Source organism: Lactuca sativa, chromosome 4, assembly GCF_002870075.4.
Source record: "Lactuca sativa cultivar Salinas chromosome 4, Lsat_Salinas_v11, whole genome shotgun sequence".
Classification (NCBI taxonomy): Eukaryota; Viridiplantae; Streptophyta; class Magnoliopsida; order Asterales; family Asteraceae; genus Lactuca; species Lactuca sativa.
In genome coordinates this window covers 334,388,577-334,460,665 of record NC_056626.2, presented here as the reverse complement: position 1 = coordinate 334,460,665, position 72,089 = coordinate 334,388,577, and the positions used below count along the sequence as shown (strand labels likewise).

At 36.9% G+C, this 72,089-nt stretch overlaps 1 protein-coding gene across 1 annotated transcript; it reads right to left on the bottom strand.

The window, feature by feature from the left end:
- Positions 1-19,127: 19,127 nt before the first annotated feature.
- Positions 19,128-43,238, bottom strand: LOC128133696 (leucine-rich repeat extensin-like protein 2). The gene is made up of 2 exons (XM_052771216.1): positions 42,596-43,238; positions 19,128-19,294 (listed from the first exon to the last, which is right to left on the bottom strand). Exons 1-2 carry the CDS (start codon positions 43,236-43,238, stop codon positions 19,128-19,130), a joined length of 810 nt encoding a protein of 269 aa, XP_052627176.1.
- Positions 43,239-72,089: the final 28,851 nt, after the last annotated feature.

Here is a 72,089-nt window from a genome sequence, read left to right as displayed (position 1 = left end):
AGTTTCTTGCTTACATGTCTAAGACAACAATGCCATAATGATGTTTTATCCAAGTTAGTGGAAGAACCGATACACAACACATTATTTCCTAGGTTATCAACAACCGACACAGTTTCATATACACCATCACAAGGTAATGCTTTAAAATAAAGAACATTATTAAAGAAAGCATTAATACCACTACATTCATTATCAAACGAAAAGGTAAACCCTTGTTTGTACAAACCATGAAAGGAAATAATATTTCTCGTCATTTCAGATGAGTAACAACACTTATTCAAATCTAACACTAGCCCACTACTTAGCAACAAAGAATAAACTCCAATCTTGGTGGCAAGTGAAGCTTTCTTATTCCCCATGATCAAGTTTATCTTCCCATGCTCCGCATTCTCACTTCTTCTTAGTCCCCGCAAATCAGAACATATGTGAATACCACAACCTGTATCAAGGACCCAAGAATTAGAATATGGTGAGTTATTAGAGAATATAGTGTAAATACTTGCATGGTTGGGTTTTACTTTCCCATCCTTAACATCTTGTAGGTACTTTGGGCCATTTCGCTTCCAGTGCGCCTTTTCATGGCAATAGAAGCATTCAACCTCTTTAGGGTTGGAAGAAAGAGTGACAGAACCACCTTTGGTTCTACTTGAAGATGAGCCATAAATGGACTTCCCTTGGTACCCTTCGAAGGGCTCTTCCTCTTCTTTCCTTTGATTTGCCCGATAGCCAGAACATGGGCGAAGTTAGGAGTAGGAGCAGTAACAATCGATTTACCTTTGAGACTACTTTCGGCGGTCTTCAAAAGTCCTTGAAGTTTTCTGAGTGTCACTTCCTCCTTGTTCATGTGATATGTCATTCGGAATTGATCATAAAAAGAAGGTAAGGAGTGCAAAATGATGCCAATTGCCAACTCCTCCGGGAAGTTCACATTTAATTTCAGCAAACGGTCCATGGATCTTTGTATTTTCTGCAAGTGGCCCGTGATAGGTTCACCATCCTTCATCCAGGTTGTTATCATGGAGGAGATTATTTCATATCGCTCTTGACGGGAACTCTGATGGTATTTGTCCATCAAATCCTAGTGCATCTCAAAAGGATAAAAGTCCTCATAGGACTTTTGGAGCTCGGCTATCATTGTGGCCAACATGATACATGCCACCTTAATGGCATCTCTCTCATGTGCCTAAATTCAGCGATCTCTTCTGCAGTAGCAGACGACTCATCAAGTTCCTTAAGCTCCTTTTCGAGGACATATTCCTTGTCCTCATAGCGCGTGACCCTCCTGATGCTCCTGATCCAATAATTGAAGTTGGACCCATCGAAGATGACTCTCCCACAAAGGTTCATGAGAGAGAAGGAGCCGGCAGGGTTTGAGCCAAAAGCAGCTTTGTTAGAAGACATATGAAAAAGAAGAAGGACGAGTTTAGATTAGATATAAAGATAGTCCTTAATAAGACACCCAAATGTAATATTAAGGCTAGGACCCAACACAATATTTTATAACTTAGAAGAAGGATGTCGTAATCCAAGCTATAAAATATTTGAAAGTAGGTGAATGACGATTCACCAATTTCCACCATGAAAAACAAAATGTATTATTAGGTTTTAATTGGTTTTGAAACTCCTAAAATCGTTTGAGATTCATTGAACTTTTCAATGGCATGTTTCAATCTCGAATGTGTCCTTCATGTTTCGTGACTGGGATACCGAGGATCATAAAACAAGGTGTGAATAACCATGCAAATTAGTTGGTACTCTTAATATTTATCACCTAATCGGATGTGCCGGTTAACCACACACGCTCCACCGATCTATGATAAACCTTAAGCCACCCTTTTCCAACCTTGTTAAATCCAGGTTAGTGTGTCGGTTAACCACACACGCTCCACTAATGACTTAAGCAAGGTGCAAAGTGTAATTTCATGGATTAACACCAAATTTGCATTTTCCTAAAGTACCTAAGATTGGGAATTTATAAAAATGTTTAGTTACTTTATAATCATTATACTTTTAATGAGTATTAAAGTCATTGTCCTACCCGTTTGCCTAACGACCCTCCACCAGTCAAGGAAGCGGTAGGTGAGACTGGACACCCATTAAGTTATTTTATAGGAAACAACCTTATACCCCCCTTATAGACCGGCTTCATGAATAAAGTCTACTAACGGTAAAACGACTTGTTCTTATACATATATATACTATTAACTTATAATATTATAAAATATACGGGTTGAATTTTAACTTTTAAAATTCTAGGGGTTGGAACTAAAGTTTTTTTAAACTGACTTTACATGTTCCAAAACTTGAGAGAAAGTCTTGTAACTTTCAAAACTTTTCAACTTCATAACTTATGAGTTAATGGTTTATTAAAATGAAGACTCTTCATTTTATGTAACTTATGTGTTCTTAAATGGACTTAAAAAGAAAGACTTTTGGTAATCCATAACTTGAGGACAAATAATGGATTCCATTAAAACACATCAAAATCAAGAATTAAACTAACAAACTATTTGCAAATAATTCCTATGATCTACTAAACTTATAAGAGTATGAACATTCATATCAACAATTTCAAGAATCATAAAAACACATATAAAACTTGAAATTTTGATAATAACCGTTGTAAATGGATTAGCATAATCATTACCACATCAAAAATAGGTTTTATAAGTCCAAAACAGTTTAGGGTAATAATTCTAGTCCATTTCTAGCAGCAAAACTCGAAAAACTGCACTTTGGGCCTCCTACTCGTCGAGTGCAAGAAGCTACTCAACGAGTAGGATGATTATACACAAGGACTCGTCGAGTCCCCCCATGGACTCGGCGAGTTCACTCAGGCAGAATGCAGAATTTTGAGTTTTTTCAACAATTTGCATCAAGTATCAAGAAAACAAGCCTAGGCTCTAATACCACTGAAGGGTTTTGAGCATTCTAACACTCCTAAGGTGTACATGCAACCCTAGAAACCTTGGATCTATCTTTTACTAAGATACATGCAAATTTGATTTTCCAAGGTCCTTAACGTAACTACCATGGCATGGGGAACTTGAAACATAAAAGCTAGTAGGAGAAGATAGCTTTTCTTGTTGCTTGGATTCCATAAGAAATTTGTGAGCCTAGCACCCCAAATATGATGCCTCAAGTGTTTCACACAACACCAAAACTCTTGGAATAACTTTGAGAGAAGTACACACACTCAAAATCGGCTATCCCTCTTGTTCTTTCACTTAGTGCCGATTTTGGTAGCTCATGGGGTCCTTTTATAGTGGTGTCACAAGTAGGGTTACACATGTAAACCCTAATTGACATGGCTTTTCATTTCCTCCATGATCCATGGGTTTTAACCTCCATGGACCATCTATGGAACACCCTATGGGTTTCATCCCAATTCAATAAACCATGGATCATTAGCCAACTATATAAGGAAGGATGATTTACACAATCAACCCCACATATTTAATTAGTCTCCTTTTGATCACCAAATTAATTCTTGATCAATATTAATTAAATAATATTATTAATATATAAGAACTTATAATATATTAATAAACAATAATTGTCCTTTCTCCCATTTAGTATATCCAAGTGTCATGATGCCATGCAACCCAAATGGACCATGCCAACCGGGTCAAGTACATTCCAGAAGACTTGTAATACATGTCTTCCGTGACCAGGTACCACTTCAGAAGATATAAAATGATATAAGGTGAGTAGGTGAAATAAAGCTTAGAGTTACATTAAATTGAATATTAGCACTTTACAAAAATGGAGTTGTGAAAGTGATATATATATATATATATATATATATATATATATATATATATATATATATATATATATATATATATATAGTAAATAAGAATGCATGGATATAAAGATCATCGAAAACGGAGTTCGTATGAGAAAGTTATGGTCGTTTGAAGTTGGGATGAAAGTACATTGCTATTTGGAGAAATTCAACCGAAGTCATAGTCAAAGGTAAACTTTTGACAGCCACGATGAGGTAGTAAGTATGCCACAATGTGGAAATGAGTGAGTCACTGAGACACATGTCACCCGAACATCGACACGTTGCAATTTGATTCCCATGATGTGGAAGAAGATTCACCATGACATGGCACACGTCGACTCACCGAGACACGTGACGGGAGAGTGGACATGGAGCAAACAATGAAGTCTATTGATCACCACAATCTGACGAATATATGGCCATGAGGTGACGATGCCTAGACTATGAGGATGTCATTTAACAAAGTTTTCACTTTGTAATATGAGGAACTGAATTGACTATAAAATCATTAAATATCTAATCTAAGTGTTTAACCAGAGTTATTTGAGTGATTTATAGATATTCAAGTTGATTGACTACATTGCAAGTATCCTAGAGGCTAACAAGATAAATTTGAGAAATATGTAAGCTAGTTAAGTTAATGAGAAATGAGTGATAGAATCTTAGATGTGATTTACCATAGATTGACCTTCAAGGTGCTTAATCGATACCCATTATATGAGGAACTTTAATAGCATTTAGGTCATTTAACTGATAATTAGTGATATACTTGTAGCTTAGAAAATGAGTTGTAAGTCGAGTACCAGACGACTTTGAATGAGATGCTTAATATTTCGAATAAAAGAAGGAATATTAATTGATTAGGATAATTTTTAAGAATGTTATTGATTAAGAGAAAATTTGATTTGTAATGGTCGGACTATTTTCCTTAGAAATGAAAATCAATCATTACTAAAGAGTAAGATAAAAGGATAGTAAACTAAATATGCAAGAAGTGTGTAAACATACGAGTTGTTTAAGGTAAGAGGAGGCATAAGAAAATAACACCGAAGAGAAAGATTGATTTAAAACACTTGCAAGTATTTCATGATATAATAAAAATGATTTAGTCGATATACCCTTACTTAGGGAGATTTTGATGACAAAATCTTATTAAGGGGGTGAAAGCTTGTAATACATGTCTTTCGTGACCAGGTATCACTTCAGAAGATATAAAATGATATAAGGCGAGTAGGTGAAATAAACCTTACAGTTACTTTAAATTGAATATTATCTCTTTACCAAAATGGAGTTTCGAAAGTGATATATATTGTAAATAGGAACGCTTGGATATAAAGATTATCGAAAACGGAGTTCGTATGAGAAACTTATGGCCGTTTGAAGTTGGGATGATAGTACATTGCTATTTGGAGAAAGTCAACTGAAGTCATAGTCACAGGTAAACTTTTTACAACAATGACGAGGTAGTAAGTATGCCACAACATGGCAATAAGTGAGTCACTGAGACACATGTCACCCGAACATTGACATTGCAATTTGATTCCGATGATGTGTAAGAAGATTCACCACGATGTGGCACACGACAAGTCACCAAGACACGTGAAGGGAGAATGGACATGTGGCAAACAATGGAGTCTATTGATCACCACAATGTGACAAATATATGGCCATGACGTGACGATGCCCAGAGTATGACAAGCATCACACGTCATTTGAGAGAGTTTTGGCACGCGGGATCGGAGAGGCTGCTCAGGAGTCGTTCGTGGGATTACTGCGATGAAGTTATAACACTATACATATGACGCAGAGTCGATTTACGGGATACAATGAGGTTACTTCTACCCGTTAAATTGTATTTATGATATTATTATTAAGATTTGAAAGAACCGAGTGTATTACATGTATTCGTGATATAGTCTTGTTATGAACCCGTTGGTAAGATCAGCAAGTAAATCCTACGATTAAAGATTTAGTAGCGACTTTAAGCGTTATAAAACCTAATATTTGAGAAATATTAGGTTTTATAACGATTAAAGTCGCTACTAAATCTTTAATCATAAGATTTACTCGTTGATGTTACCAACGGGTTCATAACATGACTATATCACAAATACATGTAATACACTCGGTACTAAAATTTGATTAGTTTGGTGGCAAGAGGTCCCAGAGGCTAGCTAGTAATAAATTATGACAAGTTTTGAGAAACTTGTAATTTAATGCTTAGGTGCTACCACATGACGAGCTTATAAGCAGCGAAGGATCGAAATCGAAACTAGAATAAGTCTTTTGACTAACCAGATGAGTAACACTACTCCAACATCCATTGATGTGTTGTCTGTGATATACATTGCATGATTTATATGATTAATTATCAAGAAGATCTACACCATTATCAACTCTTACTTGCCATAAGATATCCCGAACGAACATCCACTTTCCATAAAGCCCGACTTGACAAATTACTGAAATGCCCTTTGACTCCAAAACACAAACTGAGTACCCGAAACAACCAAATTACAATATCCAACCCCAACTGAGTCCAAATCTCAATTCCTCAAGGGTCTGAAGCCTGCTAATACCCAATCACTGATCACATCCCCAAAACAGGAAACGATTCGAAAGAAAGCGTTACAAATTGAGTAAACTATCCAAATCAAACCTCGATATCTTGAGGGTGTTCGAGAAGTATGAGAGAGAAATTGATAAGAAAAAACTGTGGAATTAAAGCACGAAGCATCCAAATGGCAGTCATATAAAATCTGACTTCTTTAAATTATTTCTAAACCTACCAAAAAAATCAAATCAAATTATAAATTTATACACAATATATCAAATTCAAATTAAAGAAAAGAAAATCGAGTGAAAGAAAATATTTAAAATTGGAGATCGAGGGTCTAACAAGGATTTGATGTCACAAGTTCGTCATATTACTTGAGACGTGAAACAATAAATCAAATTAAATTAGTAGGAACATGAACAACAGACGAAGGGAAAAATGAATATGAGGCGGATACCTTTATACTCTTTGAAAAAAAAACTTTCAAACACGGTCAATAGTATGAGAGTAAGAACGTGGGGAAGGAGTTGAACTTAAGAGAGGTTGAAGGAGAAGTGAGGTCGAAGGTTGTGGAACTATCCGTTGAAGAAGGAATTTGAGAAAGGAGTTGAACTGAGAATACAAAAAATACTCTAATTCTCCCAACTGCCACTAATATGGATCCATTTGATTTTGTTTGGGTTTTATGCAAAAAAAAATGTTTGTACAATACGTTGAGGACGAAAAAACCGTAAAAAGTTCAATATGTATGTGTGTATATGTATATAATTTTTTTTAAATTTATAAAGTTTTAAATTGACAATATTAAATGTAAAGATAAACATGAACTTCTAGTTAATTTTAGGGAAAATTTTATACGTACCCCAAACTAGGGATGAAAGTGGGTCCAAACCCGAACCGGATAGACCCGGACCCGGAAAACACGGAACCTGTTAACGAGATTTTGTAGAACCGGAAACCGGACCGGTATATAGGAACCGATTCCAGTTTGGTTCCGGGTACGATACCGGGTAAAGTGAGTCTAGAACTGGAAAATCTGGAAACATCAAAGTGGGTAGGTTGGAATCGAATAAAGTGGATTTAGAACCGGAAAAACCAGAAATTTTTGGTAATTACTTACTACTTAATGTGTTGAATTTTGAAAATTTTCATATTGATATCCCGACTTTGGGGGACTGTAACTCATTGAATAAGAAACCAAAATTAACATAAGTATAGTCTAAAATCATGTACAAACTCTAAAATACACTCTGGAAAAAACCGCATGTCAATCCAACTTTAAACAAATGAGATATACATATGTTAACATTTTTACAGAATACAAATTACAAAAACAAATAGCTGAAAAGTTGAAAATTTTCAGTTTTGATATCCCGACTTCGGAGAACTGTAAATCATTGAATATTAAACAAAAAATGACAACATTACAGTCTAAACTCATGTACAAACTGTAAATGACAAATTGGAAAACCACATGTCAATCCGTCTTCAAACGAATTAGATATGCATTTTTTAAACTTTCATTGAATACAAAAAAACTAAAAAACTAAAAACTTCCAGCTTTGATATCTCAACTTTGGGAGAGTGTAAGTCAATGAATATAAAACTAAAAATGGCAAATTTATAGTCTAAACTCATCTACAAACTCTAACCTACATGTTGGAAAAAATCACATGTTAATCCGACTTCAAACGAATTAGATATGCATGTATTAAAACTTTCACCAAATACAAAAAAAAAAAAAAAAAAAAAAAAAAAAAAAAAAAAAAAAAAAAAAACTAAAAACTTCTAGCTTTGATATCTCGACTTTGGGGGAGTGTAAGTAATGAATATAAAACTAAAAATGACAAATTTATAGTCTAAAATTATGTACAACCTCTAAACTACATATTAAAAAAAATCGCATGTCAATCAAAAGTTGAAACGAATGAGATGTGCATCTTTTAAACGTTTCACAAAAACCGGTCCCGCCTTAAAAGTGGTTCTGGTTCCAAACACCGGTTCCGGTTTTCAGACCCGGTTTACCCGGACCCGATGGACCCAAACCCGGATTATCCGGAACCTGGATAAAGTCAATTTTTAAACCCGGAACCGGAATCGGTTCTATATATTCTGATTCTAACGGTTCCGGTTCCGGTTCCTATCCGGTTTTCCGGTTCTAAATTTCATCCCTACCCAAAATATTTTGTGTACGCTGATGAATAGAATAGTATGTATACCTTATAATTTGTCAATTTATATGAATAAAATGTATATACAATAGCAGACTACATTTATTGATTTTATCGTCAAACCCATTAAGTGATTATTCAATATTCCATATTCTATACCAAAAATTACCATATATTTTTAGTGGGCCCACCACAAAAGGTGATAGTACCCTATGAAATGATATACGATTGATGTTTTTTTTACAATTTAGACTAAACAAAAGAAATTTCCTACAAAATATCATGCCACACACATTTGCGAAATGGGCTTGTTAAATTGTGGGCCCACGAGATAATGCCACCATAAAAAAGTCTTATGTAAAATGTTTAAATTGGCATATACGAGGCTTTTGCTGCTGTAGTTGGCTTTCTAGGAAATTATAGGTCATTTCTTTGTTTATTTTTAGATGATGCACCATTGGTAATAGATGGTGCTATCGACAAAGCCGCTAGGACGTTTCATAATCAATTGTTATTTGATCTATATTCTATCGAACTCCCGTTTTGTAGTTGCTATGCAACTTTTTATTTACATATGATTTTTAGGGCTCTTGTAGGAAGAGGATATATACATTTTGCCTTGGTATTTTATTTTTGGATAGTTGGCTAGATTTTTCTGTTGATGATTATGTAATATGATTTGGATGTAATTTTTTTCCAAAGCTAATATCCCACAACAAACTAAGTAGAATTGTTTTCCTATATATATCCAATAAATACCAATTAACTAGTAAAAAGATTTTATTTGTCAAATAGTAAATAAGTATATAGTAGAAATGTTTCCTGAAAATTCTAGATGTAACCTTACAATCTGTAAAATGGTAGCTATATCTTGGACGATAACAACTCGTATAGAAGACTAATCTCAGACACATTTTTACCTTAATTGTTATCCTTTAATGTATCTTTGGGATGGCAATTCATAGGAGAACAAGCTACATTTAATTTAAAGAATTATATATAAATATATGGTCTCAAACACTAGCATATAGAGTTATAGTTTTTTTTATTGTATCCAAGAAAACCACCTTTATTCGTATAGTCATCATCTCGCAATTTTATATTTCTCTAGCCCATCACACACACAAGCGTATTACGTAGGCATGTTTTCTTGGCATTTCAGAAGGCGAATTAAATGTCATCGTATTGTAATTTCTAGGGCACTCTTAAACTTTTTCAGTGGACCCAACACAACATGTGCTGTGATTTGAGGACATGGCTAATTCAAGCTATCATTTGGGAGATGATTGAGATATATGATTATTTTGTCATTTTCACTTGAAGATATTAAATCATTCAGTTTTATGACACATGTGATAACATATTAAATGATACATTTAATAAAGATATTAGATGAAACGTTTTTTTAGCATCTTAAGAAAAAAGATGACGCAACAAGAAATAAGATGCTAAAAATATATAACTATTAAAGATATGGCGGTTAGATGAAACAAGTTAATCCCTCCTATAGATTAAAAAAAAAAGTATAGATCAAAGGGTTTAAATATTTTTTCTTTCAAATAAATAAATAAAGTTTTGGCAGAAGTATACAACCTAACCTAACAAGGTAATAGATACTAACAAACTTTTCATTTTTATATTTTTATTCATATTTAGTTAATCATATTTTTTTTTTATTTCACATTTAACCATTAAACTTGTTCGATATGTTTAAAATAGGGTAATATGACTGGCAATTAAGGTAATATTACCCTATTATAAATAGGTCAAATAAGTTTATTGGTCAAATATATGCGAAAAACACATATTTACCAAAAAAATGGACAAAAGTCAAAATGTTTTACCCGTTTTGATAATATTTGACAAAAACCGTCTCAGGGACTGTGTCATGGAATCAGGCTCCGACAGTCAATAAACAATTAGGTTAGGCTTTATCTAACTCACTTTAGTCCAGGCTAGTCATAGGCTAGGCTGTGTTGCGAGGTCTTTAAAACACATACAACCTAACATGTTAAGCGTATACAGCCTAACCCCTAACTAGCTAGGCCTAAACTAGGTTGGCCTAAGAGATGACCATCTCCTCATATACAAAGACCAGACAACTCCATTTCATGTCATATCAATAGATCTTATAACTACTTGCACTTCACATAAAAACTAAATATTAACAAAATAGGTAATAAACTTTGGTTTTGTCTATATTTAAGTAGACATGTTTTTTATGCACGTTTAATCAGTGAACTTGTTTTACCTGTTCATAATAGGGTAATGTTACCGTTAATTACGAATTATGTTATTTTATTTTGAGCAGATCAAACAAATTCAATAATGAGATGTATACGAAAAAAAAACATAATTATCGTACAAAATACCAAAGTTGGTGGGTATCTATCCGTGTTGTCCATTGTTATCCCTTCCTTCACCAAAGTCACATTTGTTTTTTCTCTTTCTTCTTATTTCCCTAAACATGTGAAAATGGTAATCTCACGCATTGCTACCATCCGTCGCATTTTCGTACTACTAAGGATGCACAATGTACAAATAAAAAAAAAGAAGAAAAAGATAGTAGAGTTGCGGAAGATCTTCCCGAAAATGGTTGTTTTCATGTAGTAATTGGGGGGGGGGGGGGGGGGGGGGGGGGGGGGGGGGAATGTCAACAGAATCCCAAAGCTTTTTCCCCGTATCTTTCCCATTTGACGCCCTCCACACTTAACACATTAGTGATGAAAATTTTTTGGTGGGAAATCTTTTAGAAAAATTCTCATAATCTTGCTTGACCATAAAATGATAACTTTATTTATTTGAACAAAAAATCTTAAAAATTGGACGTGCGGCTTAAGTGATATATATCAAAAGATACATATTGAGAAGGTGAGTTGAGGAAAGGTATTTGGAAGACTGTTAGAAGGCTGGAAATAATAAACATAATACTTGATTTTTTTATATATAGATGAGTTCTTAAGAATTTTTGGATGTTGTATTATTAACATTTGGCGAACTTTATGATTATTCCGCTTTATTTTGAAAGGAAAATTCTTTTTTCAAACATATGTAAACACGATCGGTGTCATTATATTAGAAAACTTTGTAATCATCATCCCCTTCATTTTTTAAAGAAAATGTTGCCGGTATAAAATAAAGTATCATGAAGTTTTGGGGCTTTGTGTTTACTAAGAATGTGTTCACTACATGTTTATTAGAAAAATGATGTCACATATGCACCACGTCACCTCCACTCACAAAAAAAAAAAAACATTACCTTTAGCGACGAAAACAAATGTCCCAATTGATGTCTCGTGTGGTCGCTAATAGCGACAACATGTCTTCGTCGCTATTACCTCGTAGCTAATACTAATTCGTCGTCGTAATTGATGTCGTTTCTAATATTTATCGTCGCTAAACGTCTCGGTCGTCGCTATTAGTGTTGTCTTTGTTGATATTCAAGCCACCGGTCAGAGTTTTTCCGGCAAGGCTTCCTGGAGTCGGGAGTCATCGCAATTGGTCCTTAAACATCAAATAAAAATACAGATTTGATAAAAATACAGAAATCAATACATACCACATTAATTACATAAAGCATGAAATATACCACATTACATAAACTATCTAATAAATTCAAAATTAAACATCAAATATATCATTCATAAACTATATAATAAATCCAAAATAATATCATCCATAACATAAAACAAGAAATACTATGTGTCTTCGTCTTACCCATCGTTGTTTTCCTCGTTGTTGACTTGGTTCTTAAACGAGTGGATAATATCTCCAATTGTTGTCACAATTCTCGAGTTTGGAAGAAAAGAAATTCACATCAACATCCTACAATTAAGTCAAAAGCACATTAAGTCATTAACAATTTCACAAACTATCAAACTATAAAACCACCAAATGAATTAAGTCGTTAACAATTTAACAAACTATTAAACCTCCAAATCAATTAAGTTTTTAACAATTTAACAAACTACCAAACTACAAAAAATTACTATAAATGCACCAAGTTCTTAACAATTAGCAAAGATACCAAATTCTTTAAGAATTTAATAAGTACATGTGTTAGTTGCAGTGCTTGTGATTGCTCTTGGGATGGAACACTTGTACCCACTGCAGAATGAGGTTAAGGCTCAAAGCCTCTCACATGCCCCCTTCGAGCACCTAACACTTTCTCAAATATTGTGATCCAATCGATGGAGTCTGGAACACCACCAGAGTCGGCTATATGTTGAATTTGTAAAGCAACCTCAACAACTAAAGCATTTTGTATTTCACAAAGATTGTCAATTTACGTTAAAACTAACACAAAAAAAAAACTACAATCTACTTCATTTTTAAGTAATAATAACTTACATATTGGTCTTCAACTAAAGGATCAACAAATTCCTCATTTTTATTAACATGCCCACGATGAAATGTTTCAAGTCTATTAAAAATTATGTTTAACGTTACAAAATATGATATACTTGAATAAACATTAAAAAATATGTTATAACTGAATAAACATTATTGTAACTTACGTTCTTAAAAGGGAAAATGACTTAGGAGGGTAACTACCTCTTATCCGTATTCACATATTAGCAACTTCTTCATTTTTGTACATAATAAAGCAACTAACTTGTTTTAACTGTTTAAATTACATGAATATTGCCGGCTAATACTTGTTTTAAACAGTAACTCAAAGGGAAAATGACTTAGGAGGGTAACTACCTCTTATCCGTGTTCACATATTGACAACTTCTTCTTTTTTGTACATAATAAAACAACTAACTTGTTTTAACTGTGTAACATCCCAAAAATCATGAACCAAAATATCGTTTTTAATTTAATACTAAAACCATAATAGTCAAACCATTAATTTAATACTCCGGCATCGGGCCCCGCCCGACATCAGGCCCCTCCTGGCATTGAGCCCCGCTCGATATACAAATCTGTCTCTCTTAGGCCCCGCCTATCTCCGGGCCCCGCCCGCTAAACACATACAATCATATAACATGCTAACACATAAAGAAACATACTCTACTGTATCTTTGTCCTAAGAAACATACTCTGCTAATAATGAGATACAGAACCCCGTCCGTACTGAGTTAGTTTCAGCCAGGGATTCAGCAGTGCAATCTGAGTCTCCTCACTATGTGAGTGGGTCTAAGGCCACAATGCAAGCCAATCTAGTCTATGAGTAGGAAGACCCGAGGGTTAGCCCTAGGCATTGTATGTTAGTATGTTATTCCGGACCAAGGTCCGATGTCGGGCGGGTGCCCGATGAATGTTTGCATGTTAGATTATACTTGTTATCTGTGTGATACTTGTATGTGCCTGGCAGGGAGGTGAGTGTGGGCGAGGTCCCGTATCTCATCACTAGCTGAGTACGGACGAGGTTCCGTATCTCATTATTAGCAGAGTATGTTTCTTAGGACAGGGATACAATAGAGTATGCTTCTTTATGTGTTAGCATGTTATATGATTGTATGTGTTTAGCGGGCGGGGCCCGGAGACAGGCGGGGCCTAAGAGAGACAAATATGTATATTGAGCGGGGCCCGATGTCGAAATATTAAATTAATGGTTTGACAATTATAGTTTTAGCATTAAATTAAAAACGGAATTTTTGGTCATGATTTTTGGGATGTCACATAGTTAAAACAAGTTAGTTGCTTTCTTATATACAAAAAAGAAGAAGTTGCCAATATGTGAACACGGATAAGAGGTAGTTACCCTCCTAAGTCATTTTCCCCTTTGAGTTACCGGTTAAAACATGTATTATTCGGTAGTATTGGTGTAATTTAAACAGTTAAAACAAGTTAGTTGCTTTCTTATGTACAAAATAAAAGTTTCCAATATGTGAACACGGATAAGAGGTAATTACCCTCCTAAGTCATTTTCCCTTCCTAAAACAAGCACTACCGTACCTGCATGTCCCTCCATGATTCTTAACTACTTGCTTCTTCTGACATTCTTTGTTTACAGCGAATCGTTTTTTATGCTCTTCTATAAAGAACTGGTCAATAGCATCACTCTAACGCTGCGGATCCATACCCTCAGGGGCTTGAGCTCTTGTTGCCTCCACATCCCTTCAAAATCAGTAAAAACGAGTTTTTGCAGTATGTTTGCGGCCTTTATACCGCGCACATATCCGATTGTTTAGTGACACCCAATAAACTGAAGCCATGTGATCATTTGAAATCTCTCCAAAATAAACCATGTCTACAAAAAAAAATAGAGAAGTTAAACATATTAAATATAACTTTATAAATAATTTACCGAAAGATACTGGAACATGCCAACTCTTTCGGTTTCAGAAACTTATTTCCATGTGTCTTTATCGAAAGCGATGTCGCGCCACATATAGCTCCCAACCCGCCGAATGAAATATTCGTATACTTGCCCAAATACCAAATATACATTTTACATATATATACACATACCAAATACGAAATATACATTTTACATACTACTAATTTCATACTTGACAATAAAAACCTAAATCAAGGAAAAATCATATAAAAACATATGACCAATTTTTGATCAACTCACTACCAAATACACATATATACTTTGATCACTAAAAAACTAAATCAAACAAAAATCATACAAAAAAACTACAAAATCATACAAAAAAAAACCATAAAATCATGGGCATTACTTATGCATTTAATATAAACACAAACACATATATTGACATTATACCCTACCAAATACAAACCATGCATATACAGTTAACTGTGGCCAGAGAAATGCACATGTCGACGAAGAAATGAAAAATGCGATGTGCTGTGACGGTGGTGGTTACCGGAAAACAGGGCACTGTGGCGGTGGTGGTGTGTTGCTGGAAACATCAAAAATGATGAAATTAGATTTGAAATTAGGGACACAAGAGAAAGAGAAAGGGAAAGGAAAATTTTCGAGTACCTTAACGTCACCGAAGATGGCCGAAAAAGCTTGGTTGTCTAGTGTCGAGCGACGTTTTTCCAGCGAGGTGAGTGGGAGTGGAGGGAAGTGGCGCTGCCAGTGAACTGCTCTGGTCACCAACCAGTGAAAATCACTGCTATTTGTGGTTGAAGTTGTGTAGTCGCCGAAGATGGTGTAGAGAAATTAAGTGGCTGTAGTAATGGTGATTTGGGACGAAGACAAGAACAAAAGGGACGACACCTTTTTCCTTGACCCCTTTTGGGGCGACTTTAGGGAAATAGCGGCAACGTGTTGGAGGGAAAAACACGTGCTTTTTCTACGTGGTTGTATGTCGTCGGATCTGGGAAAAATGTAGGGTCACAATCTCTTATGGGTTGGTCATACAGATCGACGCTCTTAGCAACGGCATGTCGTCGCAATTGCGTCGTCTCTATTGCTTAAAAGCGACGTGAAACCCTAACTGATGGATCATTTAAGAACAAACGATGACGATGCAGTTTTGTGTGGGACTCTAGGATCGCCGGTTGCTGATTTTAGCGACGCCACTATTAGCGACGACAAAAAGTATTTTTGTCTAGTGTCGTCGCTAATAGTGACGTTGCTAAAAGTCTTATTTCCTGTTGTGACTAGATGTTCGGTACATGTTCACTAGCTCTTAGAAATGGTTACCACTCCATATTGTTTATCTTTATATTTTTTATATTTTTATATTTAGATTAAATAAAAAAAAATTTATAAACATAAATAAATATTTCACATTACATAAAAACATTACATAACCTAAATTACTAAAAAAACATAAAAACAAAAAATTTCAAACCTAAATTACTAAAAATAAAAACATAAAATCATATAAATTTAAACCTAAATGACTTAAAAACAATAGAAAATTAAACATAAAAATTAAAAACGTTAAAACCTATTTTTCCGCAAGTATGTCTTCATTACTCGCTTTTCCGCTTGAAGACGCCATATATTTCCCTTTGTCCCTTTCTGGTGGTCGGCGAAGTTGGACTTCCGGTGGACCCTCCCCCTCGGTGTTGTCGCAGTCTTCATTGTGGTTGACACCAAAACCCACATCCGACTCGAAAGTTCTTGTCCTTTTGTTGGAGCCGGTGGTCGTTTCCGAATGCGAAGTTTCCGGTTTAAGGACCCATTTTGGTAACCATGTATTGTTGACAAGCGGTGGATAAAATATAAAAATCGTTACTACCATTTTTATGCATATTTTTTAGATTTTCAAATATGTCGTTAAACTTGGTGCAAGTCGCTCGTAGTTTACGTCATTTTCCTTTGACCACGTCGAACGTTTGATCCATTTGCCTTCCCAAAAACGAGTGAAAGTGGTCTAAAAATACAAAGCCAAAAACTGTTTTTCGTTTGCGCGTTTCCCCTCCTCGAATCACACGATATAAAAATCCAAGTTTTAGATAAAGATTCCTCCTTATCTTCGTTCCAAGTCTTTCCTCGTTTTTTTGTAGCTTCTCCTTTTGATTGCCTTCTTCTAGATGACTGTGTTTCTTGGATTCATTCGTCGTCGTCATTGTCAATGTTTATAGGTTGGGATGAGATAATGAGATTGAGATGATTGTGTTTGGAATTGTTGAGATGGTTGTGTTTCGAATTGTTGAAAACCTTGGAATTAGGATTGATTGAATTGTTGTGGTCTTTGTTGTTAGAAGTAGTTTGATTGATATGAAATGTTGATAAATAGAGGTTGTTGTTGAACTGAAGATGTTAATTTTTGCATATAGTTAAAATATTGATATTGATCATTTGAAGTGTTTGAGGTTGTTGGGGTGTTTAGAGTGGTTGAGATATTTTGATTTTAATCCATACTTTGAGAAATGGTATAAAAGTGTTGCTATTTATTTGGTTTAATTTAAAGTTAGAAAGTAATTTTTTTTTTATAAAATTGGTTAACGGGTCAATTTTTAACCATTTGTGGGATTGATTTTTTATTAGTCGTAAGAATGGGTAGCTGGTACTAATTCACATCATATTTACAGGCTAGAGGGCGGTGTTCACACGTGAACAATCCTTCCATCTTAGCCTTTACACGTAAAAAAGTTAGCCATACCGGATGGCCTAAACTCTTTTTCTACTAAGTCTTTCAACGGCTCAAATTTTAATAACTAAAGTAATCATCTGAATAGTTTGCATGGGACGAGGAATAAGAGGAGAGTTATTGATGCAGTGTGTTGCACGACGTTATGGTTCTTATGGTGGTTTGGTAATGATAAAGTGTATGATGGTCGCAAGATTAGAAAAAATATTATTTTTTATTCTATTTGAAAGCTCTCTTTTTCTTTTGGTTAGTAATATATTTAGTGCATTCCCTTTAAAGAATTTGTAATTTTTTTTCTTTTTGTTCTCTAGTTTCTTACTAGAGTTTTTGCTCTCTTTTTTATACATGGTCATGTGGACACATTATTTATTTGACTACTTTCTTGATATACGATGCTTCCAATTTCGATTCTTTTGTTTTTTTTGCCATATATTATGAGCTTGAAAGGTCCATTGCCGATTAAACCTGCAAACATTGACGACTAGTTTGGGGGCTCGATATTTTTTGTATGTGAAGATAGACACAAAGGATCAAATGTTTGTCGTGTGTTTATTTTTTTCATCAAACATATCAATTAAAAATATTGATACGTTATCGTTTTACTTTATCATTTTCAACGATGATTTTAGGGTAAATTACACTGGTCGTCACTTGTGTATACGTCAAAACTCACAATTAGTCTTATTTTCAAAAATTAACCTGGACCGTTCCTCACTTTGTTTTTTCTTGCACGTTTAATCCCTCTACACATAAAAAGACCATTTTGCTCTTATTTATTTCTTATTTATTTGTTTATTAATTATTAACTAGTGTAGGTAGCCCGATGCCCATGCTTTGCATGGGTTGTAATGGTGTATGTTTCATTATTAAGTATGTGCAGGTAAGGTAGTAATTAGCCACAGTAGATAGTATTCCATGGTTGACATTACATAGGTTGCTATATAGCAAAAATGTGGAATACGCTTAGTGACATGAATTACATAGCAAAAGTATACAAATGATGATTACAGAGCAAAAGCATACTAAGGATGTTTCGTGTCATACTCCAATGATTCGGTTGATAAAAAATTTGAAATTAGTTACATGAATGGGTTTTTAGATTTTCCATCCTTTTCCATGTTACCTACAGTTAAACCATTCCAAAATTCAATATACTTGCCCTCTGTTAAAACTTAAACTAAAAAGATATTTATTGATTTTAAAGTTAACCATCAAAATAGTTACCTTAGAGGAGTAAATGTGTTAATTAATGCATAAATTAACAAAACAAGTATTAGTGCATTAAAAATAAAAATATGTTTTCATTAATGACATAACATGTTGGGTATGTACCCAATGGAATGGTTCGGTTCTGTTAAAATAGTATTGTAAATACTATTGTAAATTCATTTTCTAGAATTTAATTACCATATATTTGGCATTGTAGTTTTAACCCTTTAAAATCTATATATCACATCAAGGAATTTTTTTATGTTCCTTTTATTGAACAATTTATTAGTGAAGCCAAGATGATAAGAATACCAATATGTACATTAGGTATTTTAGACATTTGCAAACTACAAATAAACTAAGAAGCAGTTAAAATAAAATTATTGAAAAGAAAGCTAATTGAATGCAAGTAAAAGATAACTGTTGGATTACCAATTCTGCCCCCAGTTTCTTGACATTTGATGCCATCTAGCTTTTAACCCTTTAATTGCTACTGAATGAACATCACCAACGCCAGCCACATATGAAATCAGTAGCAAACTGAAAATACGAATAGGCATGGAAGCTAATTCCACACCTTCTAATGCAGGATACCCTACAAAAACAATGAAAAATGCATTAATTGAAGCATCTGAATAAAAATCACTTAAAAAGCCAAAATTGGGATAACAATTTAAAAGTAACACTACATTACTTTCCTTGATATGTTGAAATTAGACATCATCTTGTACATCCGGTGGAAATGAACAATTAAGTTGTACTAAATTATAAACTTTAAAAAGTCAAAAAGCAAAATAACTTGGTCAAACAGTGAACAAAAAAGAATTTATGTTTAAAAATAGGAAATTTATAAGATGAATACCAAGTGTGATTTGAATTTTAGATCTTCAAGGTCAACGTTTACAAGGTATGGTTCATTGCTTGAATAAGAGCCAAATACCTAGCAGCATAAAAATAATGAGGTAATGGATGCATAATTAGCTTCTTAATCAGTTAATTTGAACACATATGTAACATTGAACACTTATGTTTCTCTAATGGTGATCTTCATATTTTGAATTTTAGCATAAGATGACGAATTAAAGAATGTTGGCTAGCTTTAATGATTTATTCTTAAAGTTCTAACATCAATACCTTTAGCAAAATAGACATGAACAGATTTAATGCAAAACCGAATTTGAAATTCAATTCAAACTAAGAACCTTTACCATGCTTAAAAACAAAACTCGATCTTAATTTATCTCATTGCCTCCACTCCAAGGGTAGAATCATCCAATTCACAACATTAATTTGTTAATGTTATTTATGTCACTGGTTCTCCAATACTTCGAACACCAATTACAGCAAAATTTGTCCGAACTTCAAATTTTCTATGATGATAACAACAAAATTGGGTTGAGAAGTGACGTAAGCGGGGAGTACCATGCCATGTACGCTCATCGTAATCATGAGATAAAGACGCAGATGCCAAGCGCGTACGCCCAGCGTACCAAGAGGTACGCGCAACGTACGCATGCAGCCCCTAAAACCCTAAAATTTAGGGTTTGATCCCTATATAAAGAACCTTATGCCCTTAATCCAGACTCCCTCTCACCTTTAAGCAACTCTCACGAAAACCCCAATCCTTAGTTGTGTGTTCTTGTGATTTGGTAGCCATTTGAAAGCATTTGGTGTTGTTTTGGTGTTTTGGAAGAGAAGGAAGTTGAAGAATGAGCAAGGACTTGAAGAAAGCTTGTAGATCTAGGGGATTATCACCATTTCTGACTCATTTGAGGTATCAAGCTTCAAACTTGACTATTGTATGCTTAGATGTAGTGTTGGGGTGTTTTATGGGTTATTTTGACTCCATTGTTATGTTTTCTTGTGTCTTGATAGTTCCTGACCATAAGAGTTGTCCTTTTGAGCTCTTGGAAGCACTTAGAGTCATAAATTTTGGACCTTGATAGTTAATCCACAACCATGCAAGTGTGTGTTGGTCACAAAGTTTGTTCAAGGACATGAATCTTGTTTTAACCCCCATCCATGCATGCAAATACATAAAGTTTGTAACTTTATGGTTTAGGATGTCTTAAATGACCTGGATTTATGTTCTGGACGTTAGGACTTAGTGGATTAAGTCACAAAAGGATTCTTATGGAAGCTGGTCAGTACATTGGGTGTGTACCTTGGTACGCTGCGCGTACTGGGTCAACTTCCCGCTTTTGGTCAAGGCAAGCGTATACTGGGCGTACATGCCAGGTATGCCGTGCGTACGCATGCAGAGTGGCAAAAATGGGTTTTTGGGCCTTAGGAGTTTAGGCATGTATTGTTGGGCCTCATGGACCACTATAGAGTAAGGCCTCTATGCCTGGAATTAAGATTTATAGTTTTCACCCTTTTAGGTCATATTGGCCGAAATGATGTATTTTGGGCTAAGAGTGTGTTGGGCTTTGATAAGGCCAATTTGAGGAGTTGGGCCCAGTTTAGAAAATTGGGCCATTGGTGGGCCACTTGTGAGTTTAGGAAGACTACTTAGATTTGGGCCTTTCATGTTATGGTGTTGGGCCTTAGGTATTGGCCAAATTAGATCAGGGGTAAAATGATCATGTTACCCTAAGAAGGATTATTAGTGTCTGATTAAGTGTTATTGTGGTAATGATAGCTTAGGGAGTCGTCGAAGCTACCGCTAAAGATTCGTACCGTGAGATTCTGCATTTAATTTATGAGGTGAGTCACCTCCCTATATGAGTGTCAAAGGCACCAATGCCGGACCATTAGTAGTTGTTGTACTTGAGATGATTGTCTTTGTGATAAGTTGTAACGCCCGGGTTTTCAGGGCTAAGCATTTTTGTCAATGTAATAGTCTATGTCAACTCTTGTAACTCTTTTGAAGTAATAATATTTGAGTATTATGTGAATTATGTGTGTTTATGTGTTTATTATTTAATTATAAATGTATAATTAATAAAGAATAAAAATGAGCGTCAAAATTAAAGTGTGAGATAATCCCGATATCTCTACATAAAGTTGTAGAATATGTCTCAAGGTTTCCGTGCATATAAGGAACGCTGAAATCTGAGTTATAACGAAGAAGTTATGACCCGTCGAAGTTTCACGACAGAACTGGCACGATACCAGGAAGCGTGAATAGTGAATTTACGATAGAGCGAGATTTAGCCTCAGCAATCTAAACGAAATTCGTAGAATATGTTAAACTAAGAACGTCGATAAAAAGAACGCCCAAATCTGACTTCGTATGAAAAAGTTATGATTTTTCGAAGTTTCGGAATAGTAGTGTACAGCCCGAAATTCGAATATTAGATCGAGCGGTTTTTAGCCGACACGACCTAAATGAGAATCGAAGATCTCGTTGAGAGTAGTGTAACGAGAAAAAGATGGGCGAAAACGGATGTCGGATGAAGAAGTTATGAGGATTTAACGGACCAATCGTGTCCCGGCCCGTTAATAATATAAAATTTAAAATCGAGCCAAAATTAGCCAACAAAGTCTTAACGAAAGTTGTAGAGTATGTTCTCACCTTCGCGTGGATATAAAGAACGTCAAAAACGGAGGTCGTACGCGAAAGTTACGAATTTTTGAAGTTGAAGTATGAAAATGCGAAGTCTGTTGCGAGATTGATGACGTGGCTGCATCTGGGCCACCCATCGCTGATGAAGGAACGTGCTTCGGATCTTGACACGTCGCCCTTCGCTTACGCCCCGCGTCCGAAGTCTGTACGCCCCGCGTACCCTCGCCCTGATCTACTCCGAGTGTTAGACAGCTGGACCCTCGCTGGCGCTCTTATTCGATGACTACGCCCCGCGTAGGTCCGAGGTACGCCCAGCGTACCGAGGCCTCGCAGGGCTATAAAAGGAGGCCAAGATTTCTTCATTTTTCACACCAAAATCACTTCTCTCTCTACAAGCTTTCTCTCTATAAGTGCTATAAATTCCCGTAAGCCCTAGTTAAGCCCCTTAGCACCCTAGGGAAGCCCCGAGGCTCCCGGAGTCCCGAGAAAAAGGAGTTTTTCGGTTTCGAAACGCTGCTCCAATTAAGTCCCGGTTTTCGATAAAATTCGTTGTAAGTATGCTACGCTTACGCAATTTTTAATATAGCTTTCAAATAATTATAGGAATGTTATTAGGTCCTTAAAATAATTATTTGGGCTATTATTATGAGTTATATCGAGTATTATTAACGCTTAATAATACTCGGACTAATTAATTTGTCACGGTTATCGTTAAACTAAACCCTAGTGGTATCGATACTAGGTTTTATCAAAGGAATATCGTTTTGAGAGTATCGAAACGCTGTCCGAGTGCTGAGTCACCACCTAATCTGGTGAGTGCATAGTTACTTTCAACTTACAGATAGATATGAAGTATTTTATATAAATTACGTGCTATGTGTGCATATTATCTGAATACTTGCTATCTATGTCGGATGAACATTGTTATACATGTTTTCAATGATTTAAACTGTATATGTATTTTATATCTACGAAAATGTTGGGGTAAAACATGGGTAGATGTAATAGGTGATGTGTGATAAAATGATGAGAGGCCTCGACGTTGATGTTGTTGATTCTGTCATCTAGCGGAGTATGTATGACGACCACAGACTCTTCTAGACAGTCCAGTGGAACACTAGCAGGCTTGCAACCTGTAGGTGTTTGTGAACGATGTGTTCACCGGTGTACTCCATCCCCCACATGGTTGCCTTTAGGACATTTATTGATGAGGAATCCCCTTAGCAGTAGTGTCCGGCCCGATGATGATCCTTAGGCTAGGTCCCTTATGATAGGTGATTAGGGACGTAAAGTGAGGATAACGGGAACGGGTAATTGGGTTATTGTTGATCGATGAAATTAATAAACTTATTTATTGTGGGTTGAAAACCCTATGTGCTCACCAGGCTCCCAAGCCTGACCCATTCAGTTTTATGTATTACAGGTAGTGGCGCATGAGCATATGTGTGATGTTTTGGACGAGGGATTACGGATATAGGCCTGTAGATATGAAATAATGTAGTAAGGATTATATTGTACTGTTTATGCTTTTGATTTGTACGAACATGACATCCTGAGTCTTTTAATGAAATACATTTCTATGGAAATGCTTTTGATAAATCTTTATCATATTTTTGTTTTGGGCCAAATTCCGCAACACTTTCATTTAAAATGTAACTCTGATTTTTAAACAAAGCATAAACAAAACCGGTCTTTTCTGGCCATGATTTTGGGGATGTCAAATAATTGTCTGGCTTGCCACTATCTGTTGTGTTCTATGTGCTTACTTGTTACTATATTATATGGTAGCGGTTAAGAGTGAAATAGACCCAATATCCGGTTGAAATAGACCGAAGGGGAGGCCAGCACCCAAATATGCTTGGTAGTATCCGGTTAAAATAGACCGAAGTGGAGGCCATCACCCAGATATGCTCGACATTATCCGGTTGAAATAGATCGAAAAGGGGGGGGGCAGCACCCATATATGCTTGGCAATGTATTTGTTATTGTTGGATTTAGTGTCTAAGCCCATAACTATAATTGGTATGTACTTGACCGGAGAGTAGCATGGTCCATTTGGGTTGCATGGCACCAGAACAATTTGTATGGATGGACTTTTGAGAAGAGCATATTTATGATTTATTAATATATTATAAGTTCTAATATATTAATATGAAATCATATGATTTAATTAGTATTGATCAATAACTAATTTGGAATTAATTGTGTGATCAAAAGAGACTAATTAAATAAATGTGGATTGATTGTGTAAATCATTCATTCTTATAAAGTGGGCTTATGATCCATAATCCTTTATGTTGGGCTAAACCCATGTGGTGACCCATGGATACTCCATGGAGGTTAAAACCCATGGAGCATGAGGAATGTGGAAAGTCATGAACATTAGGGTTTGCATGGTGTAACCCTAGTTGTGTCACACTATATAAAGGACCCCATAGCTACTAAAATCGGCACTTAAGTAAAAGGAAAGAGGGCTAGCCGATTTTGAGTGCAAGTAAACTTCTCTCAAGTTCTTCCAATTTTTGGTGGTGTTGTGTGAAGAATTTGAGGCATCACACTTTGGGTGCTAGGCTCTTAAAGGCTTAAGTAATCAAGCTACAAGAAAGGGTATGTCATTCTACTAGATTTTGTATTACATATACTTCATAGTATGCTAGTTAGGATGAAACCTTGGAAAAAGGAAAGTTTGCATGTATAATAGAGAAAACATAGATCCAAGGTTTCTAGGGTTGCATGCACACCTTAGGAGTGTTAGAATGCTCAAAACCCATCAGTTATATGGTATGTGGTATGATGGGGGAACTCACTAAGATTTGTGCTTACCGTTTTGAGTTTTGGTTTCAGGTACCTCTTCTTCGAAAGGCACGGAGCCGACATCATTGCAGCGCATCACACCATGATTTCTGCACATGAGATTCGTGGGAGATATACCCTGATGATATTTTATTGTGAGATGTTTTGATATTTGACATCTTGGTTTTGTTATGGGATGACACGATGAATGTTTTTAATACTAATAGTTTCTTTATTACTTATTTAAAAATAAAATTTTTGGTCTTAAATTTTGGGATGTTACAAGTTGGTATCAGAGCCTTGGTTTGAGAGATTCGGGCACACCTTTTGGGTGTCTGGACTCAAATCAAGGGTTGAAAGATTTTTACAAGAAAAATATTTTTTTTTTCAAAATATTAAGGGTTTTAAATAAAGTACAAGGTGTGTGATGCGTGCGATCGGCCGAGCTCAAGTAAGTTTCCCTAAGATACCACATATGTTATGTTATAATATGAAGTATGAAATTGTGAACTGCATGCTAGATTAGGGCTAGAGATCTATGAAGGATGCCTTGTATGCCTACTGTATGTGCTATTTGAACTGCATGCTAGTACTGATTAGTCAGTGATATGATGGCCTGATTAGAATATGCTTAGTTGTGGTTAGTCAACGCTCGAACGCTATTTGCTTTGTTCTTTTAGGATTCTAGTTATCTTTTATTAACTAGTAAATGAATGCGTTAAGTTACATATTACGAGTGGCATAGTGTGAAACCTTTCGATGTTATGTATGACCCTGACGATTGTGTGTTTTTTTTAGAATGGTGTTAACACGTCACGGAGCAGGAGGTTCAGGGTCCAGGTCAGGTTTGGTTATGAGTTCCAAGCCGATTGATGATGAATTGTGCAAGTTCATTGCATTCGAGATTACGAGAGGCATCCTTGAGGCGATACCAATGATTTTCGGGTTAATCAAGGAGGGTATCATTGAGATGATGGAGAACCGCCTTAGGGCATTTAGGAGTGACATGGCGCCTGGCCAGTCAGGGACTCGCATGCTCTACATTAAGGATTTTGGGGGATATGGTGCACCAGACTTCTATAGGGTGAAATATCGTATTGTAGCTAGGGGATGGATTACGGACATGGAGTCTGCATAGATGAAGAGCTTCTGCCCTGAGGGGTCAAAGGTCAGGTTTGCTGCTAGGTGTTTAAGGGAGCGGGCTAGAGACTGGTGGGAGGCAGTTAGTGATACGTAAGGAGCCCTAGCCATTGAGGCTATGACCTGTTGGACTTTGTGACTAGATTCTAGGCTGAGTTTGCACTAGTTATGGAGATTCAACAGTTAGCTAGAAAGTTCTTAGATATGAGATAGACTACAGAGACAGTAGCAGAGATTACCGCCAAGTTTAGGGAAAGGGCCTTATTGGTGCCTTAGTACGCGGGTGATGATGAGATGAAGAAAACCTGGTATCATGATATGTTGAGAGCTGACATTCAGAAGTATGTCAGTTATTTGGCATGCCCGAACTTGGATGATATGATAGCCAGGGCACGAGAGAGGGAGATTGATATAGAGCACCTTTGAAAGAGGAAGGAGGAGGCTGGGTAGACGATTGGGGTTTCGGCTAATAAACCCAAGGGATTTGACTCAAGGTCGATGGGCGAGCAGGGTCGAGGCCGCTGTGGGAAATGTGGCAAGATGCATGAGGGAGGTTGCAAGGCAGGGGGATCAGGCTGCTACAGGTGCGGCAAGACTGGGCACTTTAGCATGGATTATACTGCCCCTATCCCCGCTATTCAGACATCAGACATGCTTTATTTTCATTGCAACCAACGAGGCCATAAAAAGGCCAACTGCCCAAGATTGGTATCAGGAGCGCCAATAGAGGTGCTAGATCCAGTGACCCTGCGGATTATAGACGACCGACAGGGAAAGACAGATGCTCCTGTGGTGAGGAGCCAAGCCTTCCAACTGACCGCCAAGGAGGCGCGTGTCACACCAGATGTGATGACATGTATGTTTCTTCTCCCTATCTTTTATTATGTTTCAGTTTTGATATTTATGTTTCATGTTTTCTATTTTAGGATCGTTCCATGTGAACGGTAGTGCAATGTTGGTGTTATTTGACTCGGGAGTTAACCGATCTTTCGTTTCGCTTGCACACAGTAAGAGATTTGCCGAGTCTACGGGCATGATGGATTGTCCTTTAGAGGTCGAGATTGCGGACGACCGGTCCATCCGGGCATCAAACATTTATAGAGATTGTGTCCTGAGGATGTATGCCGAGCATTACCTCACGCATTTGGTTACCATTCCGTTGCGTAGGAACAAGATTATCATAGGCATGGACTGGTTGAGCCTAATGGGGCGGTGATTGACTGTGAGCAGTAGTTGGATCGGGTCAGAACTCCAAGTGGGGGAGAGCTAGTAATTCAGGGTGAGAGACCGCAACGTGGACTGGCCATGTGTTCCGCAACGAGAGCCCAACGCTACCTTCATTAGGGATGTGCAGGCTTTGTCGCCTACGTGATGGATACCCAGGAACAGGGTAAGGCGACTGTGAGCGATGTGCCAGTTGTACGGGAGTATCCAGACGTGTTCCCGGAGGACTTTCCTGGAGTACCTATGGAGAGGCAGGTGGAGTTCAGGATTGACCTAGTTCTAGGTGCGGCTTCGATAACCAAGGCTCCGTATCGGTTGGCTCCTCTCGAGATGCAGGAGTTGTGTACACAACTGTAGGAGCTATTAAACAAAGGATTTATCAGATGGAGCAGTTCCCCTTAGGGAGCCCCGATTCTGTTTGTGAAGAAGAAGGATGGGTCTTACCGGATGTGGATAGACTACCGGGAGTTGAATAAGGTAACAATGAAGAACCGGTACCTCCTCCCGAGGATTAATGCTTATTTTACCTGCTTCAGGGTGCATCTTGGTTTTCCAAGATCGATCTCCATTCAGGCTATCATCAAATGAGGGTCAGAGATAAGGATGTACAAAAGATTTGTTTTCGGACTCGCTATAGCCACTATGAGTTCGTGGTGATGGCATTTGGGCTCTCCAATGCTCCTACATCGTTCATGGACCTCATAAACCGCGTATGCAGACCGATGTTGGATCGGTCTGTGATAGTCTTCATTGATGATATCTTGGTTTATTCCAAGACGCAGGAGCAACACAAGGAGCACCTGATGGAGGTGATGAAGTCTTTGAGGAGAGAGAGACTCTTCACAAAGTTCTCTAAGTGCGATGTTTGGTTGCGCGCGATGTAGTTTCTAGGGCATCTCGTCAACCAGAACAGTATTCTGGTCGATCCGGCCAAGGTGGAGGCCGAGATGAGATGGGAGGTTCCAAGGTCTGCATCAGAGATTCAGAGCTTCCTCGGTTTAGCAGGCGGCCTTCGAGACTTTGAGGCAGAGATTGTGCGAGGCACCAATATTCAATTTGTTAGAGGGCGTTGAGGATTTTTTAGTATACTGTGACGCATCCATCTTGGGTTTGGGTGCAATATTGATGCAGAGAGAGCATGTCATCACTTAGGCCTCAAGGCTGTTGAAGCCTCACGAGGCGAACTATCCGATGCACAACTTGGAGTTAGGGGCAGTTGTCTTTGCCCTCAGTATTTGGCGACACTACCTCTATGGGGTCCGTTGTTCCATTTACACGGATCACAAGAGATTGAGGTACTTGATAGACCAGCCAAATCTGAACATGAGACAACGACGATGGTTGGACGTGGTGAAGGATTAAGATTGTGAGATCCTCTACCACCCGGGGAAGACCAATGTTGTAGCCGATGCATTTAGCCGCAAGGCATCTGCGGCCCCGATCAGAGACATCTGCCTGAGGATGATGGTAGTGACTCCGCTTTTGGAGCGAATTCGGGAGGCTTAGCAGGAGGCTATGAAGGAGGAGCATCGGAAGAGTGAGCGTATCTTGGGTCAAATTTCTTCCTTCGACTATGATAGCCACGGTTTATTGGAACTCCATCGCAGAGTGTGGGTTCCGTACTCGGGCGGTGTGTGCCAAGTCCTGATGGAGGAGGCACACAAATCCCGATTTTGCATCCGTCCCGGGGAAACGAAGATGTATAGAGATCTTCATCCTGATTATTTGTGGCCCTGCATGAAGAGGGATTTAACTTGGTACTGTTGGATATAGTGTCTAAGTCCATAACTATATTTGGTATATACTTGACCCGACCCGGCATGGTCCATTTGGGTTGTACTTCACCCGAACAATTTATGGATAATCTTTTGAGAATAGTATATGTTATTATTTATTAATATATTATAATTTCTAATATATTAATATAAAATGATATTATTTAATTATCTATAATTAATCTAGAATTAATTTAGAGATCAAAAGTATGACTAATTAAATATGGGCTCTTGTATTTATATAGTGTGGGCTAATGCTTATTTGGAATGGGTTAGGCTTGCATGGAAAGTCCATGGATACTCCAGGGAGCTTTAACCCATGGATCTCATGGAAATGAAAAGACATGGGTATTAGGGTTTACATGGATGTAACCCTAATCCACCACACTATATAAATGAGGCTTTAGTTCTTGAAATCACACTAGTTGTTTTGTGGGACTGCTTTTGTTAAATATGGGTTAACACCGAAATGTTTTTAGAACCATAGCATTTTAAAGTTTGAAAAAGTTTGAAAATATTAGGGTGTTACATCTATCGAGTTTTCTATCTACAAGTGAACTAGAATGAAGATTTTCTCAAACATATGAATCAATAAGATGAAGGTATATGAACTTACGAACTCTATATATTCACGCTAACTATTTGAAATAACCCATTTAAAGGAATTTGATCATTCCTATTGGTGTATATCTCAATATATATATATATATATATATATATATATATATATATATATATATATATATATATATATATATATATATATATATATACCATTATGTGAAACTCTTGTTACAATCACAAAATTGTTTATACCATCGTGTTACATCCACATTTATAAATATGTAAATGCGAATATGAGCCATCATCTTCATATTGACCCCAGGAATGCTCTTGGTTTATCCCCAACCACTCAAACAAACAGGTAAACCTTGAAATTTATTAAAACAATAATAGAAAAGTAGCTATTTTTTGGACAACAAGAAGAAGTTTATTGAAAGTATAACTAGCGAGGAGCTAGAGTTACAATCTATTGAGACATTACATTATCGTTTAGGGTTTTGTCACCAATTAAACCAATCCAGCAATGTACCTTTCTTTCCTTTAGTTTTAGCCCACTAAAAAATTTAAAAGCTTTAGCCTTAACCTCGCCAGCCAAGATAATGCATACATGATTGTTTTTTTTTTTACTACAGCAAGAAGAACCAATTTGAGAGATTCTGTGATCCTTTTTTCCATCAACGGGACAACATTAACATCCACAACGTATCCAAAGAAGTAGGCTTAAGAGGGCCTTCTCGCCACCAATTATGGAATATTTGAAGAACAGGTGCAATTCAGTCTCTGGTTTAGTGCTCGTCTTTGATTATACAAAGTAGCTACTTGATCATACAAACTATTCTTTATGAGCACCAATATGGTATTGTGAAGTTTACTTATGTCTGAAATATAGTGACAAAATCATGAAATGGTTAAAGTGATAAGATGAAGTTAAGCATGGCTATAGTTTTCTATAAAAATCAATTTGTAAATATCTGGATAACAAAATTTTATCAAAGTTTATAAAATCTTTTAATGACAAAATTCATGAATTATGATTTCATATTTGTGGTAGAAACTAATATAAAAATATTACATGAGAGGAAACCATTTAGGATAATGACAGAAGCATAAAGAGCACAAAGAAGTGATGTGTTATGTATCTATCCACTTCATGTCCTCTCTGTGCTCTCTATCTTCTGTCAACATCTACGGAATACCTTCTCTTATTTAGTGTATTTGTGCGTTATTGTGTGCTCATGAGATACCCTAATGCTGCTAACTATTGTAAAGAAAAAAAACTTGTAAATAATCAAAGAAAAGGTAATTAAGGATTAGAGGATGCATGAAAGCGATAAGAAAGTGTAGTAAGTTTGTAACTTCGTATTTGTGCTACAAAAACTTCAACATGAATCATATGCATTGTAAACGATATAATATAAAAGTATTAAGAGATGAGAATATTTAGGATAATGACAGAAGTATAAAGAGCACAAAGAAGTGATGTGCTACGTATTTGTGCGCTTCATGTCCTCTCTGTGCTCTCTATCTTCTGTCAACATCCAGGACATTCTCATCTCTAGTGTATATGTACATTGTTGTGTGCTCATGAGATAGCCTAATGTTGCTAAGTATAGTAAAAAAACCTTGATTAGAAGAGTTCATTTAGCTAGTAAGGTTAGAATGAGATCGATAAACTTGAAAATAATAATAAAAAGGTAAGGATTAGAGGATGCATGAAAGCAATAATAAAGAATAATTACTTCATATTTATGCTACAAAAACTCAAACACAAATCATATGCATTGTTAACGATATAATAGAAAAATTAAGAGACAAGAATATTTAGGATAATGACAGAAGTATAAAGAGCACAAAGAAGTGATGTGTAATATATTTGTTCACTTCATGCCCTCTTTGTGCTCTCTATCTTCTGTCAACATCCGTCATTCCCCTCTCTTGATCAATTTCATGCATCCACTTGAGATAGTTGCATTAATTGGTACATTCTTGTTTGCTCATGAGATACCATAATACTATCAACTAATGTATAAAAAATGATCTCGTCAAAGGGACATGTTTTAACCATTAAACATATCATGAGTTTTAGTAATACGATACTAATAAGATGTAAGAGTAAAAACCTAATAAAAGAAGAGAATTAGAGGATGCATGAAAGCAAAATATATAAAGAATAAGAGTTATGCACCGGGAATATACAACATAATTGATATTAAATGACTCATTCCTATCTATGCTCTTTATCTCTTGCCGAGAGGATACTATCAACACTCTTTCGCTCTCTACTTTTCATGGGAGAAAAAGGAAGGGATAAGTTCATTTTTGATGAATAGAAAACCCACAAGATGTCCCTATTTATAGGGAAAAACTCTCATGTCTCTTAAAATAATACAATTTAATACCATCTTGTTTGAAAAAGATTCCATCTGATATTGATGTGTAAAATGAATTGTTACTTTTTAAGATTGCAATTTTTTATTTTATATATATATATATATATATATATATATATATATATATATATATATATATATATATATATATATATATATATATATATATATATATATATATATATATAATACAAAAAAGAAAATTCAAATATTTGAATTACCATGTAACATAACTTAGAATTTTGCTTAAAAACTAGATTTTTTTCATATATATATTGGAACAAAAGATAGTATGATATTAAATTTTTATCATAAAAATGTTAAGGAAAAGAAGAAGATTTGAATTTCTAAACATAACAAAATGACATGTTTCTATTGCATTTTGATTTGAAGGGGTAAGGATGTATGATCACTCTGGTTTAAACATTATTACAATTAAGTAGAAATAATTTATGGAAATAGTTTGTATGATTTGGTCAGATTAACACGTTTAGTCCAACTTTTTAGAAGTTAATAGGTTGTATATTGTGGTTTCTATAATTTGCACCAATGTTCCTTGGTCTATAAGTATGTTAAAAAAAATTATTGTTAAACACATACAAATAACCATTTTACCGTTATTATTATTTTTTGATGTTTTGTCTTTTGTTCTATTATTTCCATTAATCTTAAGTCATATTTGTTATTTTTATCAAATCCAAATGACACACAATTATCAAGAAAAATTGGTACGGTGTATGAGGCAATACAAAACTTGGAAAAAAAAATCAAGAAAATATTGTAAAAGATTTTTTGTTTAAAAAAGTTGGAAAAAAAGTTGAAAAATATTATAAAAAGGTATTAAAAAGTTGTCTAAAAAAAACTAAATTTTGATTGAATTCGAAAAAAAAAAAATCGGTCTAAATTGTTAATAAAATTTAAAATATTAATCAAAAGTGTAAAACTTATAAGAGTGTAAGATATATTCAACATAAGATAGCACATAACAATATAGAAAACATTAGTTAACTATCCTTTTAAAACATAAAACGGATGACTTGACAATTTTAAAACACTCTCAAAAATTAGTTTTTAGAAAACAATGATAAACCTTTCTTTAATCAAACACCACTATATAACCACAAATAGATTACGGCATATATAATACCAGTTATGTCTAGGGCTGTGCATGGGTCGGTTTGGGTCGGTTTTGGACCCAAACCCAACCCAACCCATAAGTGGCCGGTTTCTGGTTTTCAGAACCCAATAGGATCGGTTTCTCGGATTCCAAGGTCGGTTTGGACGGTTTTTCGGTTTCTTGGGTTCAACCCATAACTTATGTCTACATTCCGTGTATGAAGCAACTCCAACTAAACTTTCTTTGTCATCCTGTACCTAGAGCAGTTTTCGTAATTTAGAAAAAGCATACAATGGGCATATAGAATGTCGACCATACTAGAACATGGTAGGAACAATAGTGACGTGATTGACATTTACGTGATTTAAACGTAGCTTGATATGTTGCTGGTGACTGTTTAAAGACCTTTTTCTTTAATTGGTCTTCTAAGAAAATTCTACTTTTGTCACTTCAGGAATATCAAGTCCATATAAGAATAGAATAATGCAAAATAAGTGGGAGCAGAAGCCTGGGAAAGAACAGTAAGATGGAGAAGCCCCAGCCATAAATGCCTTATCATTATGAAAAATATTCCAATATCATCTCTCCACTTGTCATTGCCCCACGACTTCTTCATCTGATGTTTTTATTCGATTAAGTATATATCATGTTATTAACGGATCAAGAAATTTCGACATGATTAAAATTCAATTGTAGATTGGTCGTTTCTAGTTCAATGTACTTGAGAGAAAATACGTCAAGCATCATGGATCGACCATACGAATTTGGTGAATAAGTGCTATATCTTGGATGTCCGTTCTCATGTTGGTAGCATAAGGAAAAATTCAACCACTTCTTAAAGCCGGATATTTCCATCATGCAAGAAAATCTGAAAAGAAGATTTTATAAATGAAAGGAAGGAATAGAAACTCTCAAAAGATAACAACGCCAAGTCAAAAAAGAAATAGAGTAAATTATACAAATGGTCCCTATGATCTTAGATAATTTACATGTTTGTTCCTAACTTATATTTTGAACTTGAAAAGTCTTTATTGTTTATTTTTGTTGCGCCTCTAGTCCCTACATAACATTGCCCTTGCTAACTTCTTTTTCAATTATTTTGTTTTTTATTAACTTATTAAAAAAATTATAAAAAATATATTTAATAGATTTCGACCAACCCTTTCATCTTTCTCATAGGATGCTCACCTATTCATCTGCTACCTCATTTCAATGGTGAAACTTATCCCTTTTACCCATTTCTTCACTGTCGCCTACACTTCTCCTTCTTCAATTTCAACCGTCATCTGTCAACTGTCGGACGCCACCACCATTGCCACTATTTCTCTCATGTCGACCCAAGTACCTAACCATCACTATATCAATGTCCTAGATCTACCTCGACTCCAGAAACGACACAACCCATCAATGTGTCTACGTCCGACGAACATCAATGCCGGACAAAACCATTAGGTTGATTTCATCTGATTTCATGACGTCATCATCGATTTTATCAGAAAGTGTTCTAGAAAAGGTATCGTCATCGGTTACATAGGCTGCTTAGAGCAAGTCCATCGGAGACTGTCGTAGATCTTCGTCGTCAATGACGACATCTTAACTAGCATCTTCTTCTCCAATAAACACCCATTTATAACCACAAAACCTTATTGATATTTGTGATATTGTCGGCATGCACTATATGAAACACATACGACGCCAGTGATAACTTAAGGCTGGTGAAACTCTGCTCCGGTGAAGTGGTTTTGTAAAATTGATTTCACAATTTTAAGGTTCTTGTTTGTCAAATCGATATGGTATCTCTGTAATCATCATCAAATGTAAATTATGGTTCCAACTTCTCCCTTCCTATGGTTCCAACTTCTCATTTCCCCTTATTTCATCGGAACCACCACCATGATTTTGTAGAAATGGTTTTCATGATTTTCTGTTAATAGGTTTCATGATTGTTCTTGATTTTGGTTTAATCTAGGTTGATTACAAGTTTTGATTTTGATTATCCGGTTTGTATTTTATTTTGACTCATCACGTTTGCTCTTGATTTTAGATTTGTTTCCATGAATCCAACCATGGTTCCGATGGTTGACGGTGGATAGTTGTTATTTTAGTAGGGAGGAGGAGCAGGTGGTGGTGGGTTGGGTTTAATCTGGTGGCGGTATAGTTTGTGATAGTATACTCTGGTGGCATAAATAGGAGACGCAAGTCAGGAAATAGAAGCATGAGTATTTGATTATTCATAAATATACAGTAATAAGTTAAAAAACATAAATAATAAAATTAATTTAAAAAACTTAATAAGGACATAATAGTATTTTTAAGTTATACAGGACCAGAAGCTCAACAAAAATAAAAAATAAGGATCTTCTGAAATAAAAAAAATAAAAATAAATTAGTGACAAAACCCATAAATTATCCCAAACCACATACCCTATTCATATATTCCTTAATAAATGAAGGTTTTTTTTTTGCCACATGTCAATTTTTCAAGAGTTTTCACAATTGTCATTTTCTGTTATTTTTAAAATAAATATTACCCACTTGTTAATTTTTGATTTGTTTCAATTTTTAAAATTAAAGTCATATATTTATATATGTAAAATATTAAATATCATATATATGATATTCAATTGCAATAAATATGTTTCTTTCTTATTTTAAAGTTGTACATTAATAAATATTTTCTGTTAACATTTTAATATTTTATTTTTTTTAAATCAACCGGTATAATACATAGGTTTTATACCTAATAATTTAACCAAAGGAATAACGAAGTTGACATCTTTAAGCACAAAACAAGGTAACCATTTCAATTATTATTCGTAATGAACATGGAAAAGAATAAAACACAAAAACAGAATGTCCAAAAACATATTCTGATACCTCAGTCAAAATATTATCAGGGAAAATAGTTACGCTTTGTTTGACAATATATAGTATGTCAAGTAGGGCTGGCAATTCTCGACACGACACGCGACACGACCCGCGACACGATACGAAATAAATGGGTTTGGGTTGAGTTTTTCAACCCGCCAACCCGCTAACCCGCCAACCCGTCAACCAGTTTATTAAACGGGTCATATATGGATTTTTCAAAAAATAAACGGGTTGACCCGCCAACCCGTTTATATTCTTAATAAAAAAAAATATTTTATTTTTAAATGTATTTATGTATCAAGTATTAATATCTAATAACTATTATAAAAATATACCATTTATTCATAGACCATTTGACTGTTTTGATATTATGACTCGTGGTGAATGGTCTAATGTCATAAGTCGTAACCTATAAGGCTAAGTTTGTAACATGTTTCTATGAATGTTTTTAATTTTCATTTGGATGTTTAAGACTTAAATATGTAAAATTCAAACCCATGAACCCAAATCTGACACACAAACCCGCCAACTTGTGAACCCGTTTAAATAAATGGGTTGGTGGGTCATATATGGGTTTATGTTCCAAACCCGCTAACCCGTGACCCGCCAACCCGTGACCTGTATATTTAAATGGGTTGTGTTTGGGTTGACATATTTTGACACGCCAACCCGCCAACCCGCGACACGCCAACCCGAACACGACACGATTGCCAGGCCTAATGTCAAGTCTTATTTCATTATGACTATCGTTCTACATAAACAAAAATAGACCGATTCTAGAGATATAGTTGACGTGTAAATTAATTTATTAAATATTAAATAAAATTATATATATATATATATATATATATATATATATATATATATATATTCAATAGTGAATCATAATTATTGGTTTTTCAAGGAACCAAATCTTTTTTTCAATTTCTAAAACTTATTTTTTATCGAAAAAAATCTAAAAATATCTAAATTCATATATTAACATTGTGAATATAAAAAATATTTTTCGGATTCACGTTGTAAATTTTCAAAAATTCACATTGTGAATTTGACGTAAAAAAAATCGAATTTTATATCATTGAAAAAAGGATAAAAAGTTATGAATTTCTGTATTTTTAGTTTTTTTTTTTATAAAAAATAAGTTCTAAAAGTTAAAAAAAGATTGGTTCTTTGGTTAATTATGGTTCTCTATTGAACCTCATCCTATATATATATATATATATATATATATATATATATATATATATATATATATATATATATATATATATATATATATATATATATATATATATATATATATATATATATATATATATATATGGTTATCTTATTATGTTCTAACAATCTTCATTTTGGATCAATCATTTTAGTTATTTTATGAAACTAATTAATGCATATATATATATATATATATATATATATATATATATATATATATATATATATATATATATATATATATATATATATAAGAGTTCATTTGAGACTAATATAATTTGTGAGACCGTGAGATTAAATTTTTTTAGTAAAATATTCTAATATTTTGTTATTCCGAAAAACAGAATATGCAACGTATTCTAACATTATATGTTTTAGAATATTTCAATGTAAAATATGTTAAAGTTATTTTTTCAAAATATTAGAATATTACACATTTAATTTTTATAAACACTAAAATATTAGAATATTTCAATAGAAAAAAATGGTCTCACAGTCTTACAAAATTAGACCGTCTCACATGAACCTAACCATATATATATATATATATATATATATATATATATATATATATATATATATATATATATTATATATTATATATATATATATATATATATATATATATATATATATATATATATATATATATATATATAAATCCAATAAGAAAGAAATATTTGGGAGGAAATGTAAAAAGTGTATCATTTTATAATTTTCGGCGAATCAATAAAATAAATCTTTAAATAATAATATAAATATAATATGAGTTTCATAAAAAAATAATAAATAAACACATCGATGCTTCATTTTTGCTATGATTCACCATAGTTGTTCGAAAAGTGAATCGAAAGTTGATTCAGTAGAAAAAATGAATTAAGTGCTTTTTTCGAGATTTTTTTTATGAATTATGTTACTTTTATATCATCTAATGATTAATTTCGTTGATTAACTAAAAAATATGCATATTGTGCAATTCTTACCCGTCCTACCAAATATTTGTTTCTTATTTTATCTTTATATAAGTTAACTTCTAGCATTACCACAAACATACCTCCCACCCAAACGTGACGTTTGTACATGATATCTAAGATCACCAACATCACTCTAGGCGCGCACAATGGGACAATGTGTCTGAATGATCACCTAGAAAACCATTGGACCCGATTGTGGCTGCAGCTCTCTGACTCGCCAAAATGTCCATACAACGTATGAATCCAAATTAAGGCTATTACCCATTGAATGTATATCCCATTATTTTAGTTTATTATTAAGTCTCACCTATGAGTTATACATGTAACAATTTTACCTCACCGTTTTTATCATTACAATTTAACAATCTCACCATTAAACATTTTAAATAGAAAAAACTCACCAATTAACATTTATCAGGTCATCACTCACCAAATAGTATTTTAGCATGACATAACTCATCAAACAGTATAAACATGATAAAACTCACCAATTATTAAGCAATACATATTTACAAATTCACCACATGAATTCACACTTGAGTGTGTATTGGAATATTCATTTTAACAATGTACCTACTAGCATGCGTTTCACTAGTTTCATATTATCATGTGAAAATAGAACCTTAAAATGCATATATCACATTTCAATCACAAACTCAAATCATCACCACTAGCATGACCCTAGCATTCTTTTCATGCATAAATTCATCATTTTATTATATCTAGCATATAAAGTTCTCCTAAAATATTTCGTACTACCATATGCTATATTTTTAGAAGTAAGAATCATCAAAAATTTATATTATAACATCTCACACACAAGCCAATGTTATGAATTTGTAGCAAAACATATAAGCATCCAAATCATGTACTTAGTAAGCCACAAGAATTAACTCACCTTAAATCTAAGTTATGGGAAGAAATGAACTAGAAAATACACTCTCCAATAGACCACTAAGTACCCTAAATGGTTTCATAAAATCCTAATTGGAAACAAGCAATCAAAACATAAAAGAAAGTCTAAGCTTCATATTTTGAAATTTTATAACCCGACCACTATTCAGTGTTTTGATCATAAAAAATAATCTACAACTCCAAATAGGATGTTATTGGACATTCATAAAACTAGACTGAATTTCCCAAATTTTGTTCTTTTGGTGATTTTCTCTAATTCGGAACAAAAAGGCATCTACAGCCCCCATAACACAGGTCGACGAATCTATCCAGATTTCAAACATTTGACAATCATCACCAAATACATCAAGGATGAAGAAAAGGACATAAAAATAGATATGGGTGGTAAGAAAGTGATTTATACCTCTTTGAGATATAGTGAATTTTTAGGAGAAAGAAGGAAGAAGGTAGATTTGATCAATACAAGAAGAATCCTTACTCGAAAAGCACCAAAAACACTACGCCACCTTCTTGGATCTTCACTAAAACTTCAAGAATGGAAACTAAACTTATGAAATCACTTTAAAGGGAATTGGAGGCTACAACTTAGGGTTTAATAGGTGAAAAATTAAGTGATTCCAACATTTAGGGTACATCCTCGTTAAATACTAGATGACTATCAATCTAGGCCTCTAAAGTTTGACGAAATGACTCCATGACTCATATATATGATCAAGTATCATTTCCTTGCACCTTTTGCCCCTAGAAGTTAACGTTAACCAACCAAAGAGGTAAGTTAACATGGAGAAATAACACAAACTAACCTTGGTGATGGAAATGGAAGGTTCAAGTCGTTGCAATCCTCCCCTCCATAAGAGGATTCCGTCCTCGAATCGGAAATCAAAACGAACATGCGAGGATATAGATCCAGTAAGAAGGAAATATTTGATAGGAAGGATAAGAAGTGTATCATTTTATGGTTTTCGGAAAATCAGCAAAAACAAATGATTTGCAAAAAAAATCAAAAAAACACATCGGCGTTTCATTTTTGCGAAAATTCAGTGAAGTTGTCCGAAAAGTGATTCAAAATTTGATTCAGTAAAAAAAATGAAACATCAGTGCTTTTTCTAAGATATTTGATGAGTTATTAAAACTCTTTGATCGATTAGATCTTTGTAACAGGTAAATAATGAATCGTAAAAACAGTGAAGTAAAAACACAAGAATGGATCTGAATGAGTCGAATGATTAGAATACTCAATCCTCAGCAGAGCTCGACAAAGAACTTCCGTTGTAGAGGATATTAGGGTTACAAAACAAGAACGAAGAATATGCTGAATAATACTTTTCTAATCGTTACTATCATTACGTTCTAAGATGCATGCAAGCATCTATTTATATTAAACCCTACAAAACTCACGGATGGACAGGCCCATACCGGAGACAAAACTTGGACTAGCTAACGAGCCCAAAAGACGCAATACTAAACACGACCGAACAATCTCCCCCTTTGCGTCAATTTGGAGCGAGACTATTGTTTCTTTTTGCTTGGACCAGCAGCGGGAACCTTCTTCGTTGTATCAAACAGACGTGAGATAAGGGCAAGGATTGTCTGCCTGAAGCGAATGTACCATTGTATCATATCGTCAAAGTACTTCTTGTCATCCGCTGTGTTTTGCTTGCACCGATGGATGATCCCTAAGACATGTTCCAAACATACAGTGGTGTAGAGATGTTTGTCTGCCAAAGCGAAAAGACATTTCTGGCCTTCGCTTCTGGTAAACATGATAGAGTTTCTCTTTGGATCAATCTTCCCCATATGCATCATGTTAAGATCACTGGCAGAGCCAACAGGAGATATGGTAGGCTTTTTCTTGAATACGCTTGCTATCTCCTGGTCCATCTGGGCAACTTCCATGACATAGCATACAAGCATCCTCTTAAAGTGGTCAATGATCGGACCATATTCTGCTTCGTTTGTAAGACGGATGTTGTGCAAGATAATCCAGTCATGGGGATTAAGGTTGGGAAGATCTGCAAGTGAGATGGCATGTTCGGTCTTGGCAGATCCCCTCAGTATCTTGAACCGAACGTTGGTGAAGTTTCCTTCCCTGTACGGATTTAGAACCCGAACATTGATGATTTTCTGAGCGCTCCAAGTTTGGTATTGAGGTTGAGCGGCCTTCAGATAAAATTCGACTAAGTCCCGATCAACCTTTGGATGAGGATGAGGGAACTCAGCAACGTTGGCAAAGGCATGAAAAATAAACGCCTTTCGGGTCAGTGGCATATCGAACTGAGAGTCGATAGTGTTAGAACGATCTAAAGAGATCACCGGTTCTAGCCACAAGATACTGGGAGTTTCGATGGCTTCTTTCATCAGCTTCTCAAGAGTCCAAGGAGGAAAAAGAGTTTTCCTGCTCTCGATTAGGTCGTGGGCTTCTTTCTGTCTTCTTTTGGCTTCTTCAGCCTCTTTAGCCACACGAGCACTGATGTCAGCGTCTTTATCACGACCTTGCTTCTTCAGAAGGTCGACAATGGTCTCCTTATCATCATCTTCATCGCTCTCCTTAGCAATTTTCTTGCCCTTTTCTTTTACACCCGAACCTGAGGCTTGGCCTGTAAGAGGAGGTTCGGTTGTGTGAGTTGTTGTTGAAGAAGGAGGCGGTTGAGACACATTCTCTTTTTCTCCCCCTTGTTTCGGAATGGACACGAAATCAAGGAGCCCTTATATCTTGCTCAGTAGAGAGAGTGCGGGAGCAAGCTTCTCTGCAAGGTCACGCCTTACAGAATAATTAAGGACCGGGTCATGTGCTTCAAGGATGTTTGAGATAGCTGAGTGGACATCCGAAACACACTACTTAATCACCTCTCTTTCAGATCGAAGATAGTCAATCTCCTTTTGTGAGTTGGAGAGTTGAATACTCTTGACCTTCAGAGCAGTGGTCTTCCTAGCAAGAGTGTCCATGAGGGAGTTCTCAGCAGCGAGATCGTCTTGAAGCTTGGTGAGGCGCTCCTCAATGGTGGTCTTGAAAGCTGAGTTGTCGTCTGATAGAGTTTGACGAAGAGAAGCGAACGACTTCAGCTCTGATGTGACTGATGTAGCCAGCTGATTGACAATGGGTTCCAGCTTTGTCTTGGCTTCAACATTCTCCTATAACGATTTCAACAAAGAAGAAGCATCAGTGAATAGTTTATCGACTTTTTCGGTCGCAGCCTCACAGGCTTTGGTTGAGTTATCAATGGCTGCAGTGGCGGAGTCCAGAGAGACTTGATGAGCTTTGGAAAAAGCATCAACAATGTTCTGGATGGCAGCCTCAGAGATGGAAGACTGAGTTGTAGAGGAGGAGGCGATGAGCGAATCAATTTTATTGTTAAGCTCCTTGAGATGCCTCTTCGTGACAGGAGCATCGTAATCGTCATCACTCTGAACTTGATACGGACTATAATAGACCAAATCAGAGGTCATGTCCTCCCCACCGAGGAATGGTTCTTCGCTCTCTGCTGGATGAATAAGAGAGGAGGGGGGTGGTGAAGATGGAGGCTCGGTAGTTGTAGTAGGTTCTGGTTGGGTTGTATGTTCGGTAGTTGGTGGTGGTTTGGGTGCTTCAGTAGGAACCCCCGTATCAGATACGTTGGTTCTTACTTCTGCTGTGGTGGTGGTTACTTCGGTAAAGATGGGAGGGGGTATTGGGATGGAGGTAGGTGGTATTTCAGTGGTGGAAGTTATGGGGGGAATATAAATAGGAATAGTGAAGGGTGGAGAGGAGATTGGAGAAGTGGGAAAGTGAACTTCAGGGGTAGGGGATCGTGGTGGAGTGTTACCACGAGGAGAGCCTTCAGAAGCAGAACTCTCTTCCTCAGATTCGCTTGAGGATGAAGCGATGATTAGCTTTCGCCTCAGTTGGGTTTTTCTCCTCTTCAGCGGTGGGGATTGGACAGTCTTGGTGGTTTTTCTTTTCTTGGGAGATGGGCCTTTCACTCCCTTTGCTACCTGTTTTTCTTTGCCCTCGTCAGCCTTCTTTCCCCTTGGGGCAGGCTTGTCAGCCTCATGGATGGACTTGAGCATCTCAGGAGTAAGCTCTCTCGGACCAGAGCGTCGAAACTCCTTGTATGTTTTAAGAATCCGGCTGTCGGCAGGAACATCGCCATAGATCGTTTCCGGAATTGAACCGTTGAACTTAAATTTAGAGACATCGGAAACAATGATCTTCGTGGTATGGAAAGTACCAATCGAAGACATTAGGCAACCAGCAACAATGGGGATGTGGTACTTGTCCATCACCCATTTAGTAACAAGAGTCTAAAATTGGGCATAAGAAATCTCGGAGTGCCAAGATGTAGAAGATAGGCTCTGAATGAGTTGTTGGCAAAGGACCGACCCGTAGTCCATATTGATACCGTTGTAGATCCCGTACATAATCAAGATGAAAAGACGACTTGCCCCGTCTGATCCAACACTTCTTTCAGACAGCCCCTTGAAAAGCATGGTAAACAACCCATTCCACTGAGGAGGCAGGCACGATTTCTTGAATTTCATGACCGATGTTAGCACCTCGGTATACCCCATGTTGTAGAACATGTTGAAAAGATGACCCATTGGAATGGTTTCAGGGTTAACCCTAGATGAATCAGGTTTAAACCCTAGGAGTGAGCAAAATCTCTGCTTTGAAATTGACGCCTTGTGATTGAATACGTCGAAGAAAATCCGATCGACGACCTTGTCGTAGTGAGCGGTGGCGAAAATCTGTGATAGGAACTCCATAGGAACTGCTTCAACTTTGGTGAGAGCAGTAGCAATCGGTGAGTACTTCAGGCATTCGATTATCGGGAACATGAAAGACTGGTATGCATGGGGAGTAAGATCAATGATCAAACTCTGTTGGGGACGAATCGACAAGATGTGTGAAGTAGCATGAACTGATGAGGAATTCGCCATTGTTGTGGAGAGGTTGGGAGAGAAGATGAACAGTAGAATACTTGAAGGTTTCTTGCTCTCTGAAATGTGGGTGCAGTAAAGAGGTAAACAATGGTTTACGTTACCTTTTATACTGTGGGTAGAGGAGAGAGAAGAATCATTCCCAAATCTTCGAAGGAAATACGAAGGGATTTCCGGCGGTAATTGATGCGTGACAGCTAGTATGACCGATGATTACGCATGAGAGAGAGTGTCAGTTCCTATTCACACGCCTTCCCATCAGGCGCCGTTTGTAAATGAAACGGTTCCAATTCGCACGCCTGGCCTTCTAGCGCCATTTGAAATCAAATCGATTGGACTCCCGCCTGAGTCCGCACCTTATCGTCTTATCCTTTAAAGCAAAAGTGCCCACGTGGATCAATATGAACCACAACCTTTTAATTATTTCGCGTCCCATTAAAATTAATCCTTGTAACTGATGAAACCAGAATGTTGGAAAGTTAAAAAGATTTTCGTGCTTAGTGTGTAAAAGAAAAAGAAATAAAGCAACACATATGAGGGATTCTGTGATGTCAATAAAGACACGAAACAATGGATCCCGGGCACGAATCTCTTCCTTCAAAGTCAAGAGAGACTTTAAAGTGTTTGTGTGGTTTCCCGTTGAATAACGATCATACAATTATTGAGAAGTGTTGAAAGGCTTCTTTTAATTAGGCTTAATTGGGTGGCTTTCGCTTCCATTCAGAATCCCTGATCTTGATATAAGACAGAAATCGAACGAAGTACTTGTGAGACCAGTGTAGTCTATTGAACAAGTAGGTTTGAAGTAATTTAAGTGGTAAGGTAATATAGTGTATGTAAAATCTCAAGAAAAATTAAAACTGGATTCCAAGGGAAGAAATGTTATGGGATTTAACAATTTCATAGGAATCACTCAAAAGGAAATTAGAGATTTCATTGAAATAAGTCCATCAATTCATTAGTGAAATCTAGAGCAAATTTATTGTTCACCGTCAATGCATATTGGGTATTGAATTGTGGGTTTCACTTAGCACGTAGTGGCACGAAGCTAAGATCATAAACGCAGAAATTGTGTAACCATAAACCTCGGTGGTAATTTTTGAGAGACTCAAGGGTTACGTTTGTGAAGCGAATTAGATGGAGAAAAGTAGTGTAGATGGTGTAAAGAAATAAAAGTACCTCTGCTGTTAAATTAGGGACCAAGCAGAAAACTCTTATCTCAAATGAGAAGAGAGTTAGGTAGCTCATGATTAGAATACGTATGAGAGCCTAATTGGGAAGACAAGGTTTGTATATACCAAGTCAGTAAGGCTATTATTCAGAATTAGGTGAGGCTTTGGACACATACAGCAGTATGCTTGTAGGGACCCTTAACTAGTGAAATGATTGCCCCACAAATAGACACACAAAAATAAGATGCAAAATAAAACAAAATAAATAAAAATATTTTTGGAGTTTTTGAATTCAAGAAAAGAAAATAAAAAAATATTTGTGGAATTTTTGATTTTAAAGAAAAAGAAAAAAAAATAAAAATAAAAATGAGACACACAAAAAATATTGGAACCGAACCCGAGCGTTCGGTCTATTTCGGTTAGAAAAAGATTATGGAACCGAACCCGAGCGTTCGGTCTATTTCGGGTAGAAAAAAATTTTGGAACCGAACCCGAGCGTTCGGTCTATTTCGGGTGCCAAAAAAATAAGTTTGAAAAAGAAAAGAACTTTGAAAATAAGAGAAATGAATTTGGGAAAGTAATACAAAAGGTTTACAACCAAAGAAACTACGTTTGAGTAATAAGCGAAGATCAGATGATACACCCGAACCCGAGCGTTCGGTTCATTTCGGTATACCGGAACAAGACCCGAACCCGAACGTTCGGTCTATTTCGTTTTCAACTTTTAATTTTGAGAAGTATTCTTTGGTACTGACTCCGATTCCGTCATTCCTAATCCTTGTAGAATTTTGTTGAAAGATGCTTCAGGGAGAGCTTTGGTGAAGACATCATCCAGTTGATCAGTGGTTCGAACAAAGTGAATTTCGACGTTCCCAGCTTCCACATCATCCTTAATGAAGTGATACCTTAGTGCTATATGCTTGGTCTTAGAATGTTGCACTGGGTTATGACAGATCCTAATTGCACTTTCTGAGTCGCAATATAGTGGGATCTTTTTCATATTGAGTCCATAGTCCCGGAGCTGGCTTTGGATCCAAATCACTTGAGATGTACAGGAGGCAGCTGCAATGTACTATGCTTCGGCTGTAGACAGAGATACACATGTCTGTTTCTTTGATTGCCAGCTAACCAACTTCCCGTCTAGGAATTGGCAGCCTCCAGTGGTGCTTTTCCTGTCTAAACCACAACCTCCAAGGTCTGCATCTGAGTAGGCTTGAACGAAGAAACCTGAGTTTGATGGATACCATAAACTGAGAGAGGTAGTTCGTTTCAGATAACAGAGTATGTTCTTTACTGCAAGCATATGTGGTTCACGAGGATTTGCCTAAAATCTAGCACAATAACACACAAAAAACATTATATCAGGCCTGCTAGCAGTAAGGTACATTAAAGAACCAATCATCTGGCGATATAACGTAATGTCGACTGCCGGTTTATCCAAGGATGGTGTGAGCTTGGTGCCAAACGCCATTGGGACTTTAACCTTTGAATCTCCCATCATGCCGAATTTAGCAAGGAGAGTTTTGGTGTATGCTTCCTGGTTGATAAAGATGCCTTCGGGTCCCTGTCTGATATTAAAACCAAGGAAAAAGTTAATCAGACCCATTGAGCTCATTTCAAATTTAGTCTCCATCAGCTTTCTGAATTCAGCTGTTAAGCTAGGTTAGTTGAGCCAAAGATGATATCATCGACATAGATTTGAACAATCATAAGGTGGTTACCTTCCTTCTTACGAAAGAAGGTTGGGTCAACTGAACCTTGTTTGAATTTTGGCATCTTTAAAAACTTGGTTAGCGTTTCATACCATGCCCTAGGTGCTTGTTTCAGACCATAAACCGCCTTGTCCAGAATATAGCAGTGATTGGGGTACTTTTCATTAACAAAGCCTGGAGGTTGCTCTACATATACCGTTTCTTCAAGTTCTCCATTCAGAAATGCGCACTTTACGTCCATTTGGTAGACCTCAAAGTTCTTGTGTGCAGCGTAGGCAAGAAATATTCGAACAGATTCCAACCTAGCTACAGGAGCAAAAGTTTCCTCATAATCAATTCCTTCCTTCTGGCAGTATCCTTTCACCAGGAGACGAGCTTTGTTTCGAATCACATTGCCTTCCTTGTCCATTTTATTTCTGAATACCCATTTAAGACCAACAACTGAGGCATCTTTAGGAGTTGGAATGAGGCACCAAACCTTATTTCTTTCGAATTCATTAAGTTCATCTTGCATAGCTTGAACCCAGTCAGAGTGATCAAGAGCAGTATTTACTGTCTTCGGTTCAACTTTTGATACGAAAGAGTTGTATATGCAGAACTCTAGTTTGGAAAATAGAGATGTTTGCTTTGCCTTCAGTTGAGATCGGGTCAGGACCTTTTTAGAGACATTACCCACCACCTGGGATACATGATGATCTCTGGTCCACTTAACAAGAGAAGGGTAATTTGGATCATAGGATGGATCCAATTCAGCATTCACCATTTCTTCTAATTCAGATTGGCTATCGTCATCGTAAGATATGTCGGCATTCTCCCCCTCGATTGATGAGCTTTCCGGTGCAGCTGGACTTTCTGGTGCTACAGGACTTTCGGGTGATGTTGAGCGTTCGGGTGCTACTGTACTTTCGGGTGTAGTAGAGGTTTCGGGTGCTACAGGAATAGAGTTCTCCCCCTCAACTTGTGAGCTCGGCTGTTTTGAAGAAGATGGGTTCTCCCCCTCAACTGAAGTGCCTTGCTGAGGAGGCTTGTTTGGGACTTGTTCTCCTTCACCCATTCGATTGGCGGCATCTTCGACGATTTGCTTCAGATGGTCGACTTTGTTGTCTGCTGCCATTGCTTCCGAGAGAGTAGCTTTCTCAGGTTCATTGAATAACTCCACAAACTGCTCAAACAAATTAGCAATTGAGGCCGTGACTTGACCTCTTTGAGTGAAAATTTCTCCAATTGCTTCTTCTGTAGCCTTTAGCTTTTTGACGTAGTTGTCATCGAAAGTCACGTAATATGTTTCTTCGATCTTCCTCGAACGCTTATTCAAAACCCGGTATGCTTTTGAAGTAAGAGAGTATCCCAGAAAAATCCCTTCATCAGCTTTAATGTCGAACTTGTTACGATGTTCTTTAGAGTTGAAGATGAAGCACCGTGAGCCGAATACATGGAAGAATTTAACGTTCGGCTTCCTGTTGTTGATGATCTCATAAGGAGTAAGAGAGAAACACTTGTAAAGATACGACCTGTTCTGCGTAAAACATGCTGCAGAAATAGCGTCAGCCCAGAAATATAAAGGTAGAGAAGCGAAACTTAGCATCGTTCGGGCCGCCTCACACAAGGATCGGTTTTGTCTTTCGACAATTCCGTTCTGTTGAGGGGTGTAGGGTGTTGAGAAGTTGTGACTGGTTCCTTTTTCTGCCAAAAAGTCTTCAAATTATTTGTTCTTGAACTCCAGTCCATTATCGCTCCTGATGTTGTGAATGACTTTTCTCAGTTGCACTTCGACCTGCTTAATAAACATCTGTAGCTTATGAGTAGCCTCAAATTTGTGCTTCAGAAAGAACACCCATGTAAAATGTGAAAAGTCATCAACAATAACAAGAATATATTTGCTACCGCTAATACTTTCGATAGATGATGGACCACACAAGTTAATGTGAAGCAAGTCAAGTGGTTCAACAACTTTAGTGTTTATAATGGATGGGTGACTTTGACGACTCTGCTTCCCCATTTCACACGTGGCGCGCAAATGTTCTCTATCAAACTTGAGCAATGGGAGACCCCTAACATGACCTTCTGTGACAAGCTTGTTGATGTCCTTGAAGTTGAGATGTGAGAGCCTTCGGTGCCACAACCAGGTTTCGTCAGAATGAGCTTTGGATAGAAGACATATAGCTGGATTTCCTTTGATAGGTTTGAGATTGAGAGGAAACATTTCGCCTTTGCGTTCTGATTTGAGAATCACCCTTTTTGTTTTCTTCTCGATGATTTCTGAGCCTTCATCGTCAAATGACACTTTAAGACCGGTACCACCTACCAGTTGAGATACACTGATGAAGTTATGCTGTAGCCCTTCAACGTACGCCACTTTTCTTATAGTGAAGTCTCCATTGGTTATCATCCCGTAACCCTTTATCGTTCCATAGGAGTTGTTGCCAAACTTAACATTTCCACCATTTGGAAGAGATCGAAATTCCCTTAGCTCTTCCTTCCTTCCTGTCATGTGACGTGAGCAACCACTATCAATGTACCATTCTTCGTCGAACTGCTCGTCACTGATAACCTACAAAAATCAAGCAGATTTAGGAACCCAAAGTTTCTTGGGTCCACGTGAGCCTTTCACAGGAACAGGAATAGTAAGAGAAATGTCAACAAGATATGTTTTTTTTATTAAAGTTGTTTCGTCTTTCTTCTTAATAGTGAATACTTTAATTTTGTTAGGATTTGTTACAGTCGGTTTGGTTTCGGGTTTTGGCATTTGAGCCTTGGACTGATTTCGATCATCCTTGACTGAGGAAACCTTCAATTTTCCTTTCAAGTTTGTTGATGATGTTGGATTTTGAGCTGGAACAGATTTGGGTTTAGAATGAGACAGAGAGGAATTAGAACGAGAGAATTTGGACTGAGAATTTTTCCTGACTTGGGTTTCTATGTGACCCTTTTGTTTTTGGTCATTAGAGGGACCGAACCTGTGCTTTCGGTTGCTGTCGTTCTCTGAACCGAACCTGTGCTTTCGGTTGTTAGTGCTCTCTGAACCAAACCTGTCCTTTCGGTTGTTAGTGCTCTCTGAACCGAACCTGTCTTTTCGGTTGTTCGTGCCCTCTTGTGGCCTGAAAGCACTTTTCTATGACTTTGAATTATTGTCATGATAAGAGAAATGGGCGTTTTGAGATCGCCAAAACTGCTTTCGCTCTGATAGATTCTTTTTGTATCTCAGATTCCTTTGCTGCTTTTGATCCTTCACTTGTTTCGGCAGTTTATGGATGTTAGCCTTTTGCTTCTGCTTCTTGTCAGCTGATTCACTTTTCACGGATGATGTTTTGCTTGTGGAAGTGACTTATTCTACAGGAACTTCTTTTGTACCATTAGTGCTTGGCACGTTGAAGTTGTCAGGCTTGTTTAGTGGCTCTGGAACATATCTGCCATTGGTTTTCCAGGACGTTCGCTCAGATAGACCAACAGTTTCGTCGGCATTATCTATAGGAGCAGACTAGAAAAATTCATCACAACCATCTGCATTGTCTTCGTTCACTATGGCAGTGAGTTCGGCTGTTTAATGTTCGGTTACTCCTGTGACTTTATACACTTGGTTTGGTGTTGTTCTCACCTTTTGGTACACTACAGCCTTTTCTTCAAGAACCGGGGACTTATTTTGGGACAAACGAGCAAACTCCACATAATTTTCAGATATAAGATTTTTGTGGCTTTCGGGTTCGCTCTTGACAAACTCAGAACAGTCGATTTCATCCTCTACAGAAATTTCACTCACATCATCGTCCTCATTAAGTTCAGATGCGATTTCAACATCAATTTTATTTTCTGAACTTAAATTGGCATTCAATGCGTCAAATTTTTGTATGGTTTCGATCCTTAGTTTCAGCTTATCGTTTTCATCCAAAAGATTTTTCAGCATGTCCTTATGGTCCTTGGACTTTATAAAAGATTCGATTTTGTCCAGACCATACATGTAAGTGGGATACACATCATCAGATGAAACAACACTTTCGCAGTTATATGCTTCAGCATCGATTTCATCCTCCTTAAACTCAAGGAAGGGCAAAATCATGCGATGAATTTTCTGCCCTATTTCACAATTTAGATGCAGTTGAGTGATGTTAGCATAAAGACGTTTAGCAATCAAACAAAAAACATTTCTCTGTTTTAAAAGTTTTAAATTGTCTCTTTGTAAATAAATTTTTTCATCTTTTGACTTAATCAGCTCCAACTCCTTTTGCTCTATACACATCCTTCGCTCCTCACTCTTGGATGACACCCTGCTTATTTGGTCAGTTAGGTTAGAATTGGTGACCCTTGTTTGAGTTAAACAACTATCCAGATTTGAGATTCTTGAATTTAAGCTATTTAATTCTTTTTCATAAGATTTCTGTGGGACTTTAAATGAAATAAAAAGAGATTGTACCTTCTTGATCAATTCATCAAGCTCATTGATCTGCACACTGAGAGGTTTTGCTGTGAAGCACAAGTCCTCTCGCTCCTTGGTGTCCTCTTTTCCACCGTCAGTATTGTATCCCCTCATGTGAGATACATCAGTCACCATCAAGCATTTCCCGCTGCTTTCAACGCCACTTGCTACGTACGCTTTTCCATGTGAGGGCTTCCTCACCTCATCATCTTCTGAGTCGGTAGACCACACCTCCACGCCACCGAACTCGTCATCCGCTGCCGAACACTGTACAATAAGAGCATTCATAGAAGGGTTAGTAGCAGCTTTCTTCCTCTTGATCTCTTCAAGCTTTTTCATCAAGACAGCCTCTTCATCTTTTTATTCATCTTTCTCTGCCATTTTCTTCAGAACACAATCCTTAGCATAATGGTTCTTTCCTCCACAGTAATAGCAGCTAACTCCTGAATCTCCTTCAACTTTTGCCTCTTTCTTTGGTTCCTCTGTCTTCGGCTCCTCCCTAACCTTTTCAGAACTATAACTTCCCTGCCAATTTCGGTTCTTATTGGTGGGGAACTTTTTCTTGATGAACCTCTTGGGATTAGACACCATCATTGCATAATCTTCTGAAGTGAGATCATAGTCTTCTAGGTTCAGATCTTCATCTTCCACTGCATTCTTGCCTTTAGACAGGAGGGCCAAGGACCCCAAACTCGAGACCACACTCTTCTCTTGCATGACAATCTTTTCTTGGGATTTTAGAATACCCACCAACTTAGCCAATGAATGTGACTTGAACTGCTCATGAGCTTTGACTGTGGACACGACAACTCTCCACTCAGATCTTAGGCCATTCAAAAGGGTGACCTTCTATTCAATCAACTTCCTTTCTATATCATGTTTGATCATCTTGCTAAGAAGATGATTGAAGCGATCGAACGTCTGAGTAACAGTTTCATCAGAATTCTGCTTAAACTCACCAAACTCTGACAAAAGCAAGGTTTGAATAGAATGCTCCAGATCTTCATCTGTGGAATATGGCTCTCGCAACCTATCCCAGATTTCTTTAGCGGTACTGCAGGAACATACCAACCTAAATGTATCGGAATGAAGAGCGAATCGGATCAGTCTCAATGCTTTAATATTGCACTGAAACTTTTCCTTTTCGTCTTGTGCCACGTCTTTTACGTCTTTCAGCAGATCGTTATACTCTTTCTGAGTTTTAATCGTTTTCGATGTTCCTGAGTGAGCAAATGGTCCAGACACAATTGCTTCCCAAATAAGATACCCATTATCTTCAGATCCGATTACATAGTCTTCGAAATGATGCGCCCAAACTTCGTAATCCTGGGTGTAAAGAATAGGAATCTTTGTCGTTGATTCAATGCTGTTTGAGATGTTGATAGGATTCGATTGAGACTCGTCCATGCTTGATCGTTTAACCTATTTGAAAGATCAGACTTGTAATATGTAATATTAGGGCAAAACAAATAGATGCTGAGTTACGTCAATTATGGAATGACGGCTCAATAAATATTAGTTAATGCGGAATAACTCTAATCGCTTCTTTCACAGAAAAGATGTGTATGAATTACACAGCCTACTGCTCTGATACCAATTGATGAGTTATTAAAACTCTTTGATCAATTAGATCTTTGTAATAGGTAAATAATGAATCGTAAAAACAGTGAAGTAAAAGCACAAGAATGGATCTGAATGAGTCGAATGATTAGCATACTCAATCCTCAGCAGAGCTCGACAAAGAACTTTCGCTGTAGAGGATATTAGGGTTACAAAACAAGAACGAAGAATATGCTGAATAATACTTTTCCAATCGTTACTATCGTTACGTTCTAAGATGCATGCAAGCATCTATTTATATTAAACCCTACAAAACTCACGGATGGACAAGCCCATACCGGAGACAAAACTTGGACTAGCTAACGAGCCCAAAAGACGCAATACTAAACACGACCCAACAATATTTTTTATGAATCATGTTATTTTTATATCATCTAATGATTAATTTCGTTTGTTGACCAAAAAACATAAAAAGTATGCACTTCTTACCCGTCTTACCAAATATTTACTTCTTATTTGATCTTTATATATGTTTGCTTCTGGAATTTCCACGAAGATACCTCCTACCCAAACATGATGTTTGTATATGGCATTCAAGATCACTGTAACAACCCAAAAATAGTAATAGAAATTTCCATTTGAAGTCGATCAAAGCATTCATCATTTGTTTCAAAAACCAACACCAAATCATAATATTTAGAAAATCATAGTGTAATTATTGAGATTGCGGAAATCATGAGGGATGAATGTTGTGCCATCATGCTGGTCCCTTACCTTTTGAATCAGAAGTACCTAAAAGCATAAACATAAACTATAAGTAAAAAGCTTAGTGAGTTCCCCAAAGTACCATATACCAAACATACGAATATGGGCCCCGCCCTGGGATATATTTCACACTAATAAACAAGTACGGGCCCCATCCTAGGGTATATTTCAAACAGAACATGCCATAGTGGGCCCTGCCCTGGGGTGTGTTTCAACCCGACATAACATAGTGGGACCCACCCTAGGGTATGTTTTAACCCGACATAACACAGTGGGCCCCGCCCTAGGGTATATTTCAACCCGATCAATCAAATAAATATATATCACATAACAACTAATATTCTAAATAACCAAATGATGGGCCGACATTGGTGCCATCGACCCATGGATACAGTGTGAAACTCACCTCATAGACAGATGAGAAAACGGAAATAGCATGCTACTCCCTAATCAACTCTACCCCGTCACCTTTACAAATAAAGTGACCAAAACTCAGAATATGGATCAAAATACCCAAACTACCCCTAGGTAAATCCTTGGTCAAAATCCAGGTCAACTTGGTGAGTATGTTGGGCGTACCCAACATATACGCGAAGTGTATTGGGTGATTGACCAAACCATGAAGGGCTGACCACATTCGTGCAATAGACCCTTCGGTATGCCCAACATACGTAATTGCCACCAACTCAACCCATTAAGTGCTTAATCCTTAAGCACTTTCGTCAAAAATCCAGATATAGACTCTAAAAGGTGTTCTTAACCATAAAGTTTCCAATTTTATTGTTTCGCATGGTTAATAAGACCTTAGCAACAAAAACCCTATCTTTTTGACCCATTAAGACAACCTACATCATGCATGGGAAGAAAATAATGTCCAAGATCATATTTTTATGACTTCACACACCTTATAACCTCTGAAAGGACAACTTAAATGTCTTTGAGTACACCATACTCAGAAGATCCAAGATTTAGGTCAAAAAGGTGCAAACTTTATGCTTAAACTCGATCTAAATGAAATACATATCAAGGTTGGAGATTTAAACCTCCAAAGGGTGCACAAGGGAGTATAGTTGTTGGATTCAAGGTCTTAAGGGAAACTCTATAACTTCAAGGCTCTTCCTTCAACTCCGAAAGCTAAAAAAATGGCATTAAAAGACTCTTCAAGCTTGACAATGCACTCAAACAATTTAGGTTTTGGAAATGAGGAAGGAGGTTGGGGGATAAGAGAGTGCATGAGGCCATAAATATGTTTAAATAGGGTCCAAACCATTAAATTTAGGATTTGCACTCTGGCCACGTACCCCCAACATACTTAAGTGCGCCCAAAAATTATGAAATTGCCATATGTTGCCTCGAATAAAGATGTTACAACTCTCCCCGAATTGAACTAGACATCGTCCTTGACTTATGTTGCCGTGAATAAATCAGGGTAATGCTCACGTATCTCCGCCTCACATTCCCACATCTGTTTGGAACCCTTCCAGTGATACCACTGGATCGTTGACCAGACATGCTTCTTTGTTGTGCAGGGCTTCCGTCTTCTTATCCAAGATTGCCACTGGTCTCTACAAAAAATTTAAGCATTCATCCACAAGAATATCATCCAAGGGAATAGCAAAAGACTCATCGGCGACATACTTCCGAAGATGGGACACGCAGAAGGTATTGTGAATCTGGCTGAGTTCATCGGGCAAATCTAGCTATTGTGAAACCTTGCCCATCGGGCCGGAAATCTTGAAGGGACCAATAAATCTAGTGCCCAACTTGGCCCCCTTCCGAAATCACATGACACCTTTCCAAGGTGACATCTTCAGAAGCACCTAATCTCCCACCTGAAACTCAAGGTCTGAATATTGCCCATCCTATAACTCTTCTGCCACATTTGCGTGACTCGCAACATGTTGTTCACCTGCTGAATTAACTCAGTAGTCTTGAGTAGTACCTCAATACTCCTCATGAAATCTCAAAAGGAATTCTGTCAATACTGGCATGATAATTATTGTTGAAGGAGAACTCGTCCAGTGGAAGTTAAGTATCCCAACTCCCTCCAAATTCTAATACACAATCACGGAGCATATCTTCGAGTGTCTGAATTGTCCGCTCGCTCTGGCCGACAGTCTGAGGGTGGTATGTTGTACTAAGATTCAGCTGAGTACCCAACTCCTCATGAAACTTCCTCAAATACCTATAGGTGAAACAAACATCTCGGTTCGAAACCACCAAAACTAGCACCTCGAGCCGAACTACCACCTCTCGAATATGAATGTCAGCTATCTTCTCAACAAATATACTATCGAAAATCAGTATGAAATGTGGACTCTTGGTAAATCTATCAAAAACGACCGAAAAAGAATCAACTCCACGTGCCTTCCTAGGCAGTTTTGTGATGAAATTCATAGTAATCTCTTCTTATTTCCACATGGGAATGGGTAATGGCTACATCTTTCTATGGGGTCTCTAATGTTCAGACTTGACAATCTTGTAAGTCAGACACTTCTCAACAAACCAAGCTATTTCCCTTTTCATACAAGGCCACCAATAACTCAACTTCAGATCCATATACATCTATGTGGCTCCCGGACGGATTCAAAACTTTGACTTATGTGCTTCCTCCGGAACTGTCTGCCTCACTCCACCAATTGTCAGATCCTAGACTCTACCACACTGAGTCAACAGTCCCCCAGTTATCTCTGACGAATAAGGGAATCTATCCTCTAGTTCTCTTAGCCTTCCAATTCTCCTTTCTCAAACCCTCTACCTGAGCGTTTTTTATCAAGTCCATGAAAGGCGAAGTAACAACCATCCTAAAACAAATATCCTTGATAGGACAACTCATGACCTTACGTCTCAAAGCATCAGCCACCACATTGGCCTTTCCGAGGGGTATAGGATATCACAATCATAACTCGGCTGATCCATCAAGTATCTCTGTTGTCGGGTTGTATATTGAGTATAGGATAACACTTACATCCAACCATCTCCGTTGCCACATATTCAAATTCAGCTGATCCATCAAGTATCTCAAACTCTTGTGGTTAGTGTAAATAGTACACCTAACCCCATACAGATAGTGCCTCCAAATCTTGAGGGCAAACACCACTACCCCCAACTCCAAATCGTGTGTAGGATAATTCATCTCATGAGGCTTCTGCTTCCTCGAAGCGTAAGCAATCATATGACCCCTCTACATAAGGACAACTCCCGAACTCGAAAAAGAGGCAGGAAAAAAAACCACAAAATCATCCAAACCCTCGGGAAGCGTAAGGATCGGAGCCTCGCATGGTCTCTACCTCAAAGTCTCAAAAGCCAACTGCTGATCGGGCTCCCACTGAAAAACCACATTCTTCTTCGTCAAGCGAGTCAAAGGCACTGCAACATTGGAGAAGTCTTGGATAAATATCTAATAATACCCACGAGAGGCCTAGGAAGTTCTGAATCTCAGATGGGGTCCACGAGACCTCCCATTGCATCACGACCTCGACCTTGGCTCGATCGACCAATATATCCCTCTTGTTCACGGTGTGCCCCAAGAGCTTCACCTCTCGCAACCAGAACTCACATTTGGAGAATTTGGCATAAAGTGTCTCCTTCCTAAGGGTCTCTAAAACCTTGTGCAAATGCTACTTATTCTGCTCCTTGGTCTTGGAGTAGACCAAAACATCATCTATAAATATTATCACCGACCGATCCAACATCAGTCTACAAACCCAGGTCATGAGATCCATGAACGCTATTAATGCATTAGTAAACCCGAAAGGCATCATCACGAACTCGAAATGACCATAGGAAGTCCTGAAGGCTATTTTCTACACATCATCATCTTTGACCCTCATCTGGTGGTAACCTGCTTGTAAATCAATCTTGGAAAACCAAGATGCACCCTGAATCTGATTAAATAAGTCATCAATCCTCGGTAGTGGGTAACAGTTCTTCACCGTTAAGTTATTCAGCTCCCGGTAGTCAATGCACATCCTGTGTGAACCATCCTTCTTCTTCACAAACAAGATCGATGCTCCCTAAGGAGAGCTACTTGGCCGAATAAATCCCTTGTCTAGCACCTCCTAAAGTTGTGTAGACAACTCCTACATCTCTGTTGGTGCCAAAAGATACTGTGCCTTGGCTATTGGAGCCGCACTAGGAACCAGATCATTCTGAAACTCAACCTGACTCTTAGGAGGTAGTTATGGAAAATCCTTAGGAAATACAGCAGGGAAATCTTGTACAATGGGAACCCCACTCAATTCTGTCATGCCCTCATCTCGAGTGTCCGCAAGATAAATTAGGAACCTAGAACAACCCTGCTAAGGATATCTCCTGGCCCTCACAGCTGAATAGAGCGTCGGCCCATGCGAAGCCCATTCTCTAGGAATTACCAGTTCTCCCCTACTTGAGGTTCAAACTCTCACTAGTTGCCGCTCACAGTCAATCATGGCCACATTGGGGCCTAACCAATCTAGATGACAACCTTCGATCTTGTTAAAGTAATCAACACAAAGCCAATAAAGTATCTCTCAAGAAACAGATTCAAGATACACCCGCAATGAACCCTTGAAGCACTCACGATATGGTCATCCATAATCTCAACCTCCAACAGAAAATCCAAAGTCCCAGGCGTATCACAAAACTCCTTGCTACGTGCAAGAAATACAAAAGATCGGGTAGCTCCCAAATCAAACAGAACATGAGCAGACGTACTATTGACCAGAGAGGTCCCTATACAAGATCAAATATAATCATAAGCATAAATAAGTAAAGAAATAAGATAAAAATGAGTCACATACCCGTAATCACATCCGGTGTTGCACGGGCCAATCGGTGGTCTGTTGAAATTCCCTACTATTCACCACAGGTGCTTCCACCTTGCCCAGGTGGCCATCAGGAATCCTCAAGGTGGCTGGCACATGCGCCACCAGTACTCCAGCTGATAGTCTTAGACAGTCGACCTTTTTATGGCTGGTCTGCTTGCAATAGAAGGAAATTAGAGCACCCATAGGTCAATCCCTACTCATGTGGCCTGGATAACCACAATTAAAACATCTCGTACATGTCACTTGACAATCCCCAGTGTGCATCTTGCTGCAACGGCCCCAGACCTGCTGGCCTATGGTGCAGGAATCGGAGCTCTTAGGCCTCTTATCCTGGCCCACTACTGTCTGCACCTGCTCCGGCTTGTGCTACGTCCGAAGCTCCAACTTAATCTTCTACTCACGGGCCTTCTCGATCATATCATTTAGGGCCTTTCATCCCGAGAAGCTAACAAAATCTCTGATATCATCTCTCAGCATGTCATGATACCTCGTCTTCTTCATCTCCTCATTCGCAACACACTGCGGGACCAATAAAACCCTCTCCCTGAAATTGGCAGTAATCTCTACCATAGTTTGAGTAGCCAAGCAAAGGTCCTGGAACTCACTTCCCAGTTGTTGCACCTCAATAGCTGGTGCAAATTCCCTCTGGAACCTCACAACAAAATCTTCCCAGGTAATGACTAGCACTGCCGATAACCATATAGCTCGGCTAACCTCCTCCCATAAATCTCGTGCTAGGTCCCTCAGTAGGCAGGATGCAAATCCCACCTTCCCCCCCCCCCCCCCCCCCCCCCAAGGAAAAAACTCGCTTGCTGAGCATTCTCCATGTCAGTGATCCAACGTTGACTAGCGATAGGGTCCTTAGCTCCAAAGAAATTAGGATGTCTACAAGCCTTGAACTCCCAGAATGAGGGAGTTCGATCTCCTATCTGACCCCAACAATCTCAGCTCAAAAAGACCTGAGCCTCTCATCCATCAAATCTATAATCCCTCCTTGATGGTACTGAACATCACAAGAGTAGCATCCAAGATACCATGATTAACCTCATCCGAAATGAAGTCAAATAGCCTCTCATCAATTAGGTTCGTGCTTGAACTAGAACCTGAACTAGAAGTAGAGCCTAGACCTCCTCGAGTAGTCACCACTAACCTCAAACTGAAACACAACATATAAATACTCAATACACAACCCGAGGAAATACTCACTATATTGGTGTCCTTAGAGTTTCTAGGTCTATTCTTATCTTATGTATAGATTATGTGCTTCCAGTAGTACGAGCCTAATGCTACCATTCACACCTACTCGTACCTTCCTCAAGATCAGTCCTGATTCCTCTAAGTCACCACACTAAAACCATATACCAACCCTATGCTAAACATCATACATATCCTAGGTTCTCCTAGAAAGTCTCGACTCCCACTGCACGTAATACTAAGAATCTCAATCAACACCATTGGTTTCCTTATGCATGCAAGTTATACACAAAATAGGAGCATATAGATTATCAAAAGATGATTTTACCCTAAGTCCACAACCAAACAAGGAACAGGAAATGAGGCCAAATCGATCATTCTAAGGCTATATAATCCTAATCGTATACAACTTTGAAAGCATAAACTTAACAATTAATGTGAGGACATAATTTATGGTTTATACTTTAATTTTGATGACTTTAGTGTTCTCGGTATTGGACCAATAATGCCATGTTCTCGGTGGTGTTTGGACCGAAATATCCATGTAATTTCGGTGGGCATATTGATGATTTCGATTGGGTTATTGGGCTGGGCCTTTGTAATTAGGTCTAGGTATATATAGTGTGATTTCAGCTGTGAAGAGGAGTTAGTCATTCTAAGGAGCAGAGATTGTGTTTTAGAGAGAAAGAGAGAACCAAGAGCTATTAAGAATCTTATGTACTAGACTATTCATGAATATAGTATGCGTTGAAGATCCGATAATTGTGTTCTTAATTCATAATAACTATTTTGCATTAATCACTTGATTGGGATTCCACAACAATTATTGTGATTTCGATTGATACTACATATTGGGTTTTACAATTGGCATCAGAGCTTCGATCGGTATCGGTAGATTTGGCAAAGCATTAAACTTTGCTTGGAGTTTTTTTTCTTGGTGTTTCTGGCGGTTTTGTATTATTTTGACAAAAAGTATTGTTGTTTGTTCTTCGTGTTCTTCATTATTTTAGAGTTTTTGATCGAATTTAGTTTGAAAATTTGAAAATTCCGTGTTCTTGGGCATCTTTGGTCTCAGCTTTGAGAGTTCTCAATGGAAAACCTCATCCTCGGTTAGGATTTTAGGAGCTTTCGGCGGTCAACAAAGCGATTTCGATTAGGGTTTGAGAGTTCTCGGCCAGTTCCTCGGTTGCACCTTTGATCTTGGTCCCTGTCTCAGAGTTCTCGGTGGCAGCGAAGGTTCTCGGTCAGGTCAGCTTCTCTTCTCAATATTCTTGAGTCTTCGGTAGACATTTTTGGTCAACAATTTTAGTCTACTCATTTGACTTCGCATTCTCGGTTAGCATCTCAGTTTGTAATATTTCGGCTATCGTTCTCGGTCTAGAAGCCTGGTATCCGGTCGAGAAGCCTTGTATTCTGTCAAAGTTCTCGGTCTAGTTTTATTTCGGACGAAAGGTTCTTGGTTTCAAGGTACTCGATCAGCATCAATTCAACAAACGTTTGGTGTTTTCGGTCAAAGGGCAGTTATTTACTTGGTTTTCGGTCAAAATCCATTTATAGAACCGGATTTCTTTTATTGGTAAATAATGAGTTCTTATAACAATACCAAGAAGTAAGTGAAACCCCATGCTCTTAGTCCTGTAAAGATAAAGTTAATAAATATCGTGAGCATAATGAGTTATTAGTTCGAGAGGATTTTGACCTTAAAATAAAGATGCTCAAAATAAAGATCTAATTAGGCTCAGGGAGGAATATAGCACCAAATGTGTTCATCATTGTTATGGTAAAGAATAAATTGCTAAATTAACTGCCAAACTTGATGCATTGAAAGCTAAATTTGAGGATGCTAACTTTACTTTTTAGAAATTTGATGTGTCAAGTGAGAAAGTTGAGTCTATGATAGAAAAATAATTAAAGTGGAAAGACAAACAAGGTACGGTTCTAGGGTATCATAATGTTCTACCTCCTTTCAATGATAACTATATTCCGCCTCTTGAAACCAAAGAGATAGAGACACCTGAACAATATGGTAAGCCCTCTGTAACTGCCTCAATCAAGACTGAACAATCCGTCCCAACTGAGAGTATTAATGTGAATGAACTAATGGGTCTACCTCATGTGCAGATAAGGTCACAGAGCAAGATGGGCATGAGTAGAACAACAATAATTCTAGTTCTACTAAAAATGATTAAAAAAACATGTGATGATGATACTCCTATTGTTGAAAATCTCAAGCCACAAAATTCAATTAAACAATCTAATAAATGTTCATGTGCTTGTGCTTGTGGAAGTTCTTTGAAACAAACTTCATTTGGATGAGGACCTAGTCACAATCTTATTTATCTAAAAACACAAACTTGTTTTAACTTTGGGACTACCGTTTAGATTGCTAGAAATTGTCCATATCGTTCATATGTTCTCTATTATGAACAAGGTTGGCAGAACGTGTCATGTGGGAGATCTTCCAAAAGAAATCCTTCGATTTCATGTTCACGAAATGGTAATTCGAATGCTAAAAGGGCCAAGAATTAGACTCCTAATGACAAAAAGGTCATGTGGGACAAGAAGCCTAATTCGAGAGATGGTCCAGCCAAAACGAAATCGGTAAGGTCGAATTCATCTCAAGGATTGTCCTCTAGCTTACACTTGTGATTCAAGTCTAAATCAAAAGGTTGTCCCATCAGGCAAATGAAAAAGGTCCCATTCGGTTCAACAAGAATGTACCCAAACCTAATTACCAATGTGTTCCTAATGGTCTTTTCTCAAAATCGTCCAAAAGTCCTGTAACCTCCTTATGTTCCTTATCTGATAAATAGGATATGTCCTGGGAAATAGTATCTTGTGTAGATAGTGATGGTAAACCTAGTTTCAAAATGGACTGGGTTCTTAAAACCAATTAATCCCACACTTTGTGCCGAAGCATCTATGGAGGAATATCATTAGATTTCGGTATGTTGATAGTGGCTGTTCCAAGTACATGACAAGAGAATTCTCTCAACTGCATGAAATTCAGAACTTTAATTGAGGGCATGTGTCCTTTGCGGGAGAGGAGAAAGAAAGGATCACACAAATGGGGATCGTATTTAACGGCGTGATGAATATTGATTATGTTAACTTCGTTCCGGAATTGAAACACATCTGAGGCTGAATACGTTGTTGTATCTGTGTGCTGTTCTCAAGGCATCTGGATGCAACTTCAACTGCAGAATTAAAGTTTGAATTTTCGTGATACTCCTAGTTTTTTCTTAAAATGATTCGTTTTGAAGACTAAAGTTTTTTTTTGTTTTGTACATTTTGTATTTTAATTTTGTTTTTGTTAAATTTGTTCATATTTTTCCTCTATGCACAACAAATTTAGGGGGAGAATTAAAACCAAACAAAAATCCAAAAATCCAAAAAATATTTCTTTTTTGTTTCTGTTTTATTTCTTTTTAGAAAAATCAAAAATCCAAAAATATATTCATTGCTTTTGAGTGTAGGTTAATTTAATTTTATTTCTTAGTTATTTTTATTATGTGCTACGTTTATTTTATTATTATCTAAAAAATTTATATGTCTTAAAATTTGAATTCAAGAAGAAGAGACTCAAGGAGACTGTGTCATAATTTTTTTATGCTTAAAGTGATTTTGAAAAGAATTGACGGAATTACACTTCACACTATTTTCACAAGGAATTGAAGGCATAAAACCATACAAATTGTCAGTTAGGCAGATTCCCTCTAAGAACTATCGTATTCACGGAATTAAAGGTATGAAACTGTACAAACTGTCAGTTAGGTAGTATCTTTCTAAGAAATGTCGTATCTAAGGAATTGAAAGTCTGGAACTGTACAGATTGTCAAATTGGTCTTGTCAGTTATCTTTACCTAATAACTATCATGGCACCAGGGCGATTCACCCAACCGGGAAATAGATATCGTTGAACATCCCACCCAGGGTCTTAATATTCTTTGTTTCATGCAAAAATGCGGAGACTCAAATGTATTCTCAAATATGTTCTTCGCAGGTAAGGAATTAATGGTTATTAGCAGTAAGGCGATGCACCTCGCAAGGCACGATTATCGATGAACGTCCCGCCAAAGGGCTTTGACCTTGTGTCATGCTAAACGGTGGTAATATGTCTTAAGATATTTTTGTCACTAGATGGTTTTGTGTGTTATTCCTAATTAACTCTCAGTGCCACTAGAATGGTACTCAGCTGAGATTCAGAAACTATTGAGCGTCTCGGCAAGGGCCAAGTTAACTTGTTAACTAGAAAACTGTTTTGAGATCTTTGATCAAGGATATGCAGGGGCTAACATAAAAAATAGCCATGAGTAGTTCTCTAATGCTCAACACATCGTAGTGCGTTACTCCGGGTTCACACAGATACTGCGAGTAGTCTCCATCTGAGCCAAGGTTGGGTCCTTGAACAATTGTGGTGAGAAGGGTCCTTGGTCTCTATGATCCACAAGGACTTTTTAGTCACGGTTACTTTTATTATGCATCTATGATCGAAGAAGAATATTCATTCAAAGGAACAAGATGTGAACATTACTTTTCAACACACAATCTTTCAACCTCAGAAGCAAGTTGAAGTTGTTTTTGAAGTTATGTGACGAATTACATTGAAGCCTCCTCAATCAATTCGTTGCAATATATGAACTTGTTGAAGTGATCCAGACTCTATTATTATCTTTGATGTTTCTCAAAGTTGAAAGTACCGATTTACAAGAAGTCTTTATTCCCAATGTGCGTTCAAAGTCAAATTTTAAAGGAAGTCCAACTATTCAAGATGAATTCATTCATGCAGAAATTCATATGTTCATCTTGAAGTTGTGATGAAATTGAAGATAAACGCTGAAGGTCAAAATCAAAGAGAAGATTAAAAAGAAAAGAAAGTTATAAACCAAGGGGGAGATTGTTAGGATATAATTTATGGTTTATACTTTAATTTCGATGACTTTTAGTGTCCTCGGTCTTGGATCGAAAACACCATGTTCTCGGTGATGTTTGGACCGAAATCTCCATGTGATTTCGGTGGGCTTATTCTTGATTTCGGTTCGGTTATTGGGTTGGGCCTTTGCAATTATGTCTAGGTATATATAGTGTTATTTCCGTTGTGAAGAGGAGTTAGTCATTCTAAGGAGCCGAGATCATTTTTTAAAGAGAATGAGAGAACCAAGTGCAATTAAGAATGTTATGTACTAGACTATTATTGAATATATTGTGTGTTGAAGATCCAATAACTGTGTTCTTAGTTCATAATAACTGTTTTACATTAATCACTTGATTGGGATTCTGCACTAATTATTGTGATTTCGGTTGACACTAGATATTAGGTTTTAGAATTAACTGAGCCGATATCAATTCCAAGTAATACACAACATCTAATCCTCCTAGGCTATAAGGCATCTAAAAAATTAGGCAATTCTATTATATGCTTCTTAATGGTATCCTTATTCCTAATCTAGGATGTAATTCTCATATCAACCATACTAATCATAATACATAGGTATGGGTAATCTTGGGATCCACCTACTTGAGCTCGACTGATTGCACGTATCGCACCCCTTTTCTCAATAGAAATATTTTTAAAATTTCAATTTCATATATCTTAAAATGATTATCATCTCCTCAGTTTGAGTTTTGACGCACCTGAGAATGTGCTCGAATCCCTCAAACCAAGGCTCTTATACCAACTTGTAATAGCCCAAAATAGTAATAAAAGTCTTCATTTGAAATTGATCAAACCATTCATTAATTGTTTCAATAACCAACACCAAAACATAATATTCAGAACATCAGAGTACAATTATTGAAATTGCGGAAATCATGAGGGGGGGATAACATGCCATCATGCCAGACCCGTCCCTTTCGAATCGGAAGTACCAAAAACCATAAACATAAACTGTAAGCACCAAGCTTAGTGAGTTCCCCAAAGAACCACATACCAAACATACAAATATGGCCCCCGACTTGGGGCATATTTCAACCCGATAAAAAAGTACGGGCCCCGTGCTGGGGCCTCGCCATATCATATATTTCAACCTGAACCTGCCATAGTAGGCCTCGCCCTGGGTTATATTTCAACTCGATCAATCAAACATGTATACATAACATCACAGCTAACATTCTATGTAAACGAATGATGAGCCGACATTGGTGCTTTCGACCTATGGATACAGTGACAAACTCACCTCACAGACAAATCAGAAAACAGAAATAGCACGCTACTATGAAATCAGCTCTACCAGTGAATTTTACAAATATAGTGACCAAAATTCAGAAATAGCATGTTGGGTAGCCAACACGTACATGGGTTATACTGGGTGATTGACCAAACCACGAAAGGGCTGACCAAGTATGTGCAGCGTACCCTTGGTATGCCCAGCATACATGACTGCCACCAGCTCAACCGATTAAATGCTTAATCCTTAGGCACTTTCATCCGAAATCGAAATCTAGACCCTAAAAGGTGTTCTTAACCATAAAGTTTCCAACTTTATGATTTTTCATGGCTAATAAGACATTAACAACAAAAACCCTAACTTCTTGACCCATTAAGACAAACTTCCTCATGCATGGGAAGAAAATAATGTCCAAGATCATATTTTTATGACTTCACACACCCTATAACATCTGAAACGATAACTTAAACGTCTTGGAGTATACCATACTCACAAGGTTCAAGATTTGGGACAAAAAGATGCCAAATTTATGCTTAAACTATATCTAAATGAAATAATCATCAACGTTGGAGCTTTATACCTCCAAAGGGTGCATAAGGGAGTGTAGATGCTTGATCCAAGTTCTTGTGGGAAACTCTACAACCTCAATGCTCTTCCTTCACCTCTAAAAGCTCCAAAATGACGCTAAAAGACTCTCCAAGCTTCAAAATGCACTCACACACTTTATGATTTCGAAAAGAGGAAGGAGGTTGGGGATAAGAGAGTGCATGAGGGAATATAGATGTTTAAATAAGTTCTAAGCCCTAAAACATATTGTTTGCACCCTGGACATGGACGCCCAACATACAAAATGTATGCCTAACATACGCAAGTCTGCCGAAAAATTACGAAATTGCCATTAGGAACTAGTTTTTTCAAATTATTCAAACAGCTAGGGCCAAATTGAAAATACCTAGATATCAAGATGTTACAACCACCAACATCACTCCAGCCCCACACACTAGGACCGTGTGTTTGAATTTTCACCTAAAAAACCATTGGACCTGACTATGGTTGTGGCTCTCTATTTCAACAAAATGTCCATACATAGTATGCACCTAGACTTAGGCTACTACCTACTAAATATATATCCTAATGTTTTAGTTTCTTATCAACTCTCACCTATGAGTTATACATGCAACAATTTTACCACATCATTTATAGCATTACAGTTTAACAATCTTACCATTCAACATTTTACATACAAAAACACACCAATTAGCATTTATCAAGTCAAAACTCACCAAATACTATTTTAGCATGAAAAAACACATCAAAAAACATAAAATTACAAAGTTTACCAATTATTAAGCAAAATATATTTACAAATTCACTACATGAATTCACACTTAAGTGTGTATTGGAATATTCATTTTAACAATATACATACTATCATGTATTTACCTACTTTCATATTAACATGTGAAAATAGAACCTTCACATTCATAATATCACATTTCATTTACAAACTCAAGTCCTCACGACTAGCATGATCCTACCACTCTTTTCATGCACAAAATGATCATTTTATTATATCTAGCACAGAAATTACCATATGCCATATTTTTAGAAGCTTAATATCATCAAAAATTCCAATTACAACATCTCACACACAAGCTAATGTTATGAATTGTAGCAAAACATACAAACACTCAAATCATGTACCTAGTAAGACAAAAGAAGTGACTCGCCTCAATTCCAAGTTGTGGGAAGAAATGAATTGAGTCATACACTCTCCAAGAGACCACTAAGGACACTAAAAGGTTGTACAAAATCCCAATTAGAAAAAAGCAATCAAAACATAAATGTTACACCCTGTTCCAAATTGTTTCCTATTGGATTAGGTGTCTAAACCCATAACTATAATTGGTATCTATACTTAAATTGATAGTAGCACAATCCTTTTGGGTTGTCCTAAAAACTAACAATTAGACATGATGACTTTTGGAGAGAGGTTGAATTTTTAATTTGATTAATAAATTAACGTAATTTATTTATTAATGTATTATGAAAATAATATATTAATTAGAAATCATATCATTTATTTAATAGTTAATCAGAAATTAATTAGAATTAATTTGGGGATTAATTGAATTAATTAATAGTGCAGGGGCTATTTGGCAATTTATCGATAGTTGAGGAAATGGGCTCTAGAACCTCCCAAAAAGTGGTTGGATGAAAACTTCTAGGAAGGCCCTAGAATTTTCGTCCAAGGGCTCTTCGGTGTGGATTCTTGGGTTTCTTGGTCCCGAAGCTAAGGAAATTAGGGTTTCCTCTTAAAACCCTAGCTTTGGCTCTAAGCTACCTCACCTATTTAAAAGGTCTTACCATTTCTCATTTTCGGCCACTCTATTCCTTATAGGAATAGCCAGAATACCTAAGACTCCTCTCCTCTCTCCTCTTTCATACTCTTGCTTAGTTTGGGTGTGAACCATTAGAGGCGTGACACTTGTGACACTTGCTCTTAAGATACAAGAAGAGTCGGATTTTATTGTTATTACTACATAACAATCGAAGGTATGTTTTTTCTAACTCTAGATCTGAATTTCTAAAATAACATAGGTTACATAGGGTTTCCTAATTGATGTTCAAATGTTGTATGTTTAATTAGAGAAAACATAGATCGGGAAAATTAGGGTTGCATGCACACATAGGTTTTGGTTTGTTATGCTTAAAACCCATTAGTGGTATTAGAGCCTTTGCTTGTTTCCTATTAAATGGATTATAATTATTGAATTGATCAAATTAGTGTTTATAGCAACTAAACTATAATGGACTAGGGTTTTCGGATTTAGGATTCCTTAGGCCCTAAGGTTTCAAAATTCAGGAAAGGGTTGAAACCCTTTCCTTTTCCCTACAAGTTTCGAATTTTTAGGGTTTCCTTAACCATCTAGATTTTCGAAATATGGCAAGGATTTGAAATCCTTGCCTTTCTCCCCAAGATATGCCATTTTCAAATAGCTGAGTTTATGTCACACCCCCAAACCAGACGACGGAAACGTCCGGGGGTTGAGGACTTCATTTGTAGTATCACAACACATGCATCATAGTAATCAAAGTACAAACAACCATTATATTGAAAAGTATAAGTATTTACATGTGTTCAATCATTGCATATTGAAACCAAAACAATTATACAAAAGAAGAAGATATGACTCATAATAGCTCCATCTTCTCAAAAAGCTCGGGGAGTACCTGTTATTATTTCCCCGAGAATACAAGTAAGTTGAAAAGAGAGTATCAACAATCAGTTGAGTGAGTACTAAAGTCTTTATGTTTGAATGGGTGTCTTTGTATTTTGATTATGAAAACTGTTGTAGAAAATCCCATATTTTCTGTGGTATGTGAAAAGTAGTTTTATTCCCATAAAACCGTCCTATTTGCAAACCAATGTATTTCTAAAACTTGTATCTGAGAGTGTGCCTGGCTTCACCAGCTGTTATTGAAAAGTGTAGTATACTATTGTACTTTGTATTTTGTAAACTGGTACTTTGAAGATGTACTTACGTTTAGTTGTTTATACACTAACGTGTTGTTAATATCTTTTTAATGAGTTATTATAACCGTACTAAGACATGAATGCCTGAAACAAACGCCTTGTGAGCGCTTAAACTGTTGATAACAATTGCCACTCATTGGCGTGTATGCCTGACTATAGCTAGCAGCCTGAGTGCGGGGTTGTCAATCCTGATATAGATCTACACACAACTTGTTTCGATCCCCGGACTGGAGATTCTGGTTATAATGTCAGGGCTTTACCTTGGTTGTCTAAAATGAATTAAACAACCTGAATTGGATGTCTCATAAAAAGCATATAAACGTTACATGTATATTAGTTATGAAAACCCAATCATTCTGAAATAAATGATTGATAGTATGTTCTTGAATTAGTATTCCGAACATGTATTTGACAAGTGTAAACCCTTGATTTGTTTTGAATTAAAACCCTTGTTTCATGTAAAACAGTGTATTCATGTATACTTAAATCATGAAGAACTGCTCTATGTATTATAAATTATACCTATTATAATTTATATGTACTTTATGAATTGGTAAATAACTATTTTTGCATGTAATCCCTTGCTCAACATATTACAAAGGGTATTTAAACTGATGAGATATCTTTTATATTTATATACATATACAATTTTATATATAAGTAAAATGTAAACGACCTTCGGACAAATAACCGGAACTATAAGTCCACATCCAAACAAGGAAAAGGACCTAGAATGAATTATTAGTCCTAAGCCTTTTAAATCTTATTTATGTTAATATATATATATATACAAATATGTATATTTGGGAAAAATATAAGTTTATAAAAGAGTTCAATATTTGGAGTATTTTTGATGCTTTAAAATCGTTTTATCGTGATTTGAAATCATTTATTTATAACACAAAGTTGTTGTGTTATATTTGTATATCCCCCCCCCCCCCCCTTAAAACAGTAGAAATTATGAAAATACGGGGGTATGAACTCACTTGATAGGTGGTAATACGGGTAGCGTTTCGTTTCCCGGAAATTAGTTTGTTTGGCAAAAAACTGGCTTAAATCGGGTAGAGTTTTGATAGGAGAGAGGATGAATTCTCGAGAATTCCGAGGCTCTGGGGCTTGCTTCGGGCTTTAGACATGATATCGGGGCCTTGAAGGGTCGTGAGAAAGTCTAGGGGGTGAAAAGGTGAAAGATGGTGAATTTTGGGGTGAAAAACCTCTCAAATCCGAGAAGTCTCGCACCCTTTATATAAGGGTGCAAGGGTGCGGTTCGAAGGGAGACAGCTGGCGAGGGCGAGGAGTCAGCAGTCATGCGTCGTTCATGCGAAGTGTACACGTGAGAGGGTCGGCTAGATGGGGGCTTCGGACTTGACCAACCTTCGGTCCAATGGGAGGATGCCATGATGCGAGGGGGGTGTCGGAGGAGCATCCGCGGGGTGTCTCCTGCGAGACTGTCCGCAGCTTAGCGGACCACGGAGTTGGTCCAATCAGAAGACGACACACGAGGCTTCGGTCCAATCAGCAGCCGACATGTGGAGGCCTCGCATGCGTGGGTGACGTGGCGTTACTATTCATGCGAAAATTCTCGATTTTTGCTATTTTTCTTTATTTTTTTGCTAAAACTTGTAAAATTCATAACTTTTGCATACGAACTCCGTTTTTGACGTTCTTTATATCCACGCGTAGGTAAAATTATACTCTACGACTTTAGTTTAGACTTCGTCGGCTAATTTTGACTTTATTTTTAATATTATTATTTTAAACAGACCGGGACGGGAATCCGTTATAAATTCGTAACATCTTCATACGACGTTCGTTTTTGTCTGTCTTTTTACCGTGTACTACTAATGACGAGACCTTCGATTCTCGTTTAGGTTGTGTTGGCTAAAAACTACTCAATCTTTATTTTGAGTTTTTAGCTGTACACTGCTATACTGAAACTTAGAAAAATCATAACTTCCTCATACGAAGTCGGATTTTGGTGTTCTTTTTATGAAAGTTCTCGTTTAACATAAACTATAACTTTCATTTAGATTGTTAAGGCTAGAAAGCCTTTTATTAAAAATTCAGTTTTTACACTGAACAATGTTTTGCCAGTTTTGTCGTGGATTTTCGATTGGTCATAAGTTCTTCGTTATAACTCGGATTTTAGTGTTCTTTATATTTTTGGAAACCTTGTTACGATCTCTATCACTTGGTTCATACCAATTGAGATTATCAATAATTTATTTTTGAGGGTCAATTATGTAAATATACATAGTATGCTAAAATTTCTCTTTATTAAGTTACAAAGAAGTACAAATTGACCTACACTATTACATAGGTTTGAAATAACGGTTTGTTACATTATCCCCCCGTTAGAAAGAATTTCGTCCCGAAATTTACTTTACAGATAGACTAGGGAAAAAGATGTGGGTATTTCTGTTTCATTTGATCATCGCGTTCCCAAGTGAATTCAGGTCCCCGCCTTGCATTCCAGCGAACCTTCACTATCGGGATGCGGCTTTGTTTGGTTTTCTTACCTTCCCTGTCTAGTATCTCTACGGGTTCTTCCACAAAATTGAGGCTCTCGTTTAACTCGATTTCCTCGAGTGGTATCACCAGAGTCTCATTGGAAAGACACTTTTTCAAGTTCGAAACTGTTGGAATAGTGTCTA

Excerpts from the sequence above, each read along its gene's own strand:
- LOC128133696 (XM_052771216.1), bottom strand. The coding sequence starts at position 43,238 with ATGCTCAAGTCCATCCATGAGGCTGACAAGCCTGCCCCAAGGGGAAAG. Across the intron at positions 19,295-42,595 it reads TAGTCCGTATCAAGTTCAGA|GGTATCCTGCATTAGAAGGT; the intron begins GTGATGACGATT and ends TTGTTTTTGTAG.